This window comes from Eleutherodactylus coqui, chromosome 10 (genome assembly GCF_035609145.1).
Source record: "Eleutherodactylus coqui strain aEleCoq1 chromosome 10, aEleCoq1.hap1, whole genome shotgun sequence".
Classification (NCBI taxonomy): domain Eukaryota; kingdom Metazoa; phylum Chordata; class Amphibia; order Anura; family Eleutherodactylidae; genus Eleutherodactylus; species Eleutherodactylus coqui.
Window position 1 is genome coordinate 96,269,773 of NC_089846.1, and position 70,557 is coordinate 96,340,329.

The following is a 70,557-nucleotide window of genomic DNA, read 5'->3' on the forward strand; positions in this document are numbered from 1 at the left end:
GTACCCATTACTGGTGAGGGTGGGCTTCACTATAACCAATGGCTCTAGTCCTTCCTTTATACCTAATGTGCACACATCCGATTTACATATCCTCTTCACCTGCCGTACAGGATTGGTCGGGGGCCCGATACTTTTGTCAACATAGTGTATAAGGCAAATCTGCATCTAGTAATCCCCACCCAAAGAAGACCCTTCTACTGATGTACATTAGTGGACACACAGCCACCATATTATAATTTAATTATATACAGTATATGTTACACATCCACAGGCAGGTTCAAAGTTGTGCATGCAGACACAGCAGTGCAGAGTATTTCAGGGGTCAACCCTACCGCCTGTTGAGCTCTGATACAGATTAGACTCTACAACTTAAAGATGGTGGACTAGACTATGGGCACAGGCTGATGCCAGACATGGCGAGATGCGGTTGGTGTCACGCTCCTCTGAAGAGCAGGCAGATGTACCCTGCGCCTCCGTCTCTATAGCCACAAAGTGCAACTGCCGTAGTCTCTTTAGCTGTATCATGGAGGACTAGCTAAGGGGCAGCAGCAGTGCAGTGAGGGAATAGCTTCCCTCTCAGGGGCTGGGCTCACAGTTCGTAGGGCATTTTAGGGCTACAGAGAAGATTTAGAGCAGGTCGATCTCTGAGAGCGAGCAGTGCAATGGCGGCCAAAATAGTCTTCTTGGGTAAAGCGATGGGTGGAGACGGCATTACCTGCAAGACAAAAGATGGGAGAAGAGATGTCAGAGCTTATAGCTTCCTATAGAAGAACTTTAAATAGTAGCGTCTGGATGACCTCACTCACCCGCTCCATCTTATGTAGGCATATTAAACCATCAGGTGCGAGCTGGAAGGTGGAGAACGCGTCGTACGTCCTGAAAACGAGAACAATAGTCAGTCTGCGCATGTAGCGAAGGACAAGACATGGTGCTCTTCTCCCCAGAAAGAAGACAGACTCCAGAGAATGCAGAATCTAACCCCTCCTATACGATGCACAATCTGTTCCGTGAATGCCACAAGTCACCATATGATTACATTCAGCGCTGCAACAAAAAAAATGCCATACTGCTTCTTGAAGATCTTATAGGAGGTTAGAAAACCAGCAGCGCTCTTCTCCATGTGCTCAATGAGAACCAGAGCGCGCCCAGTGAGAGGAGCGGCGCCGTCTCCAAAGCCATGCATTTATTCCCCTTTAAATTTTGTACATTTTTCTTAACCCCTTCACCCCAAAAGACATACATATATCTCATCCAGGTATGGGATCAGGAGCCGAGCCCACTCCATGTACAGCGGGCGGAGGCGGTCTTCAATCAGATGCTGATCAAGGCTGGTAACCTTTTAAATGCCACTGTTAATTCTGACAGTGACATTTAAATGCCCCAATTGGCGCTCAGAGGGGTCCCGAACAGCCCCCGCGCAATTAAATCGCTAGATGCTTGGTTGTCAAAGCAGCCGAGGACTTCTGAAGGCCCCCAGGGCTGCTGTGATGGTATTGTGTTCTAACAGGTAGTCTGGTATTTTAATATACTGCGTCAAATAATAGAAAGTTCAAGGCCCCAATGGGGACAAAAAAGACGGATCACAGTGACAGCTGCAGTGGCCTTCTGCATGTTGAGACTGTAGCACCAGCCATGGTGGCAACGTGAGCGCATTATGTAGACGGTAGATGACCAGTCAGTACAGACTAGAAACTCGTCAGTGATAGGACTGATATTGGGGGGCTAAGAGGATAGCATTAGGGGGTCTCAGACAAAAAGCCACTAAATAAATTCAGATGTGTTGGGTTCTGCTGCCCACTGATGGTGCGGTGCCCCTTGTGTGGGCAGTGACTCTTCACTATAGTCAATGGGTGATGCATGGAGCGAGTACTCCGCTTCTCCTAGCATCTCCAATGGAGTATAAGGATGACCACACAAGGCAGCAATCCATCGGCAAATCTCCGCTTCTATAGCCAATATATATAGTCACCTGTACAGTTCACTCTTGTCAGTGCGGAAGACGTAGAAGAGGGCGTGCAGTGGGAGGCCGGTGAAGGACCAGCGGGCCTGGATGGTATTATTCTCAGGATGAGATGTCAGCTTCAGCACAGAGATCCGCGCGTTGGTGAAACAGCTCAAGACCAGCAGTCGGGTGAAGGCCAGAAACAGCGAGTACTTTACCAGGCCGCTGCGAAGAGAGGAACACAACATAAGTGGCCCTTCCAGTGGCTGTTTTACATGGTGGCTCCTGGGACGGTCCAACGGCTCCATTTGCCAACTGCTGCCCATCATTGGCATCCACCCCCATGACAGACATGACATATGGTTGCTCTTACCGGAAGCGCACATGCAGTATGTCACTGACAAACATCACGTCCTTCCTGTATAAGGAATAATTTAATGACTTCACCAAGAATTTCGGCAACTGCAAAAGGAAAAGAAAACAATCAGCAATGGAGAAAACCTTACGGACGAAGGCCCAGAAAATCCTCACCCACCAAGGAGGATAAAGACAAGGCGACCAGGGACCAATGAAGACAAGGAACATCCTTCTATGGGGGGGGGGTTTGCAGGCCCGCACACGTGTCATTGGGACTCCCGATCACTGCAAGCAACTATATCCTCACAGCTAGAAGCATTGGAGCTCGCTGGGCCTCACCCCTGCACTACCCCAACTGGTCCTTCAGGCCAGGCCTCTACGCTACCCCAACTGGTCCTTCAGGCCAGGCCTCTACGCTACCCCAACTGGTCCTTCAGGCCAGGGATCACCTTTACCTCGATCCTGCGCTACCCCAACTGCTCCTTCAGGCCAGGCCTCACCTCTACACTACCCCAACTGCTCCTTCAGGCCAGGCCTCATCTCTATGCCACCCCAACTGCTCCTTTGGAGTTGCTCTCAGAGGCAGAACTATAAGAAGTTATGTATTATGAAGAGGGAACACTTCATGCACTCATCAAATTTAAAGGGCTTGTCCATGTTTGCAGTAAACGGGCCAAGCGCCACCGATTCAATGTCCAAAATTGCATTTCAGCAACATTTACTTAAAAGGGTTGTACCACAATCGATTTTTTTTAATCTAACTGCTCGGACCTGAGGATAGAGGACCTTTGTTGCCCTCCCTTCCCTACTGCTGGCTCGCAGCACTTCCCAATAGGAAGGGAAGATTGAATGGAGCAGCGGTCACACGGACCTGGCTCCATTTATTTCAATGGGGCTGCCAGAAACAGCCAAGTAGAAGTGCTCTGCTGTCAGTGGTAGTGCCAGTGAAATGAGTGGAGTAGCACCATGTGACCACCACTCCATTCTCCTCCTCATGTTGGGGGGATGCAGCGAGCCAGAAGTGAGGCGGAGAGGGGGAGAAGAGTGGCACCGATCAGATATATCACCTTGCCAGTGGATAGATGATAAAAGTAGATTGTGGTACCACCCTGTAAATGGGGATGAGCTGTAATACTGTAAACAACATATGCACAAGAGTGGCGCCATATCCATAAAGAAAAAAACAACAAAACCTTTTGTGTACTTTAGAGGAGGTTGTAGCTCATTAAAAAGGTGGAATTATCCTTTCGAGTCATCAGTACCCCCCACCCCATGTGTTATTAGGGGATGCGGACCTTATTGATGAGGGTTCCCTGTCCAGGACTCATGAGTGTCTCGCTCTAGAGGACTCGGATATCCCTGCACCAGAAATGCACATTAGTCAGAGGCATTCCTGCTAACTACTGTATTCACAATGGTGGCAATTCCTGGCACTGGCGGCCGCACATTATGGTGGCCGAGTCCCACCATACCAACCTCGTGCCTTAATTTCTCATGCATCAGTGCCAAGTGTTGCTCCATGTCCGACTTGTCGCTCCCCGTGACTTTGCTGGTTTGGACCGTCTGGCTGGGTGTAAACGCCAATACGCCCTGCGGTGCTGGAGGTAGGGGCCACACTACGGCCTGGTACGGGATCCTGCAGACTCCAACATCAAAGAGGCTTCTAAAGCAGTCCAGTTGAGAACTACAGAGGTGCTGGCCCTCGGGCTGGAGGTGGTTGGCACTGGGCGGGCATCCCAGGAGCGGCGGAGGGGGCGCCGTCTGCATTATAAAGTCCCGTAGAGAGTCGATGGCTTTGTCCTGTGCCAGGGCTGGTAAACACATCCGGGGGCCAGTGGGCCGCACACAAGTGGGCAAGGTGGGAGGTGATGGCAAAGGTCGTCCGAGAGGAGCAGCGACACGAGGACAGGGCTGGAGTTCTCGGTACAAGATGGCGTCCTGAACCTGCAGCAAACAGAGAGGTTACTGAGGGATGGACAACGGAAGCAGAGAATCGGCGAGTGGGCGGGCATCAGGAAACGACTAGCGATACGTGCGATTATGAAATTATCCAGCCACATGTGAAGCAGCAGAGATCGGAAACAGCCAACAGCTGATGTTAACCCCTTAGAGGGCTTATGTCCGGTTTTACACTTAAGGCCCATTTAGACAACGATTATCGCTCAAAATCCATCTTTTGAGCGATAATCCTTGTGTGTAACTGCACTAATATCGTAGTTTTTGTTATCCAGTCGCTCATTGTCTTTTCAGCTCCTCTATGAGCAAGGCAGCGAGCGTGCTGGAGTGCTGACTATCTCTATGGATGGCTGCTCTTTTCCCAGCGGTCGGACCCCCACGATCAGCGATAAGTGTAAAGCCTGGCACCGCCCCTTTAATGGCCATCAATATGCCTTAAGGGGAGTTTGCCGAGCCCGGCACCAGACGGCATCGTAGAGGAGGGGGACCCAGGCCGGCACCAGACGGTACCGTGGAGGAGGGGGGGCCCAGCCCGGCCGCGGGCGCTACCGTGGAGGAGGGGCGGCCCGGCCCGGCCGCGGGCGCTACCGTGGAGGAGGGGCGGCCCGGCCCGGCCGCGGGCGCTACCGTGGAGGAGGGGCGGCCCGGCCCGGCCGCGGGCGCTACCGTGGAGGAGGGGCGGCCCGGCCGCGGGCGCTACCGTGGTGGAGGGGCGGCCCGGCCGCGGGCGCTACCGTGGAGGAGGGGGTCCCCAGTCCGGCCCCGGCCGGCACCGTGGAGGAGGGGGTCCCCAGTCCGGCCCCGGCCGGCACCGTGGAGGAGGGGGTCCCCAGTCCGGCCCCGGACGGCACCGTGGAGGAGGGGGTCCCCAGTCCGGCCCCGGACGGCACCGTGGAGGAGGGGGTCCCCAGTCCGGCCCCGGACGGCACCGTGGAGGAGGGGGTCCCCAGTCCGGCCCCGGACGGCACCGTGGAGGAGGGGGGCCCCAGTCCGGCCCCGGACGGCACCGTGGAGGAGGGGGGCCCCAGTCCGGCCCCAGACGGCACCGTGGAGGAGGGGGGCCCCAGTCCGGCCCCAGACGGCACCGTGGAGGAGGGGGGCCCCAGTCCGGCCCCAGACGGCACCGTGGAGGAGGGGGGCCCCAGTCCGGCCCCAGACGGCACCGTGGAGGAGGGGGGCCCCAGTCCGGCCCCAGACGGCACCGTGGAGGAGGGGGGCCCCAGTCCGGCCCCAGACGGCACCGTGGAGGAGGGGGGCCCCAGTCCGGCCCCAGACGGCACCGTGGAGGAGGGGGGCCCCAGACGGCACCGTGGAGGAGGGGGGCCCCAGACGGCACCGTGGAGGAGGGGGGCCCCAGACGGCACCGTGGAGGAGGGGGGCCCCAGACGGCACCGTGGAGGAGGGGGGCCCCAGACGGCACCGTGGAGGAGGGGGGCCCCAGTCCGGCCCCAGACGGCACCGTGGAGGAGGGGGGCCCCAGTCCGGCCCCAGACGGCACCGTGGAGGAGGGGGGCCCCAGACGGCACCGTGGAGGAGGGGGGCCCCAGACGGCACCGTGGAGGAGGGGGGCCCCAGACGGCACCGTGGAGGAGGGGGGCCCCAGACGGCACCGTGGAGGAGGGGGGCCCCAGACGGCACCGTGGAGGAGGGGGGCCCCAGACGGCACCGTGGAGGAGGGGGGCCCCAGACGGCACCGTGGAGGAGGGGGGCCCCAGACGGCACCGTGGAGGAGGGGGGCCCCAGACGGCACCGTGGAGGAGGGGGGCCCCAGACGGCACCGTGGAGGAGGGGGGCCCCAGACGGCACCGTGGAGGAGGGGGGCCCCAGACGGCACCGTGGAGGAGGGGGCCCCAGACGGCACCGTGGAGGAGGGGGGCCCCAGACGGCACCGTGGAGGAGGGGGGCCCCAGACGGCACCGTGGAGGAGGGGTGCCCCAGACGGCACCGTGGAGGAGGGGGGCCCCAGACGGCACCGTGGAGGAGGGGGGCCCCAGACGGCACCGTGGAGGAGGGGGGCCCCAGACGGCACCGTGGAGGAGGGGGGCCCCAGACGGCACCGTGGAGGAGGGGGGCCCCAGACGGCACCGTGGAGGAGGGGGGCCCCAGACGGCACCGTGGAGGAGGGGGGCCCCAGACGGCACCGTGGAGGAGGGGGGCCCCAGACGGCACCGTGGAGGAGGGGGGCCCCAGACGGCACCGTGGAGGAGGGGGGCCCCAGACGGCACCGTGGAGGAGGGGGGCCCCAGACGGCACCGTGGAGGAGGGGGGCCCCAGACGGCACCGTGGAGGAGGGGGGCCCCAGACGGCACCGTGGAGGAGGGGGGCCCCAGACGGCACCGTGGAGGAGGGGGGCCCCAGACGGCACCGTGGAGGAGGGGGGCCCCAGACGGCACCGTGGAGGAGGGGGGCCCCAGACGGCACCGTGGAGGAGGGGGGCCCCAGACGGCACCGTGGAGGAGGGGGGCCCCAGACGGCACCGTGGAGGAGGGGGGCCCCAGACGGCACCGTGGAGGAGGGGGGCCCCAGACGGCACCGTGGAGGAGGGGGGCCCCAGACGGCACCGTGGAGGAGGGGGGCCCCAGACGGCACCGTGGAGGAGGGGGGCCCCAGACGGCACCGTGGAGGAGGGGGGCCCCAGACGGCACCGTGGAGGAGGGGGGCCCCAGACGGCACCGTGGAGGAGGGGGGCCCCAGACGGCACCGTGGAGGAGGGGGGCCCCAGACGGCACCGTGGAGGAGGGGGGCCCCAGACGGCACCGTGGAGGAGGGGGGCCCCAGACGGCACCGTGGAGGAGGGGGGCCCCAGACGGCACCGTGGAGGAGGGGGGCCCCAGACGGCACCGTGGAGGAGGGGGGCCCCAGACGGCACCGTGGAGGAGGGGGGCCCCAGACGGCACCGTGGAGGAGGGGGGCCCCAGACGGCACCGTGGAGGAGGGGGGCCCCAGACGGCACCGTGGAGGAGGGGGGCCCCAGACGGCACCGTGGAGGAGGGGGGCCCCAGACGGCACCGTGGAGGAGGGGGGCCCCAGACGGCACCGTGGAGGAGGGGGGCCCCAGACGGCACCGTGGAGGAGGGGGGCCCCAGACGGCACCGTGGAGGAGGGGGGCCCCAGACGGCACCGTGGAGGAGGGGGGCCCCAGACGGCACCGTGGAGGAGGGGGGCCCCAGACGGCACCGTGGAGGAGGGGGGCCCCAGACGGCACCGTGGAGGAGGGGGGCCCCAGACGGCACCGTGGAGGAGGGGGGCCCCAGACGGCACCGTGGAGGAGGGGGGCCCCAGACGGCACCGTGGAGGAGGGGGGCCCCAGACGGCACCGTGGAGGAGGGGGGCCCCAGACGGCACCGTGGAGGAGGGGGGCCCCAGACGGCACCGTGGAGGAGGGGGGCCCCAGACGGCACCGTGGAGGAGGGGGGCCCCAGACGGCACCGTGGAGGAGGGGGGCCCCAGACGGCACCGTGGAGGAGGGGGGCCCCAGACGGCACCGTGGAGGAGGGGGGCCCCAGACGGCACCGTGGAGGAGGGGGGCCCCAGACGGCACCGTGGAGGAGGGGGGCCCCAGACGGCACCGTGGAGGAGGGGGGCCCCAGACGGCACCGTGGAGGAGGGGGGCCCCAGACGGCACCGTGGAGGAGGGGGGCCCCAGACGGCACCGTGGAGGAGGGGGGCCCCAGACGGCACCGTGGAGGAGGGGGGCCCCAGACGGCACCGTGGAGGAGGGGGGCCCCAGACGGCACCGTGGAGGAGGGGGGCCCCAGACGGCACCGTGGAGGAGGGGGGCCCCAGACGGCACCGTGGAGGAGGGGGGCCCCAGACGGCACCGTGGAGGAGGGGGGCCCCAGACGGCACCGTGGAGGAGGGGGGCCCCAGACGGCACCGTGGAGGAGGGGGGCCCCAGACGGCACCGTGGAGGAGGGGGGCCCCAGACGGCACCGTGGAGGAGGGGGGCCCCAGACGGCACCGTGGAGGAGGGGGGCCCCAGACGGCACCGTGGAGGAGGGGGGCCCCAGACGGCACCGTGGAGGAGGGGGGCCCCAGACGGCACCGTGGAGGAGGGGGGCCCCAGACGGCACCGTGGAGGAGGGGGGCCCCAGACGGCACCGTGGAGGAGGGGGGCCCCAGACGGCACCGTGGAGGAGGGGGGCCCCAGACGGCACCGTGGAGGAGGGGGGCCCCAGACGGCACCGTGGAGGAGGGGGGCCCCAGACGGCACCGTGGAGGAGGGGGGCCCCAGACGGCACCGTGGAGGAGGGGGGCCCCAGACGGCACCGTGGAGGAGGGGGGCCCCAGACGGCACCGTGGAGGAGGGGGGCCCCAGACGGCACCGTGGAGGAGGAGGGCCCAGCCCGGCACCGTGGAGGAGGGGGGCCCAGCCCGGCACCGTGGAGGAGGGGGGCCCAGCCCGGCCCCAGACGGCACCGTGGAGGAGGGGGGCCCAGCCCGGCCCCAGACGGCACCGTGGAGGAGGGGGGCCCAGCCCGGCCCCAGACGGCACCGTGGAGGAGGGGGGCCCAGCCCGGCCCCAGACGGCACCGTGGAGGAGGGGGGCCCAGCCCGGCCCCAGACGGCACCGTGGAGGAGGGGGGCCCAGCCCGGCCCCAGACGGCACCGTGGAGGAGGGGGGCCCAGCCCGGCATCAGACGGCACCGTGGAGGAGGGGGGCCCAGCCCGGCATCAGATGGTATAGAGTCATAGAAGCCTGGCACAAAAGGGTATCGTGGAGAATGGGGATCTGTAGCCTGACACCTCAGAGCATCATGGAGGGGGCATTAAACCTGGCACCAGCGGGTATTACTGGGGAGGTTGGAAGGTGGTGTGTTGGGAGTGGAGTCTGCCACCAAAGGGTAACACGGGGGGCGGGTAGGCTGAGCCCAGCAACGAAGGGTATGACGGTGTTCAGAGCAGGCACTGGACACGGTTTGGGGGGGGGGGGGGGGGGCAGGGGTCGAGCCCAATTATGGAGGAATAGGGAGAAGGGTCGCGCCTGGCACCAGACGGTATAGTGGAAGATGGGACCACGCCTGGCACAACATGGATATCATAGAAGGGTGAGGAGGAGGCAAGCCTGACACCGCAGGGTATCATGGAGGGGCATTGAGCCTGGCACTGAAGGGGCTGAGCCCAGCAACAAAAGGTATGACGGTGTTCGGAGCTGGCAATGGACGCGGTATTGGGGGGAGGTTGAGCCCGGTTATGGAGGCTATCACTGTGCCCGGGAGGGTATAAGAGGGCACGGAGGCGTACTGGGCAGCAGCATGGGGGGCATCACATGAGACATAGGGTGCAGTTAAAGTCGTACAGAGCGCCCCACAAACCAGAACGTTGTGGCAGAACGGACTCATCCGTACATTACACGGTCAGCCACCATAATCGTCAGAGGAGTCATGTGACTGCGTCCGCCGGGGCCGCGCACAGCTTCCACTATAAATGTTCCTGGTTTCTTATAACACCTCCAGCTACATGTGATGTGACGCCCCTGCAGGCTTCTCTAACCTTCTGGAGTGGGGGCAATGAATCAGCCACTCAGCGCCCAGCCTTCATCCTCAAGCATAAACTGCGGGGATGAGAGGAGGATCCTGATTGGTTGCTATAGGTAACAGGACACGTGCCCATAGTCCAACAGCCGGCGTTTCCCGCCCTTCCCGCACTCACCCGCAGGCTCTCCCGGAGTAGTCTCCCCGCCGCTCCTCCAGCACCGCGTATCCCGCTCTTCCAGCGACTCCCGAGCCCGGGAGCCCCGCGGAGCCTCCGCACACACAGCGCCATGACTGCAGCACAGCGCCCCTGAGCGGCGACCGGCGTGACGTCACTCCAGTATAACCGGCAACTGCCGAAGACAGAACGCACCCGAGCAAAGACCGACAGCCAATTGAGGAAGAAGACGTAACTCCGCAACAACCAATTGGAATATCGAGGGCCTAGCCGGAAAAACCTAACGGACCAATCAGAACTCAGAGGTGTGAGTTTGTTGTCCAATTAGGGCATCGGTAGCTGCCAAATACCCGCCCTACACTGCTTTTGACCAATAGAAATACAGCGGTCAGCGATACTTCCCTGTTCTGCGTTCCAACGCTGCAGGTTAGGTCTAACGTCACAGCCACTTTCCAATTGGCTACTGCAATAAGTCAGCCTTTCATACATGATTTGATTGGTTGATACAGTAAAGAGGCGTAAGGCATTAAGCCGCCATCTTTAGTAAGGGCAAAGCACATGTCCTTCAATGACATGTAGGAGGGAAGGACACGAGTGAGCGCATGTGCTGCGGTGGACGGGAGCGGCTGGTGACACTAGAACCCATACAGAAAGGATACCCAGATTATGTCCCTTGTCCTGTGAGGGTGCAGCATGCCAGCGTGTCACCCAGCTTTCTGGGACTCTTGAAGACCCCCACATTATGTGTTGTAGCCTTCATAAATACTTGGTTACCACCTTCAGAACACATTAATGGCGGCCACAGTGATAGTCAGTTAGTAGTAACTAAGAAATAAAAGCACAGAGATGGACAAGTCCACTTAGGCCCAATGTCCACGGAGTTCTTAAATCCGCGTGGGTCTCCCTCATGCGTGATCCGTGCCCATAGGGAATCACTGGGCACCCGCAGGTAATTAAATACCTGCCGATGTAATTTTTACCTGGCGTGTGGATTGCACACGCAGGCAAACACCCGCAGCCTGCTCCATTTTGTGCGGTATTCCCGCACGGATGGCTTCCACGGCTTCTATTGACGTCAATGGAAACCATCCGCTCCGCAACACGGACACGGCTGACACTGCGTCCGTGCTGTGCGAATGCAGAAGTTTAAAAAAAAAGTCGGTGCATGCGCCCGGCCCTCCGCCAGCGTCCTGAGCGCATCCGCCAGGCAGAAGAAAGAAGATCCGACCTGCACGGAGGAGAGCTCCGCAGCGTCCGGACAGGTGAGTATAACGTATTTTTTGGCCTCATGTCTGTGGGCCGGGGGGAATCCACTGCAGGATTCAGCATTGGGAAACCATGTGGGCCCGTGGACATTAGGCCGAAGTGGATTAGAGAAGGGACAGGGCCGCTAGAGGAAGAAGTCTCCAGATTGCAATCCTCTGCTCACCCCACCACCTGCGCTAGCGACACTCTCCCCTCACACCTTCTCTGATCCCTCTCCCTGGTGGTTATCTCCCATCTCACCACTATATTCAACTTCTCTGACCTCTGGCATTTTTTTTTCTTCTTTCAAACACGCCATCATATCCACACTGCTAAAGATACCGACTCTTGACTCATCCCATGCTGCTAACTACCGACCCATCTCAAACCTTTTCTTCATCTCCAAACTACTAGAACACCTGGTTTATTCCCACATTATAAGCCATCTCTCAGAAAATTCTTCTCGACTCCCTACAGTCCGACTTCCGTCCCCAACACTCAACAGAAACTGCCCTTACAACGGTATCCAATGACCTACTGACAGCCAAATCGAGATACGATTACTTCCTACTGATCCTTCTCGACCTCTCCGCAGCATTTGACACTGTTGACCACAAACTCCTCCTCAGTATGCTTCGCTCCATCGGCCTAAAGGACACTGCTCTCTCCTGGTTCTCCTCCTACCTATCTGACTGCTCTTTCAGTGTCTCCTTTGCTGGCTCTACCTCCCCCCCTCGTTACCTTGCTGTTGGGGCCCCCCAAGGCTCGGTCCTCGGCCCCCTTTTTTTCTCTATCTACAAAGCCCCTATTGGACAAACCATCAGGAGATTTGGCCTCCAATACCACCTGTATGCTGACGACACCCAGCTATACACCTCTTCCCGTGACATCTCTGCACCTTTACTCCAAAACATCCCAGGTAGAGATGAGCGAACGTACTCGGTAAGGGCGATTTCGCAATCGAGCACCGCGATTTTCGAGTACTTCCCCGCTGCTACCCCCCACTCCCCTCTGCAACCCCCTGCCCCACAGCGCACCCGAGTACTTTTCACCCGAGTAGTGAAGTACTTGAAAAGCGCGGTGCTCGATTGCGAAATCGGCCTTACCGAGTACGTTCGCTCATCTCTAATCACTGTCTGTCTGCTGTCTCTAACACTATGTCCTCTCTCTACCTAAAACTAAACCTCTCTAAAACTGACTTACTGCTATTTCCACCTTCCACTAACCGACCTCATCCTGACACCTGCATCTCAGTGTGTGGCACCACTATAACTCCCAGCATGCCTGCTGCCTGGGGGGGGGGGGGGGGGGGTCATATTCGACCCCGATCTCTCCTTTACCCCCTACATCCAATCTCTCGCCCGAACATGTCAGCCGAACCTCAAGAACATCGCAAGAATCCACTCTTTTCTCACTGTAGACACGCTAAAACCGCTCACTGTTGCCCTCATCCACTCCCGGCTCGATTATTACAACTCGTTGCTGATCGGCCTCCCCTGCAGCAGACTCTACCCCCTCCAATCCATCCTGAATGCGGCAGCCAGGCTCATCTGGTGGGAGTGCCCAGCTCTTAGTATATATGGAAGACTGTGTCACAGAAGTACTGGACAAGTTACACATAGCACAGTTGATGTGTTCCCCCAATTCGCCCTTCTTTCCATTATATTGGGCCCCTTTGCCCAGATAAAACAAGGCACACAGTCACTTTGTGACAGCAGCACCAAACCGTGATTCCCCATCGCTGGCGGAGTCCCCACCCAACAACAGGGCCGGAATTTATCCAAGAACTGAACTACTTAATGCACACGAAGGAGATGGTGGCGGAGAATTCGTTTAATTCAAACAGGGGCTCATACGCTATGTGGACTTCCTTTCAAGAACTTCAAATGTTCTAAACGTATTGGGGTTAACCCCTCCCCCAACCCCTCCCCCTAAATTTGTGTCTCCTCCCCTTTTTATTTTTTTTCCTTCTTTGGTGTTTGTCTTCTTTCGTCTTTTCCTTTCCCTGCCTCCTTTATGTTTCTCTCACTCAGTCTCTTCTTCGTACATCCATCTCCATTCTCTTTATTATAACGATGTTACGATTGTTTGTATCAGCTGCTACCTTAGGCACCGGTTAGTGAATACATATATGATGATTCGCTTCCCTGGGTCTCCTCTTACTATAAGGGATCGCTCACATACGCCCTGCTATAGGGTGACTTGGTTGCAAACTGGAATCCATTTATATAGCTGATGCGACGCGCAGGACGTCACCTTCCTGATGGGACTACATCAGTGACTAACTGCCTCACCAGCTGTAATTCGTGTACTCTGGAGCAAACACCATTGTAATGCTTGATACGTTTGTCATTAGAAGTCTTTAATTTGTTCCTGCTTATACTTAAAACAGATTAAACATTAAAGATGTCCTTCCTGATTCTTCCATCATCGTTCCTGGATCTTCGTTCACTTTGCTCAGTATAATGTAACTCATATTAATGTAACAATTATTTTTCCAATCTCTCCATTCTGAGATTTTGCGCTTTTGTAAACCTGCTTTCTTTATACATTCTAAAATCTTTCAATTAAAAGTTACTGATAAAAAAAAAATCAATTACAAAAAAAAAGTGTCAGTGCCAAGTGGTATTGTCTGCCGAGTCCTCTGTCACCATGGACGAGTTCCCCGCATCTCCTGCTTCCGCTTTATCCACTGTGCGTTCATCACTGTTCCCAGAACCGTCCATGATGGTTTCTCCAAACTAAGAGTCTTGCAGTCATCAGGTCTGCAGTGTCCAACCTGTTGCCGGTATCTTACCGGGCTTTTTACTCCTCCCGGTGTCCATTCACTGAATGCCATGTTGCTTTGCTTATCCTGATTATGGGGGGCTTCTGCTGCTCCTCGGTCACCACTGCAGACATGTGATGGTAAAAAACAGTAAACAGTCATGTAACCCGGCTGTAATAACACCCTACAAGATGCATCTATGAATGAGACAGAATACAGGCTGTTATAAAGCAGCTGATAGCAAAGGTAAAGGCTGGGATTTGTCAGTGGATCTGTTGTAATACCGGGACACCGCATATTAAAAAGGGGAAAATCAGCTGCTATGTCGTTTCCCATAGAGAAGAGGAGATTCTGCTCCCCCATTATGATCATCATCTCTTTCATACAGTGCACACAGCGAGGAGATCCTGCTTCCCTGTCTCTCTCCCATATACTGTAGACATAGAGGAGACCCTGCTCCCCCGTCTCTCTTCCCATATGCTGTGGACATAGAGGAGATCCTGCTCCCCGTCTCTCTTCCCATATGCTGTGGACAGGGAGAGACGGAGGAGCAGGATCTCCTCCGTTTCTACAGTATATGGGAGAGAGAGGAGATCCTGCTCCCCCGTCTCTCTCTCTACTCCCATATATACTGTAGACAGAGATCCTGCTCCCCCGTCTCTCTCTCTACTCCCATATATACTGTAGACATAGAGATCCTGCTCCCTCGTCTCTCTCCCATATAGTGTAGAAATAGAGGAGATCCTACTCCCCCTACTCCTCTCTCTCTCTCCCAGACAAAGATAAAACAGATTATCATCTCACTGAGGCATCAGGTAACATGCTGCCCATATGAATCTATGAGGAGGGGGAGGAAGCGGCTGCAAAATGAGAGAGGAGGAAAAAGAGGGGTGGAGCAAAACCCGTACCCGGACAGTTTTTTAGTCCTATTCTCTTGCAAAATGAGAGAGATAGACACACTGAGCAACTCTGTTGTTGTTAGTGTTTTATCTTCCCCAAAGAATTCACATCTACACTGCTCAGTACTGCTGTATAATGTTCTACATGTTGTTTCTGAGGGTATGCTATAGGGACATAGAGGAGCAGGATTTCTTTTTATCTGCATGCAGTATATGGGAGAGGTAGAGGAGCAGGATCTGCTCTCCTCTCTGTGTACAGTGTTTGGGTGAGATAGGGAAGCAGGAACTCCTATGTGTGTGCTGCATATGGGAGAAATAGAGACAGTGGAGCAGGATCTCTATGTCTACAGTATATAAGAGAGAGAGAGATGGGAGCAGGATCTCCTCTATGTCTACAGTATATGGGAGAAAGAGAGAGAGACACATAGGAGATTATGCTCCCCAGTCCCTTTCTCTCCCATACACTGTTGACATAGAGGAGATCCTGCTCCACTGTCTCGTTCTTCTATACACTGTTGACATAGAGGCAGTGGAGCAGGATCTCCTCTATTTCTCCCATACACTGTTGACATGGAGGAGATCCTGCTCTCCAGTCTCTCTCTCCCATACACTGTTGACATGGGGAGCAGGATCTCCCCTGTCTCTCTCTCCCATACACTGTTGACATAGGGGAGATCCTGCTCCCCAGTTTCTCTCTCCCATACACTGTTGACATAGGGGAGATCCTGCTCCCCAGTTTCTCTCTCCCATACACTGTTGACATAGGGGAGATCCTGCTCCCCAGTTTCTCTCTCCCATACACTGTTGACATAGGGGAGATCCTGCTCCCCTGTCTCTCTCTCCCATACACTGTTGACATAGGGGAGATCCTGCTCCCCAGTCTCTCTCTCCCATACACTGTTGACATAGAGGAGATCCTGCTCCCCTGTCTCTCTCTCCCATACACTGTTGACATAGAGGAGATCCTGCTCCCCTGTCTCTCTCTCCCATACACTGTTGACATAGGGGAGATCCTGCTCCCCTGTCTCTCTCTCCCATACACTGTTGACATAGGGGAGATCCTGCTCCCCTGTCTCTCTCTCCCATACACTGTTGACATGGAGGAGATCCTGCTCCCCAGTCTCTCTCTCCTATATACTGTAGACAACCAGGTCTCATCCCTCTAATTTCAAGACTCGGCTGTGGATAGATGGTGTGAAGGCAACCACCTGAAAGAAGTGAGCTACTGCCGCCCTCTGCCTGCGGGGTGTCTAAGTGACACAGAAGAGCAAGTCTGCAGCGCCCCCTCCTGTTTGACACATGGCATTGTACAGAAGGGCTCTTACCCTTCTTCAGCTTCATTTTCTTCTTCTGTAGTGTCAACTAGAGGGAGAGAGAAGAAATAACAAATATAAGACTGAAAGGGTAAAAATCGTCTCTGAACAGAAAAGAAAGCAAGACATTTTACGTTATTCTTTTCCACACAAAACGCAGAAAATGAAGGGAAACCTGCCAAAACGGGGAGCGTTTCAACAGATTTCATAAATGGCAGGAATAGATTTCATTTACGGGTTCTGTATTTTCACCCCTACCTGCCCCAGGACATACACTTATGTCCAAGCAGGGAAGGGGTTCCCACAAATGGACAAACTTACATCCTTTGGATGCCGCGGCACAGAAGCTGAGCTTGACTGACAGCTGGCCTCCGGCTGTAACAGCGGGAATAGGTGTTTTTACCAATCCTCACTGTTAATCCGTTACATGCTGCAATGTTGATAGGACATGTAAAGAGTTCACAAAGTCCTCTGACGTCATTATCCCTGCGCCATGTGATTGTGAAGGGTCAATGGGTTGCCATGGCAACTGGACGCCTGACACTGGCCTTCAGGTCTCCCATGGCCTGTGATCGCTATGATTAGCGATAATGCATTGCAATACAGAGAGTGATTATAGCTTCATATGTTCAAGTCCCCTACACGGCCAGAAAAAAAAAATTAAAAATATTATTTAGTTGTTTTTTTTTAAAACTAAATAAAAAAGAAAATAATTTTTTGCCTACTTTTTTTTTTTTTACAAAGAAAGGATGGGGAAAAACAAAAAAAGTTTGGTATCGTTGGATTAGTAACGACCTATGCAATAAATTGAAGTCACTTTTTATCCTGCTTGGAAAAATGTTATAAAAAAATATAAATATCTGAATCAAAATGCTTTTTGGTGTTCATTTTGGCTCCAAAAAAATTGCAATAAAATTATACAAAGACCATATGTACCAGACTTTGAATACAGCAATGCAAAGAATAAAAATGCTTTTCATTGTGCAAAAGTAGAAAAGAATAAAAAATATATATTTTTGTATTTTGATCGTAGAGACCTGCAGAAAAAAATTTGTCATTTTTGCTGCATGATAAATGCTGTAAGAAAAAAAAATGATGGAGGAATTGAGGGTTTGTTTTTTAATACAAGAATATTTTTAAAAAGCTACAAATAAAAGCTACAGCTCACCATGCAAATAACAAGCCCCCGTACGCCCATGTCGACAGAAGGGTTATGGCTTTTGCAAAGTGGAGATGAAAATCCCCCCCAAAAATCCTTGCGTTCTTAGGTCCAAAAAAGGGTTTGTGTCTATAATAGGTTAAACGTAAAACAGATGGAATCTCCCTGCAGAATAGATAATGAAAACAGGCCCTAAAAACGTATCAAGTCTGGAGCCCAGGCTGTTCAGTATACATGGATGGTCTAGACTGGATACAACTGTAGCAAACCCTCAACTGCGAGAAGTATTACAGGAGTTGTCCCTTGAATGAGACTTGCTACTTGCAGCATCTTTCTCATATATTGTCTTATCCCGTAGTGTGTAGATTCCAAGATAGGACCTGTGGTTATGGGATTCCATTCCCATGTGTTTTTGGGACTTCCACTGATATCCCGTTCACTGTAAAGAGGCTTTTCTTCCGGCCAGGGCAATGTGTGGCGTGTCACTAGTGTGGTAATTGGCAATTCCTACTAGTTATGCTGATCAAGTCACACGCATGCGCAGTCCAAACTCCACCCTGCGCATGCACAGAAGCATGCAAGGGGAAGTAGGAATTGATACCACACTGGAGTCTCAATATGGCCATTTTGGGTGTAGTGGGTGGGATTAGTGAAAGAGGGGATTGAGTGTGGGGCGGATCTAGTGCAAGTATACCTGGGTAATGACTACAGAAGTGACACAGCTAGAAGTGCAGGGCATTTACAAATCAGACCAGCAGTAGTCATACCAAAACAGAGAAGCAAGATGGAGAAAACATAATGGAAAGGACTTGGGAATGTTTGTTAGAGTATTTCACACACTCAGAGGCATTAATAACAGGGACAAAAATTGGAATGGGACAACCCCTTTAAGTCACTAATGGTTTTCAGCTTCTGGTTGTACCCACTGAATGATAGCAGAGCTCTTAAAAAAATGTTAAGGAAACGGGATTCAATGGTGAATTGTAAGACCAAAAAATATTACAAAGTTGCAGAAGTAAAGGTGTCCTGCAGAAAAACATCACCTGATGGTCTCCATAACCCTCACACACAGAATAAAAACCAATATCCGATATCGTTAAATCGATAGAGCTCCAGAGCCCGAAGCCATTCGTTTCCCTCATTATTCAGCACTTTATAGTATAAAGGTTGCACATACCTGTAGGTGGCGCCCTGGTGAGAAGCGGCGGAGAGGGACACGTGTAGCGGCTGTAGCAGTTCCTCTGAGCCATGAGTCCGCGGGATACATTCATATCACTGAGAGACAAAGCAACAGAGACAGAAGGGAGCGGGAGGGAGGAGCGAGCAGGAAAGGATGAAGGAAAGGAGATGGAGGTGCAGGAAATGACGTAAAAGAGCAGAGAAATAAGAGACAAATGACAAATGGCGTCATCACCCTCACAAGTGTCTGGAGACGTTCTTCTCTGTAGGTTACAAGAAAGTCAAACTGTATCTGAACAATCTGTTCTTCATAAAGGCTGGAAGAAAAACAGCAAGGAATGCTGGGTAAATGCAATGGTGGAAAAGGCGTAACGAGGGATCTGGACCGTCACAGCCACATAGATTGTCTGATGAAATTAAGGTTTATGATTGTTAATCTGCTTTCCTTTAGTCCAAACAGCAGCACAACCATGGGGTAAATTATGCCACTGTGTACTATCAGGACAGATACTAATTAACTAAAGCCCCGAGACCCCATAAGAGGATGTGAAGAAAAATCTCTGCGTTTTGGCGAGTTTATAGTCACAATTTTTTTTTTCTCTCGACTAAAAACGGCCCATGTAAATGAATGCATTGGAATCAAATGCTTTACATGGCTGCGATTTTCCAGCGTGGTTTTCTCGGGGGTAATAGCTGCAAGAAATCGCTTGTGTGAAAGAAACCTAACAGTGGTGGACAACGCTTCCCTTACGTCCTACAGCAGCAGAATCATGGGGATTCAGCAACAAGTCATCCTGTAGGGAGGGCCCTCATGTATGGCAGAACTCATAATTAACCATCCCAAGAGCCATCTCATCCGAGAGCCGAAATGTCAACCTATAATGGTCGATAAATATATATTACAAGCTCCAAGCTGCACAGCAAATCCGATTCCAGCCAGATCAGACTTTACTGAGCCCAACACGGGGTGGGAAGGGTTAGACAGCTTTTTTTATAAGGTCAGGGGCTCTAGTTCATAAAGTGTTTAATTTGATCAATTAAAAATTCCATTAGTCCCAACAGTGCACAGGGGCAGAACTTACCCCATTGTTGTGCTGCTGTTGGACGTAAGGGAATCACGGATAACAGGAGTTTTGATACTTATCATAAAATCCATTTCTCTTCACTGTTATTGTGAAGGGGGGGGGGGGTCTTGCTCCTTGCAGCAATACAGGGGTAGACAGCAAAACCTTGGTTATAGCTGCTGCCACTAGGAGGCAACGCTAAATCAGTTTATACGAAACCAGTAAGAGAGACACAAATTAATCTATGATACAAATCAATGAAGACTGAGAAGAAACAAATGGGTGTGGGGAAAACTCAGAAAGATTAAAGATTCCTGCTCTAGCCTGCGAAGATTGGGTGGATGCTGTCCCCCAATAAACGTGACACGAAATTAATTTTACGGTAAGTAACAAAAGTCTGAGTTTTCTCATCTGGGTCATTAAAACATCAAGACTAGAGAGGAGCGAGCACGCTCGGATAAGTCAGTTACTCAAGCAAGCCTCGCTCTTCTCAAGTAACTGCATTCTTGTCCGAGCGTGCTCGGGGGGATGGGGGATAGCAGGAGATCTCTCTCTCTCTCCCACCCCCCCAGGGGAGGATTTTTTGCTGCTTTCACCGTGGAGTTACAATGCTCTGCACAGGAGCCGTATGCACAAAGTGAAACGATTTGTAAAGTTACCTCATTTTTTAATTTTGATGCACTGGAGTGATACAAACTTGTTGCAAAAAAAAAAAAAAAAAAGAAAAAGCATGATTGGTTCTGTTCGTGTGAATATACCCTTAGGCCACTCTCCCACTGGAGTTTTTTTTTCAGCATACTGAGCCTCCACTGATTTCAATGGGGCTTCTCAGGTGAGCGTTTAGCTTGGCATTTCTAACGCCACACTAATCGAATGCTTCCTGTTCTACTTTAGTGTGTTGCAGTGCTTTTTAATGCACCTCATCACCCATTGCAATGAAATGGTGCGTTAAAAACACCATTTAAAAATGGTGTAAAAATCTGCGTTTTTACAAACGCCTGTGTGAGACTGGCCGTAGGCTGTTATTATATGGCAGCGTTTCTCAACCGCTAAATGTAGGGGAAAAAACCCCCCCAAAAACACGCCAATTCCAGGTGGTACCTGGGACAGTCATAGAAATTGAACTGCAGAATACAGGTGCCGCCCACAATCAGCAGAGCTCTGCCTGCATTTTTTCAGGTGAGAGACGTTCCATGTAACACACCTATATGTGATTGAGATGCAAGATCATATGACAGCCATGATAATAAGTGAGCGGCACACAGATCTCATCATCATTCTGCCTCTTTATTGATCCAGTCAAGTAGACTATTAACCGCAAAACTGTTCCCATTGGTTACTCTGGGTGCGCACGCCACCTACAGAGCATAGGAGCGGACACTTTATTACACCCGTCCTCCTAGAGGGGCGAACTGTGCCAAAGATGAAACTGAACAATTAATCTTGTTAGTGTATAAAATGGTGAAGATAGAAAACTCCGAGAAGTCCTCAAGGTGGAGAGGACAGAGCGATCAGGAGCCAATACTTGTCAATGGTGGAGAAATGAGCCGCAGCGACCTACCAGCCATAAAATACGTGTTACACAATGCACTGCTACGACAAAAATGCTAAAAACACACGAAAGACAAAATAAATCCTGTGAAGCCGCAGGTCACATGTCACCTTATGTTTTGTGATGTCTTATCACCTTTACAGGGTGGGATCTCAGGAGACAGCTCCACTTTAAAAGGGGTTGTCCAGTTATAAACTACTGGTGGCCAATCCAGAGCACAGATTATCAATAGTAGATTGGCAGAGGTGTGTCACACAGGACCTCCACCAAACAGCTGTTCTCTGGGCTGGTGCTCTTGTGTATTGAGATGATTTCTGCAGGAAACAGATAGCTCTGTTCCCACTGCAGTGGCCAGGCTTGGTATTACAGGCAAAGTTCCCATTCAAGAGAATGGCCTGCAATACCAAGCTTGATTACTACAGTGGGAATGGAGCTGTCTACTTCCTGTCACTGGTTGGAAACCCCTGATATAGACAGATAAGAGAGTCCAGGATTTCCCATTGTTCCTTGCCGTCAGCCAATGGACTCAACAACATTCTGATTGGCTGAGAGCAGCTAACAGTCTACAGCGCTCAGTAACTGACATCGTGCTGAAAAGGACACAGCAAGTATACAATGAATGCTCTTAGCACATACTAGTTTAACCCAAAGTGTTTCCTTGCTGGGACCCTCTGATCAGATGTAATCTGTGCTGAAACTGTCAGTAAGGCTTTAGTTTCCCTGCAGAGCCCCCACAGGGAAAACAGAGTATTACACAGTGTTCATTCACATCAATGTACTGTCTGTGTAAAGCCGGACAGGACGGAGTCTCCAGAGAGAGAGGGAGAGCCATGCTCTTTATATCCGCTCTCACTGAAGTCAGTGTGTAGCCCCAGTCACAGTCTGAGTTTACAGTAAGACATTTTTGCAAATCCTTAAAACCAGTTGTCTCCATCACATAATAAGGTACTGGCGCGCTCACTGTGACCGGCCAGTGTACAAGGCTCCCATCCGTCTTCGCTGTTCACGGTCCAAGTTACGACAATACAACTTGTGCTCTTAAAGTGCAAAATAAGTAGCCCTTGTTAAACATCTACAAGACCCCACACGAGGTAAGCATGTCACACCCTGAGGCACATACACCCTGTATGAGATATGAAGGTTAAATGGGCTTTCCAGGGAAATACTACTGATGACCTATCCTCAGGATAGGTCATTAATAGTTGATTGGTTGGGGTCTGCAACTCAGGACCCCGACTGATCAGCTGACGGGCGCCCGTTATTATTTCTAATACACACTTGGGCAAGGAGTGGAAGCTGCTGATGCTACCCCTGTGTAGTTACCAGCACTTGTAACTGCAGGCTGATTACAACTGTGTCCTCCTGCTGTGATCCTCAATGGTTAGCTGTAAACTGTAGGTTAAACTATAAGTGTGCAATTTCCCAGCAGCGCCCCCACAGGAAATAATGAAGCATTACACGGTGCCAATTTACATCAATGGATGGTCTGTGTAATGCAGGACAGAGTGAGAGAGGCTTTTATAACTGCTCTCCACTGCGATGAGGATCCTGAACAGAGGACCCCCTCTATTAACTGGGAATTCCAAACTGGAGGACCCTTTTAATAGCAATAGCTAAGAATTCCTGATGTAGGGCAATGCGGCTTTCCAAAGGAAATTAATCTGGACATAACTGAATATATATATGTATGTAAAATACGGGAATGTTTGTTAAAGATGTTCCACTGTCTACCACAGGATCATGACGGCTCACACGTGGACGGTGATCCCAGGGACTCATTTCCTCACCATCTCCAGGTAATGTGTCCATGAAGTGACCTCATGACATTAATTACAGTGGACAGGACTGTTCTCTATAGCGGTGTCCATGACTGGGTGGCCCCACTCTGTACTGTGGTCCGCTAAGGCGATGTTCATCAACGTGTAGTCCCACTCTGCACTGTGATCCTCTATAGAGGTGTCCATGACTGGGCGGCCCCACTCTGTACTGTGGTCCTCTACAGAGGTATCTATGACTGGATAGCCCCACTCTGTACTGTGGTCCTCTATAGAGACGTCTATGATTGGGCGGCCCCCACTCTGTAGTGTGGTCCTCTACAGAGGTGGCCATGATTGGGTGGCCCTGTTTTGTATTGTTGTCCTCTATAGTGGTGTCCATGACCAGGTGGCCGTTCTCTGTGCTGTGGAAGATTTTGTATTTTCCTTTTTTGCTCCCCAAGTGAAAAAGTAACAAAACATGAAATCCAGTGTGAAGAACTGATGCGAATCCCAGAAAATTGAAGAAAAGTTACTGGAGAAGACAGATGGAGTCCAGTTAGGAAATACTCATTAACTCCCCAGTTACTAGTACTGCAGATCCACGGGGAATGATGAAGTGGGAGAGGGGGGAGGTTTATGACGGCAATGGAGTTCAGATGGCATAAAAAGATCAGGTTAATGGTGAATGCTTTGAGGGCGGTTGAGGGAGCTGAAGGAGAGAAACGTAGGGAGGACACAGAAAAGGAAGGAGAGAGAAGAAGAGGAAGATCTATAGTGACAGACAGAAGGAAACCTGAAGATCACAAAGCGTTACAATCACAATGTCACGATCACCGTTACCGATAGCACAACTGGATACAGGAGCTACAGAGGAAGCTAAAGACAAGCCCCGGGCAGTGGTGACATCTCTGCACATCACTTCTCAGTGACCTGTCAAGTTTATAAAGGTGGCCATATACAAGATATACGATAGCCGAACTAGCCAGCTGAGTGTAAGGGACTATTTGAACCCTCCCCCGATGGCAGCCGTAATGAGGAAGAGAGGTAGACATGTTCTTAAGAGAGATAAGAGGGGAGTGGGAGAAAGAGGGAGACAGAGGAGGAGTCGGGGAGACAGAGGAGCCTGGAAGAGGAGGAGTAAAGATGGAGGAGAGTAGACAGATGAACCTGGAGGAGAAGGGGAGACAAAGGGGCCTGGAGGAGTAGGATGAGGAGGCAAGACAGAGGGGCCTAGAGGAGGAGGAGAATGCAGGATGAGAGACAGAGGGGCCTAGAGGAGAATGAGGAGGATGTAGGAGGAGAGAAAGAGGGGCCATGAGGAGAAGAAGGAGGAGGGGAGAGAAAGGGGCCATGAGGAGAAGAAGGAGGAGGGGAGAGAAAGGGGCCTAGAGGAGGAGAATGAGGAGGGGGAGACAAAGGGGAGAAAGAGGGTCCTGGAAGAGGAAGAGGAGAGACAGAGGGGCCTAGTGATGGAGGAGGAGGATGGCAGACATAGGCTGTGCAAGCATGTGTACGGGTAAAGGGAGTCATCTGTGGTGTACAGCCACCTTTAGACAGGAAAGTGGCAAAAACGTAAGGCCTCTGTGTTCTTTACATAGACAAAGTAGGTTTGTGAAGAGGTGATACTCATTACTTGTAAATCTTGTGATAGGGCATTAACTGCTCTTTCTGTAAGGAACCCTTCCTATGGTCAGTCTATATACACATGCAGTTGTGCTCAACAAGGCTTCAACAATCCCTCTCTTACCTGGGAGGACTGTAAAACATTGCACAGCATCTATAGGCGAGCACAAGGAAATGCTTGCCACATGGCCTACAGTTCAGGGTTCAGACATGCCCCATAGTACACCGAGTACGAGTGGTCATTAACCCCCTTTACCTGGTCCTTCTCCTCTGGGAAGAGTCCTCCTGTTCACCGTTAGCCGCTCTCTGTAGTGAATGCGGTCTGCAAGTTCTGAGAGACTTCACAAATTCATCTTCTCTAGGAATGACTCTGGGCCGTGTAGGAGAAGAGCCAAGACTGCCGGCACGGTTAAGGGACGACTGTCCCTGGCTGAAGGGCCAAGGGAGACCTTCCTCATGTCTCAAAACTAGAAGTAAAAACAGTGAGACATCAGCCCAATTCTATTAAGAGTCCCCACCCTGGGGTCCAGCTCACAGCAATAGGGATGCCTACAGAAAACGGGTCCCATATTTTAACTAAGACATCGACTCATTTCATGTCACAAAAAAACAGCATTTTTACTCTGCTGTAGTTTTTAGGAAGTCACCATGAAGAAGACAATGATCTGTGTGGGTGGAAGCTAAGACGCTCCTCCAATGATGGGAGGTACACAAGTAGAAGAAGGGTTGGTACATTAAAGTGGTTGTCTAATTGTAAACTACTGATGGCCTGTCCTCAGGATAAGTTGTCAATGGTAGATTTGCGGGGATCCGCCAAGTGGGATCCCAGGTAATCAGCTGTTTCTGGGCTGATGCACTGAACGGATTTCTGCAAGAAGCCAGGCTTGGTATTGCAGCAAATTTCCCAATCATTTCAATGCCTGCAATACTAAGCCTGGCCACTGCAGTGGGAACAGCTGTGTGCTTCCTGTAGAAATCAGTTCAGTGCACCGGTCCTGCAAACAGCTGATCAGTGGGGTTCCCTGGCCCAACCAAGCTACTACTGATGACCTGTCCTGAGGATAGGCCAGCAATAATTTATAACTGGACAACCCCTTTAAGGTACCAGCAGAATGTAGGGGCAGACGGATGTGGCTCCTTATATACATTACATGTCATTTCCCCAGCCCAGTCCTTACAGTCTCTTTCAGACAGGGAGTACGGTTTGATCTCTCCTTCCGCTCGCTTGGGGGGTAATTTCCTTCCTGGGGCTGAAAGAAGAAAAGGCAGAAAATATTCTGAGAGGGCTGCTTATTGTCTGACAGCGGGCCCCCAACACACACACACATCTAGGTCCGGTTCATGCTCCCGGGTGCTACACTAGGGGCAGGAAAATCTACATCAGGGAGAAGATAGAGAGGGAATTCCTACGTCCTCCCGGATGAAGGCGGGCGGGGGGCTGATTAACAGGTCACTAATACTGAGCCTCATTTATCAAAACTGAGAACAGCCACCAATCACAATGCAGCTTTTATTTTTTTTCCAGAGCAGTTTAAAGGGACATGTCCTCAGAAAACAGACTCCTGTAGAAATCAGGTTTTTATGAAAAACATATTTTTAAGAATTTTTGGTGATTTTTTTTATGCCATGATCTAGATTATAAAAAATCCCAAATCCTGCATTTCTCACACTGACCACTAAGCCTAATAATAGTCTGACACTTCCTGTTCTGTGGAGCAATCTTCTCAGCTGTCATCTCATTATCATCACTAGCAGGATTATATTGAAAGATGACACCTTTATATAGATAACACAGGATCCACCAATCACAATAGGTCATGACACAGCTCACCTCCTCCCCATTCCTGTACACTGACCACTAAGCCTAATAATAGTCTGATACTTCCTTTTCTGTGGATCAATCTACTCAGCTGTCATTTCATTATCATCATAGGCAGGATTATACTGAGAGGTGACACCTACATATAGACAACACAGGATTCACCATTTACAATAGGTGATGTCACAGCTCACCTCCTTTCCCTCCCTGCAAAGGTCAAAGAGCGTACCCACAATACTCTACCATAGAAGTCTATAGGCGATGGACATAGTCCAACACCTCCACCCTGCACAGGTCAGAGAGTATGCCCACAACACTCCCACAGAAGTCAAAAGGTGATTGTCACAGCTCACCTCCTGCCTGCATAGGTCACAGAGCATGCTCACAACACTTCCCCATAGAAGTCAATGGGCCCCCTTCTGTCCATTTTGTCTATGGCCCATGAGGCTGTTGTAAAGTAGATCTATATCTGCTGTTAACTGCAGCTCAGGCAAGATGGCTGCCCAAGAATGCTTTACGATACAATGAAAAACTATGTGATACATTCCCTCAAAGAAATGAAAGCCGTGCTGTGATTGGCTGCCGGGGCGATTTGTGGTTTTGATGAATGAGATGCATTTCATTAGGGTCCTTGTGACGGAGCCGTTGAATAACAGGCCGAATGTCACCAACCAGCAGCATAAATGATGGGGAGGCTTTTATAACACATCTCTGCGGCGCTGCAGGAGATCTGCGTACAACTCACCCCACAATGGCGGCAACGGGCCAAGTGTGCGTAAGGTAGGCAGAGACTGTGAGACCACAGAGCCCTCCATATTATTTATGTGGTCCTAATGGTAAGAAACAAGCGGGCAACAAAATCCTGTGAGAGATCAAGACGCCAACGAACCCCGTGGTGACGGATCTACCCAACACAGGAAGGAGTAAGAGGGGAGTAAAGGGGTCAGCGAGGAGCAAGAAACGGAGAAGTCTGGGGAAGAGGAGCTTCAGGTCTTACTGTCCAGTCAGCAGGACGATCTCCGGGGTCCCTGTGATCCGTAACGGCGGCGGCACGGACTGAGGGATTGGAGGGTTATAAAGAGATTGGGTCACGGAAGGAAGGAGCCGCTAATTACACAAATGATGAGATTTATAGCGAGAGATTAAAACAGCCAGGAATTGCAGCATCAGATGTGTCCGGACTCCCCAGACCAGAGCGCAGGGGGCTGAACTCTGCTTTTCTAAACTGCATGAATCCATATTTGCAGCTGCACAATGTGAACCTGAGCGTTCACGCCGACTACAGGATCCCTATATCACATATAATAAGTACGTACATCACAGTCATTTAGTTTTTATGCACCAAGCTTGGTTCAGGTGCCGTATTTATGTTAGGAGTTTGGTTTTGGTGCTGTATGTATGCACCAAGCTTGGTTCTGATGCCGTATTTACGCACAGAGCTTGGTTCTGGTATTGTATCTATGTATCAAGTCTGGTTCTAGTGTGGTACATATTTTATGAGCTTGGTTCTAGTGCTGTATTTATGTAACATAATGATTAGAACCACGTACAGGTTCGGGGACTCACGGGCTTGTGTAGGACAACTCATGGCCAGTAAAACGCTTCTGTAAAAGATTAGGGAACAATCAGTCTGCTCTATTAGGCTCTGAGCCAACAGTATGTATAAAACGGGGGTACATATATCTCTATGGGTGCTCCAAGTCTCAGTGGCGGGCATCAATAGGAGAGAAGAGGTGCATGATAACTTTGGGGGTCTTAGCAGCATTGATGATGGGTCATGTCTGGTACTGCAACATTCACCTGAACTACAATGTCAGACATGACCCAGGACCAGAGTGACATTCATTTTTTGTTAACTCATACAACACCTTTGCGCCATTCTGCTGATTGTACACAAAGTTGTCTCTTACCTTTCCGGTCTCTGAAAAAACCTTCAAAGATGACAAAATTGTTCACCTGAAAAAAAAAATTAAGTTGTGTAGTACAAACCCACAAGGCCTGAGAGGTGAAGATAAAGGGTCCTAACCCCCAACATGTACGTCCCCACTAATCGTGCGGGCACAACTGTCGCTATGCAATCTGTGATTGACAGACATTTCTGCATGAATAACTGGGATGGGAAAAAAAACTCAGATCCCGACTATCAAACGTCTGAAGCACCGATAAGAATGCTGATGATGGTGCAGACAAAAGAGGCCCCCAAAGCGGGTTTTCATACACCATCACACAGATAGACGGTATGTTATGCTTAACTGAAAAGAGAGACCGTCCCTGAAGAGAGACCGTCCCTGAAACAAACTTAAAAATGTAAAAAAAAAAAAGTAAAAAGCTTTTTTTAAAAAAAAAAAGTTTGGTTTCATCAAAGTTAAAAAACATAAAACTCGTAATTATTCTACATCCCAGACTTGTCTTGATGCACACAATAAACTTATGCTCACTATTAGACCATATTTCCCTGGCTGCGGCGGTGTTGCGCCGGGCACAATAAGCACCGGAGAGCACACGGATACTGTATATATCACTATGATATGCCAGCAGTTTATGACTGGTGGAGGTCCACTGATCCGGACAATGACAGGGATGCCTGGTGCAGTGTAGTACCCTATTCTGATCTTCCTCTGCATTGTGATGCCCTGACTACCCAGATCTGCATCACCTTCATTCTCAGGATCAGTGGCGGTCGCAGTGGATGGTCCTCCACCAATCAGAAAGTGACAGCATATCATAGCGATAAACATCCATCTATGAGAGGAGCAAACCCCTTTAAGGAGTTGATGAGTCTGAGCAACCCAAAGGAACGCTGCAGAGAGCCCTTCGACCACCAAGAAGTGCCAAGAAGGCTGATAAGAACCGGCTCAGGGGAATGCAATTTGTTTAATCACACAGATTGCCACCGATGAGAAGCAGCGGGGCGAAGGACGCCCTCTAGTGATCGTGCGGTCCAATCACACTAATTAACCAAACACTCCCGACATAACGGATACTTTGCATCTGAGGAGGAGGAGCATGATGCTAGGATTTAAAGAGCCCCATAGATCCTGGTCTTGCTTTTCCCCCTCAGACCCTGCACTATGCATGACACAGTATTAGTTGTGCCTGCACTGTTTCTTTAAGAACACATCCTTCCCACCTGCGGGATCACGGCGCGGAGGTTGTAATGCTTCCACAGGAAGGAGAGGAACTTCTCGGACGGTCGGTCGATGGCGAGATGCTGCGGTTCAACCTGTTCGATCTAGGACAGGAGAGAAATAAGCGATATTCACAGAGAGAAGAGCAGCCAATGAGAAGTCTGTATATAACAGCGGGGCACAGGAGGGCCGCGTACGTACTCTGAGCATGAAGCCGAACAGCTCCTTCCCAAATCCGTGGCGCTGAAGAGATTCGTGAATGTAGAAGTCCAGAATACACAGCGGCTCCGCTTCTATATGTGATCCCTTGCGATCCTTAGAGGAAAGAAGCATCCCATTATGTACAGACATCATTAACGATAGTGGAATCCCAGATGACTGGAGGGTTGTGAGCCCCCCTACCGCCCCGAACCACAGGAGAGGGGGCAGGCGGTCACATGTGCGCTGCCACTCCATTCGTTTCAATGGGAGTGTTGGAGACAGGCGAGTGCAAGTGGTCAGCAAATGCCAGTGACTGTTGTGGGGAGCTTCCAGACCCCATTCCCAAGATCGGTGGGGGAAGGGGGTGCAGTGGTTGGACCCTTATCAATTACAAAGTTATACCCTATCCTATGGATGGAGGAGTACACTCTACTTTGGTCCAACCCTTCAAAGGGGCTGTTCAGTCTAGAAATCCCTTTTCCATACACTCCGTCAGGGAATGCTGAGTATGCAGAGGCTGTCCTTTGTTCAGGATCCTCAGGGGTTACAAAGAGCGCCTCTCTCTGGAGGACCCATCCTGACAGAAAACCCACTGACGTAAATAGACACTGTTGGGAGATTGATCACTTCTTTCCAGGTTTCCCCACAGATTACAGATGATTGATGAAAGTCTCAGCAGGCAGAACTTTATGACCAGCTTATTGTCAAGCACGCTCCTAAGGCTGCATTTACACGGGCCAGCACCATATCGAGCCAAGAAACTCAGCCCGATATTGCGCTCACCAACATGCGTTTCCATGGCGATGTAATTATCCAAAGCGGAGAGGCCTCTCGGGATTCACACGTTGCAGGAATGCTGGCAATTTTCAGCTGCACAACTGGTGGTGGAAAATCTGCAGCATTAACAGTACAGGGACTATGGATGACATTTCTAGAAATCCTGTGCATGCAGTATGGAAAAAAAATCTTAAACCGGCAGCGCAGATCTTCCCTCCTCAGAAGGTCTCTTTACATTGTGGATTTTTACCCCATATTTCACCTATTCAAATGAGTGAGTAAAATCCACATCAAGTTCTGAATGTAACACGTGTCACGTCTGACATGGATGCGCAGTGGATTTTCTGCAAAGTGTGAAGTCAGCCTTAATCCCTTCACACCCCAAGGCGTACATTTACATCCTATCCGGGCAGAATTTGTATGGAGCGGGATTGTGAGCCAATCCCGCTTCATATATGGTGGATGACGGTCAACTGTCACAGCTGCCACCCGCCTGCAACAGCCACACTCAGTGCAAACACTGATCACAACTGTTAGCCTACAGGAAGTCCCTCACACAACCGTATCGATGAAAGTTATGGCTGTCAGAAAATGGCAACATAAAAAGACTTTTTTTTTTCTAAAGTAGTAAGGCAAAACTATATAAATTTGCTATTGTTGTAATCGTACTGACCCACAGAATAAAGTTATTGTGCCGTAAAAACTAGACCCCACCCAAGATGGCGGGCATTATATGGTACATTAAATAGTACAACTCCTCCCACAAAAAACAAGCCCACAGACAGCTGCAGCGATGGATAATTAAAAGAGCTATGATTTTTTTTTTTTAAGTGGGGAGGAGAAAACAAAAAAAAAAGGGCCGGGTCATTAAGGGGTTAATGTTCACATCTTACCAGTACAAATAATTTCTTATATCCAACCTTGAGGAAACCGATGACAAGTCCCCGGCCGGCTCTGAAACACAAGACAACATGGAAATACATTGTGAAGAAATCTGTCGGCGAGGGCAGTACACGGGTGAGGTGGTAGGAATTATGCCGGTTTATAGAGGGGAGCGCCCATCTCCACCCAGCATGGCCACAAGGGAAACACAACTGATTGTGTGGTGATTGGGAGGACAGACATAGCTAAGCTCAGCTGAACTACGCCACTTCTGCCGCACCCACGCATATGGCGGCACAGTCAGCTACGCCATTGCCACAGCTCTCTGGTTACATAATCAGCGTGGCTCGCTATTCTATGCTGTTTGCGTAACTCCCATCCACTTCCATAGAAGCTACGGAAACAGCGCAGGGCGCTCGGCTATTTCTGTTCTCCCAACGACCCCCTGCCAACGCATTCAAGATGGCCAGGATGGAGGGGTCCAAACTCAACATGTACAATAGAGGTACCCTATTTATTTTTGGAGTCTGGAGAAGCAGAGTGACAACTGCCTGAGAGCTGCACTGGCGGCCATACTGGTTGTCATCCGACTACCTCAGAAACAGATACAACTAATTAAATGGAACTTAAGGAGTAGCTGCTACGGGATCAGAAGCATGATGCGCGGCTCTCACGTTTTTGGGGTGCAGTCCTTCAGGATATAGAGATGATGCTGATTCGTCTGCATCCGAGAAGCGCTGGTTATGGGCGCCGGTAATCGCTGGGCCTGAAACAGAGGAGGTAGATAATGGATTCTGCTTATATAACAGGTGCCCTCTAGTGGATGGGGCGATATTACAACGTCTGGCCTAACACTACTAGAACATTACCTTCGCTGACGCCTTCCCGATGTCATCCAGGACCTTCATGATTTGTTTCTCGGCCTCTGAGCTGAAAAGTACAAAATGTGAGGAGCGATCGATGATATCATGGAATGGTGCGACCGGAGGCTGCCCGCCATCAGCAGTTACAGCGTCAGTAAGAGACCCCCTTATATTTCTGGATCCAGGACTTTACTGATACAAGTGCGACATTCGTACAGCTTGATTCCAAGACGGCGACAAGTTGTTGTTTCCCACCGGAAGACATGAATAATAGAGCTTGTGTTGTTATCCGGTCGGACCTGTAAGGAATATTGTCGCCATCGCGCGCAGTCTATTCTGAGGGGCCTACATTCCCCACTGCCGTCAGTCTGTCTGTGAGGGTTATTGTTCCCCGCCGCAGTCCGTCTGGTCTGGACTCAGAATAATGAGCTATTCACGGACATCATTGTGTGCGCAGCGATACAAAGGGGAACTGTTCGGGCACCGCAGAATCCAAAGAGGAATTTTCCGGACATCTTCTGCCTCTAAAAATGCATTTAAAGGGGTATTCCGGAAATGGGGCGTTATTTGCAGTTTTCAGCCATCCACTAGTTGGGTGCAAACTGATAAAAAACAGTGGGGTCTGACTGATGGGACCCCCAACGATCCCGAAAATGAGGGACCCAAATCCCCCCCTATTTCACAGTTCACAATCCATCCTCTCATTTCTGTAGTGTAGAGGCGAAGGGGACGCTGGTCGGACACAGAGGGGCTCCATTCAGCTCAATGGCGCAGACAAATGGTGGTTAATCAGCCCCACTGAGATGAACGAAGCCACGGCTGCAGATGTGCGACCAGCGTTCTGTTCACCACTACACTACAGAAATGGGAGAATGGGTCGTGAACTGTGAAATAGAGGGGACACAGGTTCCTCATTCTCGGCAGAACCCCACTGATCTATAAGTTGTCATTCATCTAGTGGATGGGTAAAAACTAAAATTTAAAAAATAAAAAAATCTGCCAGCGCCACAATACCCCTTCAAGGGCTCATGTCCACTCGCGGATGGTATTCCACATGTAGGAGCCCGCAGCGGAATCTAACCCTGCCCGGGGCTCGAGGAGCCATGCTTACCTGTCTTCTCTACTGCGGATGTGTGTTTTTTTTTTTTTAAACACCTACTTCCCGCGGAATCGGATGCCTGTCCGCAATGTCAATTGCATACGGGCCGCGGATCGGACGGCTTCCAGTAACTTCAATGGAAGACGTCTGTGCAGGAACCTCATTGAAATGGAGCGTGCTGCGATTTGATTTCCGCACACAAAGATCCGCAAATGAAATCCGCATGCTTGATTCAGTTGCGGACGCCTGTGCTTCCCTAATGGCGGCTTGAACTATGAATCAACCGCGCGGATTCCGCAATTAAAATCTGCCCGTGGACATTGGGCCTAAGCCGTGCATTCTGCCGCAGATCCACGCATGGAGATGTCCTTGTGAATCGGAATTTCCAATGCAATTTCGCATGGATCCGCGCTGAAAAGTGTCATGGCTTCTCTTAACGCAAATCAACACGAAATCGCATCACAAATTACACACACAGATTTTTCTGCACATGGATCTGCGCTAAATACGTAGCAGAAATACGGAGCTTTAGCCGCAGATTTCTGCCGCAATTTTAGAGGTGGAATCTGTAGTGGAAATCCACAATGGAGTCCGTTGTGTCTTCATTCACAGAGCACGAAGTGACGGATCTGCAGGACGCTCTGTAGGGGAACCTTTGCTAGTCTGGGGGCCGCGGTCATATAGCGGCACCCCTCACCCTCACACTGACCTCGCTCCGGTCATACACACCAACACGTCTTCAATCTGGAATCCGATAATCTAGAACTGTAATATAGAAGGTACGTTCATCTTTACCCTGTCCAGACGTTACATAAATTATGCCCCATCTGACACTATTTTGCGGCGCTTTGTCCGCACGACTTCAGCGCTTCCCTTTATAAAGCTACAACCTCTGCAAAAAAGGGTGTTTATTCATGTTTTTTTTTTCATGTGGCACTACCACCGCTACATGTGGATACACAGATTGTACCCATCACCTGTCCTGGGGACTAGTGACAGAAGCACCTCGTTACCCCTCCCCCCCACCTCAGTGTTTTCGGGTCACGCACCCCACTGTACCATCTGATACATTGCACACAGCTGGAGTACAAGACCGAGTGCAACTCAAGATAAGTAAAGCAACAGCCAATCTAGGCTCCGCATACTGACAGCAGCCAGTGAGATCACATGACCGAGGAGCTGATGAGCCCCGCCCCCGAAGAGCCCTACAGACCTCCTATGAGGAGTTCCTACCTACCTGGAGACGAGAGGCCGCCGCTGTGGGAGCAGCGTGCTGTCCAGCTTGGTGATCGGCTCCAAGAAGATCTTGTGGATGTCGAACTCAAACTCCATCTTGAATGCGGGGGGTGTGGGGTAGGAGATGGCGACTCTACAGTTCAAGTCCAGAAGATGCGCCTGGTGTTGAAGTCATATCCCACCTCTTCTTCCAGAGCCCACCTGTACGTGACAGAAGTGCGGGACGTCAGGCTGAGATGTATCTGACGGTACAGGCGCTCGTCACCGTATACCGCTTTTGGTGGGATGTCATTTTATAGAAGACGGAAGTTTTGTATCCTCTATCTGAGATGGACAGCAGGGGACAAAACGCGGACTGAACCTATGGGGGCCGCCAAGCTGCGAGATGGGGCCCCTGGAGTCAGGTTCAGGTGGGCCCCAACCTTCCTGCTTAGGAACGAGCCCCCCGGGGGTCCCGCTGCCCGTGAAAGGAAATCACGTATAATTACACCACTATTTTCTGTGATATAATAAGGCGAGTTTTAACCACCAAGTCGTAGATAACCGCGTGCGCCATTCTGTGATGAAGCAAAGCACGGCACATAATAACGCCACAGAGATTTACCTTCCCACTATGGAGTCGGACCGCCGCACCATTCAAACTCCTCCTTATCACGGTTGTACGGCTCAGGAGACGGCGGACCCTGTTTGAGTGGCGGGTGGTGCTGCGAGTGCGATCCAACTGGACGCCCCACCATAATGAGAGGCAGTGTCAGAAAGACCCTCTATACACAGCTGTATACATATAGAGAAAGGCCCCCTATACACAGCTATATATGTATGAGCACATCTATGTACAGCGGTGTACATATAGAATGCCCCCTATGTACAGCTGTACATACATAGAGAAAGGCGCCCCCTATACACAGCTGTATACATATAGAAGAGCCCCCTATACACAGATAGAAGAACCCCCTATACACAGCTGTACACATATAGAAGAACCCCCTATACACCGCTGTATACATATAGAAGAGCCCCCTATACACCGCTGTATACATATAGAAGAGCCCCCTATACACAGCTGTACACATATAGAAGAGCCCCCTATACACAGCTGTACACATATAGAAGAGCCCCCTATACACAGCTGTATACATATAGAAGAGCCCCCTATACACAGCTATACACATATAGAAGAACCCCCTGTACACAAATATAGAAGAGCCCCCTATACACAGCTGTACATAAATATAGAAGAGCCCCCTATACACAGCTGTACACAAATATAGAAGAGCCCCCTATACACCGCTGTACACATATAGAAGAGCCCCCTATACACAGCTGTACATAAATATAGAAGAGCCCCCTATACACAGCTGTACACATATAGAAGAGCCCCCTATACACCGCTGTACACAAATATAGAAGAGCCCCCTATACACAGCTGTACATAAATATAGAAGAGCCCCCTATACCCCGCTGTACACATATAGAAGAGCCCCCTATACACAGCTGTACACATATAGAAGAGCCCCCTATACACAGCTATACACATAGAGAAGAGCCCCCTATACACCGCTGTACACATATAGAAGAGCCCCCTATACACAGCTGTACACATAGAGAAGAGCCCCCTATACACAGCTGTACACATAGAGAAGAGCCCCCTATACACAGCTGTACACATAGAGAAGAGCCCCCTATACACAGCTGTACACATAGAGAAGAGCCCCCTATACACAGCTGTACACATATAGAAGAGCCCCCTATACACAGCTGTACACATATAGAAGAGCCCCCTATACACAGCTATACACATAGAGAAGAGCCCCCTATACACAGCTGTACACATAGAGAAGAGCCCCCTATACACAGCTGTACACATAGAGAAGAGCCCCCTATACACAGCTATACACATAGAGAAGAGCCCCCTATACACAGCTATACACATAGAGAAGAGCCCCCTATACACAGCTGTACACATATAGAAGAGCCCCCTATACACAGCTATACACATAGAGAAGAGCCCCCTATACACAGCTGTACACATATAGAAGAGCCCCCTATACACAGCTGTACACATATAGAAGAGCCCCCTATACACAGCTATACACATAGAGAAGAGCCCCCTATACACCGCTGTACACATATAGAAGAGCCCCCTATACACCGCTGTACACATATAGAAGAGCCCCCTATACACCGCTGTACACATATAGAAGAGCCCCCTATACACCGCTGTACACATATAGAAGAGCCCCCTATACACAGCTGTACACATATAGAAGAGCCCCCTATACACAACTGTATGCATATAAAAGAGCCCCCATATACAGCTGTACACATATAGAGAGCCCCCTATACACTGCTATATGCACGGAGCGAGTACGGCACACTTACGGTTCTCTGCAGGCTCCGTGCACACCGAACGTCTCTCGGTCAGTGCCCCGCGCGCCCCCGCGGCCTTCTCCGGCTTTCCGTCGCGCGCCCCCGAGACAAAAGAGCACCGGCTCTAGATAAGCGGCGAAAGGGGCCGCACCATGTGACCACAGCTCCCTCCAATCAGCGGTGGCGATCCCGCTTCCACCTGGCAACCGCTTTCCTAGCAACAGAATGTAGCGCTCGCTGATTGGTCAGTTAAATAAAAGGCTTTGCGGCTGTAGTATTACCTCGTGACCACGCCCCCTCGTTACCAGCTAAATGAACTGTCACGTGATCGCCCGTCTGTCAGTCAAAAAGGCAGTGAAGGCTCCCTAGCAACGGCCCAGGCCTTCCTTAGTAACGGTCAATTATTACTACTGCGGCACTTCTGCGGCACTTGCCCATGTATGGCTCCTCAGTGTTGGCCGCTGTCTTCTCTTCACGCTTTTTGACCTCTTTAGATTCCATTTGCATCGGCGCCATGTAGCGGGTTTTAACTGATTCGTTATAAAATTAGAGCAAACTAATGAGAAACGGATGCATAAGGGAAACAACAAGGGGGCGCTCACGTGACGGAACTCGCTGTGAATTCCAGTTGTAAATTCAACACCAAAATCCATGACTTGATGACTTTGGCATCACCTGACGGGTAGCTTGGCGCTCACTAAAGACTGCCAGGGCGCGCTGACATGTACTGCAGGGTGACGTGGGGGAATGTAGCTACGAAAATCAGCTGCTGATATGCAGCTGATTCCTGGTCAAAATTTGCTGACGTCAGACGTCCTTTGGCGCACTCCACGCCAATCTCTCCCCAGCGGAGACCGCGCCTGAAGCAGCAGGGAAGACTAAAAGTGAGGAGGGTATAGTGAATTTTTTTGACAGCTGACCGTGGGGGTTGAGGGGGTGGGGTTACCCCACGTGCCAGGGGTCTTCCCTGAGAAAGATCCCCGATGCGTGTTGTTTTGAGGATAAGAGTTAGTGTGTAAGGATAGTTCGCATTCCCTCCGAGAGGTGGCAGCAGCGAGCATGAGTAGCGTACGTGGTAAACTATAGCTCTCTCCAGAGGCATAACTTGAAGCTCCCGGGCCCCAATGCAAAACCTGCAACAGGGCCCCAACTATAATGCTTTATTCATAGTACTGGGCTCCCTATATAGAGAAGAGAGGCCTTATGGGCCCCCCAAGGCTTGTGTGCCCGGGTGAAACCATATCCCCTGCATCCTGTATAGTTACGCCAGTGGCTCTCTCCCATTGTCCCCTCGTGGGTTCATTAGAATGTGTGCTGTGCACTAGCATGGCGGGTGCAGCGGTCCCAGCCTGCGTCCCAGTCCGGAGGTACGAACAATGCTCTAACAAATAGTGGAAGGTAAGCTGTTTGTAAGTAGCGGCCATCAGTATATAGCCGTCCGCTCGGCTCCTCCTCCTTTGTGCTGTGATTTGTTGATTACTGGTTATGGCAGGATTTCTCAAAGGACCAATCGAAACAGACTTATGGACACAGGATGCTAGAAAAGGATTTTTGGAGAATGAATTGGATGTAGAACAAGAGAAGTTGACCAATTTCAGAAGATCTTAAGGACTTGTTTATTGCCTATAAAATGAACCTGAAATCCTGGTGGGATACGCAGTCCTTAGGAAATTATATTAGAGCTAAAATTGTACCTAAGGGACTGAGGGTAAGGGTGTTTCTGGCATGAAGAGTACAATTGTAGGGGCCCAGAACACCATCCTGGTCCCCTCCCTAAATGTCATACGTGTTTTGTGCTATGTAGATGCACTGTGCAAAGTTGTCATGTCATTTTCAGTGCATGTGTTTCACAGCTGAGGCGCTTGAGGAGTTAACTTTAATAAAATCATTGCCTGTCAGCTCTGTCTGCTGAATGCAACTATTGTGTCATGTGGTACAAGTGAGTGTTTGAGAGCGGGAAAGGAATTCAAGTCCATCTTCAGGAGAGAGTGCTAACACAGAGCCACATGAAAGCACCATTAGCTTCCATGCAGGGGAAGATGGAAGAAAAGGAGCGACATACCGTAGCGTGTGGGGAGTGGATGTGAAGAAATGAGTCCCTATAGAGAGCCCTACTAAAGTTCTAAAACAGGTACCCGTTCACACCACAGGCTTTTCCTGTGTGGCCGTCCGTAATTAGGATCACCGCACAGAGGTACTTGATCGTGACACCTACACATAGTCAGCGCGGGGTGTTTTATTGGCTAAGCCTTCTTTAGTAATTGTCTGCCAGAGTGTATGCGGAGTGACCCCTACGCCCCTTTCTCCTCTAGAGTGCTCCCAATCCAGGACCCGGTGACATACAGATAACGTGGACTGTAGGGCCGTATTGATCCTGTGTATCCTCCCTACCTCTGAGCTATTGCATGTAACTCCTTAAAGTGAATTGTACCTGTATTACCTGTTATACCACCAATTATTAAGTAAAAGTTATACCGGGCCCTAACCGTTCCTGGGGACCCGAGGTACTACACACAAGTCTCCGTGTTTATTACTCCGTCGCATACAATATCGGTGTGTGGGAACGGTGGCGTCACGAGTGATATATACTGCTACTCCCCCCATCCCCTTTATTGGCACTCCCTGCCAAAGGAGTGTCGAAGCTGGCTTGCAATCTACACTGGCCTTGGCTGCGTGTCATCCCTCCGGGACCAGAGCCTGGTAAGTGCCACTGTGATGAGACAGCGATTATCCCTCCCAGCTCTTCATGTTAGCCAGGTGCCCAGGGTTATCCCTATGGGGTGTTGCACAATCCCCTGAATTTATGAATAAATGGGAAAGAGAACTTGTTGAGAGTTCCATTATGTAAGTGCTGTTAGAAGAGCAAACCATCTTGCATAAGGAGTTGAATAGGCTAATTGAACTGGCCCCTAAATTTAAAACAGACCCCGACTTCCCTAGGTGTGAAGTAACTCTTCAGACTTGGGTTGAAAACTATTACAGGCTACTCAAGGAGTGTAAGCACCATCAATTTGTATGTAATCTTGCGGAATTTAGGAATGGAAAAGCCTTTGAGTTCCAGAGACTCCGAGAGAGGTTACAGACACGGAAGTATCATCAAGTGATTTGTCTGACTCGTAGACCACGAATAAAGGGAAAAAGAAATATACAAACAGACTCAAGATGTCTTTTGAGGGATAATCGTTGTGTCATTTACATTGCAAAATGATCGCTCAAACGTTGAGTGATCACCTTGCGCTCCGGAGGATGCAGAGAACAAGCGGGGGGCTGCTTGTTCTCTGCATCCAGCTGTTCCCCACTGGGAGCGCTCAGCTGTCATACAGCCAAGCGCTCTGAGTGGAGGATGCAGAAGACAAGCAGGGTGGCCCTCTTGTCTTCTGTATCCAGCTGTTTTCTGCACAGAGAGCCCGACTGTTATACAGCCGAGTGCTCCGTGCGGGGTATGGAGAACGTAGCTGGACCGCTCTGTTCTTCATACCCCGCCTGTCATCAGGGAGCGGGATACAGCTGAAACAATAGTATCAGCTGTATCCCGCTGTGAATCCCTGATAAGCCTTATCGCTGATTTTCAGCACGCTGAAAGACAACGATGAGTGATGGTTTAACGAAAACTGCACAATGTCAGTGCAGTTACACACAACGATTATGGCTGAAAAGATGGCTTTGAGCGATTTTTGAGCGATAATTGTTGTGTCTAAATGGGCCTTTAGCTGTCATGGCGGAGGGTGGGGTTATCAAAGATGGGGGGAGTCAGTCAAGGAAAGATATCAAAAAGATAGGAGTGGAATCAGCATCTGGGGTAAAGCAATCCCCCTCCTCATGTGTACCTTTGTCTGGCCCTACACCATCCCCTTTCCAACCTTCATGTTTTTTACAGTCAGGGGATGGGATACCCTACCAACTGAGGGATCGGAAAGACCAGGAGAAACTATCAATGACAGATAAAGGAAACAATCCTTGCAGTGATTAATCTATCTGGGCGACCATTATTTTACATAGAGATTGATGTACTTTCAAGGGGGTTACATTTTATTGAAACAGTCAAATTCACACCATTTATCTGGGTCAAAGACCTTAACCCTTTCTAATCCACTGTCTGACGTCTTCCTCCATTCTGATTGAAGCTTGTATAACTCCATGTCAGAAGACGTCCAACAGGGTATTTTTACCGTCTATTTCCAGCCACTCCGCTGTCGGAGCCTCTCTGGCGCGCACACACACACACTGGCTTTAGCCAGCAGATGGCACCATTGTATAACAGCAAAAAGAGAAAGCCTTTTAGAGAACCCTGAATCCAAATTTGGATTGGTAAGGGTTAAAGGGATTTTGCCATTAGAACAAAACCCCATCCCCCAGCTGCGCCCTGCGTAAAATAGGTTGTGGGGTACTTTGGTTCCACTAAAGTTGGGCTTAATTCATCACCAACTAACCCTAAAACAGTGATTTCCATTAGCTGCAAACCCCTACGCTTTCTACGTGGATCAAGGTGTATGGATGTTCCTGACTGGTTGAGGCCGGCTCGAGTACCAGATCCCTGTCCCTGCTTGCCTCCTCTCCAGACCTGACACTCTGCGGAGCTGAACAGTGTCCCTGAGCTCAGTATCAGCGGCCCATGCCCTCTGCGGTATTATTGTATCTTGATGCCACCGGAAGCTAGGAGCTTGACACAAAAAACGCCCCTGTCACACCCCTAGCTCCAGTTTGGCGCAATATGTAAAGGTCCTCCAACCTGCAGGAATGGTTGAGGGGCTGAAGCGGCGTCGCATGTAAGTGAGGCGACCTCCCTCAGTCAGTTACCCGGCTCCTTATCAGTGTCCCGCCGCTGTTGCCTTTCGTCCCTCAGGGAGCCGCAGTGCAGGTTGGGTCCCTTGTGCGCAGCACTGTCATCGGTGCTGTCGTCCTGGATGCTGGTGGTGGCGGCAGTAGGTGTCTATGACGGCAGCCCTCTGGGCGCCGATTACAAAGTTACATCAGGTGGGGGTTTGGAAGTGAAGGTGTAGCCGCTTCTGGGCCGTCCCTGGTGTCTGCTTCAGGAGTGAGCGGTCAGTGGCTCTCAGAGTCTCTCCCGACGGTCATGTGGCCTCCCTGCAGCGGCGCCGATGTAAAAGGTGGGGGGTGGAGTGGTGGCTGCTTGTCGCCCGGCCCCGCTGTGTGGTCCTGCAGTGTGCGGCCACCGGCTGCTAGTGTGTCTGCCGCTGGGCCTGTGGGCTCCCTGCATCAGGTTGAAAGTCACATCGCCTGGGAGAGAGAGGGGGGGGGGGGGGCCTCTTGTGGGGCAGTAGCGGTGGGGCAGGAGAAGGCACTTCATACTCAGGGGGGTTCAGCCTTCTGGGTCCCTAGCGAGGAAGCCCCTTAGACCTTCTGCTGCGGGGGCTGCTGTATGTGCTTTTCAGCTAATTCTAGTGGCCTTCCAGGACCTTCAGCCCAGCCTGCTGCCCATCCAATCAGGTACAGGAGGCGTCACCCGCCTGTCAATCTTGGCTCCATCAGGACTTCCTGGTGGCATCAAGATACAATAATACCTCTGCAGGGGTTGGGTAGTCCTGGCTTCCTGCTTCTGTGGTCCCAGCTCCCTGTGGAATTGGCAGTGTGGAAGAGTGGCGGCCTGGTAGCAGGCGCCATCTTGTATCCAGTGCTCGCTCTGCGATTCCACGCTTCGGGCTATATCCCTCACTGTTGGGCAGCGGGACAGCTGCCCTGAGCCATCCTTCCAGGTGGACGGGGCTACAGAGAAGAACACCACCTACTGCATATCATCACCACTCAAGCTCCTGAGTAAAACATTCGAAAACACGGTAATTGCAGCTAACAGCAAACATTCTAACAGACGCTCGTGTGAGAGCAGCCTGACAGTGCAGCTTGAGAAAGAACCAGCAACTCTGCAGCTCACACTGTCTTCTCTACCACAACCATATTGTGGCAGTAATTGTATTAATACTCAGCATGAGATTTCACAGTTTATAACTTTTTTTCCACCATTCGTACCAGATCTTTACAATTACTGAGCCACGGCTGCCTCTAGTGGTCTCTTATGAAATTGCATTCCTGTGTTATAAATCCGCTATAAGGGATTCTTTCTAGTGCTGCACCCAGATAGCGAACTACTGCTGCCACCAGGTGGTCACTATAGATTCTGTGGCCCGGTTTGATATCTAAATGTGTAGTGTACAGAAGTTAATGTGTACATGTGTTCTGGAAGTTTCTGGATGATCTATGTAGTTTTGTGTTTCTGTGTTTTTCCACTGCCCTCTATGTGTATGAATATAATGTGTATTGCACAGCTGCAGCACTGAATGGGTTACTGTCTGGGTTATGTCTGGGAAAGTATCTATTTGTATGTCATGTGACCTTGTTTTATATATGTGGATGCAAGGTGCATGAGTGAGGTCTTTCTTGTCTGTCCCCCCAGAGAGTCTTTTGGACTGTATCTGGCCTACACGCAGACACCTTAGACACCTTCAGTCTGTGTGGGGGTGAATATGGAAGAGGCGCAGTTGATAGCTTGTAAGTGTTATGGACCCCTTTTTCTTCCCTATCTGGGGGATTAAAGGGGTTGTCCCGCGAAAGCAAGTGGGGTTCAGCACTTCTGTATGGCCATATTAATGCACTTTGTAATGTACATTGTGCATTAATTATGAGCCATACAGAAGTTATTCACTTACCTGTTCCGTTGTTAGCGTCCTCGTCTCCATGGAGCCGTCTAATTTCAGCGTCTAATCGCCCGATTAGACGCGCTTGCGCAGTCCGGTCTTCTCCCTTCTGAATGGGGCCGCTCGTGCCGGAGAGCTGCTCCTCGTAGCTCCGCCCCGTCACGTGTGCCGATTCCAGCCAATCAGGAGGCTGGAATCGGCAATGGAACGCACAGAGCCCACGGTGCACCATGGGAGAAGACCTGCGGTCCACCGTGGGTGAAGATCCCGGCGGCCATCTTCGCAAGGTAAGTAAGAAGTCACCGGAGCGCGGGGAATCGGGTAAGTACTATCCGTTTTTTTTTTTTAAACCCCTGCATCGGGTTTGTCTCGCGCCGAATGGGGGGGCTATTGAAAAAAAAAAAACCCGTTTCGGCGCGGGACAACCCCATTAAGAAGGAGAAAAGCTGCAAGTATTTGCAAGTTTCCACCATGCAGCGCTGAAGTGTATGTTCCTGCTCGGTGAGTGTGTACCGGTAGAGAGTTGTCGAGTGTCCACCGGTAGAGAGTTGTCGAGTGTCCATGAAAAGTGTCCGGGCACAGAAATACGCAGATAACTTGGCCTGTGAAAGTCTCTCTGTTGTCCCGTGTTTCCTCCCTGTCACACCACGTGTTCTTCTACACTAAGGCCCCCTGCACACAGGAAATTCCGCGGTGGGATTTCCCGCAGAATTTCCGCCCGTGGCCGCTGCCATAAGATTGAGTTAGAAAAAGCAATCCTATGCGGACGACCGCGATTTGTACGCGCGAAATGACGTGTGGAAAACAAATCGCGGCATGCTCTATTTCTGTGCGGGGCTCGCACAGCTTGCATAGCTCTTTGGCTTAGAGTCCTCCTTGTCTCTCTTTTGCGTTGAGTGTGCACATCGCATCCTGACTAGAGCTCTAGGTGCTCCCCCTCGCATGTTTATTGCTAAACTGTTGAACCATCGGGATAGAGATAAAGTGCTTGAGTTGAATTACAGTCTGGATCCTTTAAAGGTCGGAGGACAACTGGTAAGAATTTTCCCAGACTACTTCTTGGAAGTGCAAAAGAAGCATCAAAACTTTGTGGAAGCAAAACGCCTTATGGGTTCTACACAACTTGTCTACCTAGTATTGTTGAAAATTATCAAGGGCAATCGTACCCACTTCTTTGACAAGCCAGAGGATCTTATCGCCTGCTGGAGCATCATTATATCTTGTGTGCCCTGACATTGCTGTGCAGAGGCGTAACTTGAAGCTCCCGGGCCCCGATACAAAATCTGTAACAGTGCCCACAACTATAATGCTTTATTCATAGTACTGGGCTCCCTATATGGAGAAGAGAGGCCTTATGGGCCCCGTAAGGCTCCTGGGCCTGGGTGCAACCGCATCCCCTGCATCCACTATAGTTACGCCCCTGTTGCTGTGTGTGGCTGACTGGCCCAACATGCTCTTGATATAAATGTAATTGGTGCTTTTTTCTCATGTGGATGCGCAGGCCGTCACTGACAATAGACTCCTTTTTCCAGGTATCTAACTGGTCACCCCCAAGTTTACATGTAACATACTGCCCTAATTGTTGCCTCTCACTCTGTGGTGGGGCCTGGACCCTCCCCATGATTGGACAGACCTCTTTTCATGATTTTATTATGTTTGCCTGTTGTTGAAAGGTCCTGCTTCCCGCGTGGCTACTTTCCTCATACCCATGAGGGTCTCACTCATGATCTAGAATATTGTTCTGTATTTAACACCCAATGAGGTGACTAAGCGGTCTACTGTGCTCCCTTGAGGTGCAATCCATGTCTCCCGCACCAACAGACTCCAAGTTCTGGCGACATTATGGTGTTACTACTGTCTCAAATATTGTGGCCGCACTACCGGTCCTACCACCCGGGTTGCAGGAGTGCGGCGCAGGGGAGCCCTGGTTCTAGTGATCTTCCCTGGCCGCTGTAAATCTGGTTGCCGCCGGGTTGCTAGGGACGCAGTGGGTGCTGCCTCGCACCGCGTCCCCATTTCCCTGACTACCAGGCGTGCTTCCTTGGTACCTGTCTGTTCAGCAAGGCTGGGGGTGGTATTCCCAGGGTCTCCTTGATTAGGGCCCTGCTGCTGTCAGGCTCCCCGCCCAAATCAGCTGCCAGTGTTAGTTTGGTCTTCCAGCTGCACCTGCGTATTGATTCCTGTTGTAACCCCGGCTTTCTGACTTTCTGCTTCTTGGACTTGACTTCGTTTTTGCCTGACCCCTTTTTACCGCGTACCCTCCTATTGCCGACCCAGATAGTCTGACCATTCTACTGTTTGTTTGTCTCCAGTGTCTGTTTGTCTTTCCCGTGTCCCGCTTTCCTAGTGAGTGTAAGGGCCGCTGCCCAATTGTCGCCCTGGGGGTTAGCCCAGGGGGGCAAGTAGGCAGGGACAGGGGTTTCGGGTTATCTCAGGGACTTCCATTATCCCAGACCCTGTCCTGACAGAGGTCATCTCAGTACTTTTTTACAACTACACTCACGGTTTAACCTGCCTGGTAGCTCATTTTTTAGATATTATAAACTTCGGCATGCCATTAGGGCCCAGTTGGGCAGTTTGTCTGTCCCCCTCACCCTGACCCGTTTCGAGGGATTGATTCAGATGACCAATCCAAAACTATGCTCTGCTGAGGGAGAGGACCCTTTGGAAATGTGAGCTTGGGATTCCAAACTTGGACTTGGATGCTCAAAGAGACTTGCTAGCTGGTTCTGGTCCCCTTTTAATTAGTGTTAGTGCCGTGTCCCATAGGGAGACCCTGGACACCTGACATACATGGGGAGCTGGGAGGGTAAAGTGCTAACTTGTCATGGTGGCACTTACCACGCTCCATCCCGGAGGGACACACGCAGCCAAGGCCAGGGTAACACTGCAGACCACAGAGGATACCCCTAGGATAGTGAATGCCCACAGAACTGAATAACGGGGTAAACTGTCACGTGTGACACCACCGTTCTTACACACACCGGTATGACCGTCGACTGATAAGAAATTCAGCCACAGACAGTTCTTGAGTACTATGGGTCTCTAGGAACGGTTATAGTCTGGCATAAACTTTAATTGAAATTTGGAACAGATAATACAAGGCAGTTCAATTGTAGACTTCACCATACAGGCTAATAAATAGACTTCAGAACTTAGTACTTCCACACGGCTCTTATAAGCTTAAAGACGCACATGTGTGAACAGAGATTATTATCTTGCTGTACCTCCACCCAGCCTTGGAGACATGTGGGCGTGACAAATAAAGGGTGAACCTCTACGCAGTGATCCAGACTTCAGATGACCGCGTAGGAAAATCAGAAGATTAGGTAGTAACTCTTGGGGTTCACTCCATCAACATCCAATCACATTTGGTACGGGAAATCTCTCCTCTTTTATGCTTCACCACATGAGGACTGAAGGTGTCGCCATGTGCCTCGACCTCCTGAACAGCAACACTCCTGAAGACATGGACTCCCTTCCCGCTCTCAAGCGCTCACATTTATAACCTTCTCTCACACCACATGACGTGACAGACTTGATACATTTACATGCAGGCTTTGGATTTTTGCAGACATTAACCTCTCAAGCGCTGCAGCAGTGCAACCCACATATTGGAAATGACAAGACAGCTGTGCACAGTGCATCTGTGATAGACATGATGATTATTTTGGTATAAAATGTCTATCGATTAATATAACCCAAATGTATTTTGCTGTTGTAATGACTTTTTAGCTCAGGAGTTTAAAGGACACACACAATCTAATCATAGTATTTGCTAGACAATGGATGTCTGATGTAATGTTAGTTAAGTACATAGAAGTTACACAAGTTGCACAACCAGCCTCTAAGAGTTAAAGGGCCATAGTGTCGTGTATATCCTGTGTTTAACACTGAGTGTTTACCTAGCCCCCTTCCACTCCCATCCTGAAACTTCTACAACAAAGGAATTGCTTCAGCCTGAGCACATGTTGATAAGACTTGCTTATACACGGAGCTGACTTCAGCTAGGACAAAGTCCATACTACCTCAGCACTTGGAAGGGGGTGGGCAGAGAGGTGGGGGATTCTATATGATCCGACAAATGAGAATCTTATATGTTACTGATGTAATCTGTTGCACGCCCATTGAAGGGCGGTTGTCATGTGTTATAATAAAAGGCTTGAGCCTCTACACATTGTAGAGACTCTCCCAGTTTTAGACCAGCATTGGTGTCTGACCTGGTTCGATGATGTCTGCACAATTCGGAAGCGGCAAAATACCCCAAAGCCTGCTGGAGAAATCATAATCCAGATCAGTGGAGTCCCTGGGTGAGCGAGTGGATCTGTGAGGTCACAGCCTGGAACGTACAGAGATCGGCAGATGGCACGCAGAACTCAGGGGCCCGAAAATCTACAGAACACGGTAAGATTGCTTTATGTAAATCTACCGATGTGAGCTGGGTTCTGACTGCTTTTCTGCCTGTTCCTGATCCAGACTGGACCTTCACTGAAAGACAGGTAATAACTCTAGTTCTGTCCACTCGGAAAAATCACCATGTTACCTGTCTAGGGGTATTTTGTACGCTGTGTCTGCTATGTCTGAGACGGTTAAAAATTGTGTATGCAAGACCAAGAGACAAATTCTGTGAGGGTTAATGTGTCAGGAGGGCGGACTCGGCTGTTTAAGTCTGAGGGAACACGCCAGTGACACGTGCTCCTAGGTAAAACTAGTGTGAGGTTAGGAAGATTTATGATACGTATACTTACCTTTATGATTGAGCGTGTTATGTTCTCATATGTGGAAAGGTATAGCCGTGCTTTGTGACGGCTGATTTCTCCAGAATATTGTTGAGGTTTTGGTCATTGAAAATAATCGTCAGTCTCTGTGTATAGCTAAATGTCCTGTCTAGATCGTGTACAAGGAGTGCTCTTGGGGATTACTAGTATACGGTGGGCTGTTATAAAGGTAGATGAGATATATACCTTGAGCCGTTGTGGGTATTCTCCAGTAATCCCGTCTGTCTGGTATTATAGAAAGAATGTGCAGTGTTTATTGTTGGGGGGAGGGCTGCTGATAAGAGTGAACTGAAAGCTTTTTCCAATTAACCCTTTCTGTTTACTTTGTCGTTCCCTGTGTTTTGTAGAATTAATGTGCATTGTAATCTGAGTGGGAAAGAGAGGTTATATTGGAAGGATTTGGAGAAAGCAGATTTTACAAGAGGAACACTACTGTGTGCAGAAACTTCGAATAGGCTAGAATAAGCAGGTAGCATAGAGTTGAGCAAAGTGAGCAAGGACAAAGGTCATAGAGCTTGTGATTTGGTTGCTGAAGGGAAGGGAGCAGAGTTTACTGAACAATGGGAAAGGACCAGGAAAAGTTGCAGAAAGAAATGTCAGGTCATGGACAGATAAGATAGGTTGTAGAAAGTTTTCAGAAGATGAGCAGGAAGCCTAGCAGAAAGAAAGGTGTTTTTAGATTGCTAGGAGGAGGTATAATGTAGTTAAGAGATTCAAGAGGGGAAAGCATGTAGGGGGGGGGGTATGTGTATTGCTAATGAACAATGTAATGCTTTTGTGTTGACTACAGCCCCTCCCTGTAATGGCGGCCGTGCTTGCAATGTTTACAACCCAACCTAGTGTGACTCTGCAGTAAATGTAGTGAGGCCTGCCCCCACCCTGAAGTTACTTCCCCCCATGTGCTCAATTTCAGGGTGTGTGATGTTACTTCTGGTCCCTCCCCATCCGGGACAGGACCTGGCCCCGCCCCTTCCTCCTCCAGCGGCCATCTTGCCTCACCTGGAAGTGCTGCTACTCCTGGGCCCGCCCATTCCTCCAGCGGCCATTTTGCCTCACCTGGGAGATCTGTAGCCCCGCCCCTTTCTGCCTCTGGCAGCCATTTTGCTGCATTTGGGAGGCCTATATTCCCCAATGCCACTGTATCCAGTGCTAACATCATGATTGTCTGAAGTAAGGTTTTGTTTGACCAGACTTTGTTACGCTCCAAGATGTGGCCACTTTGGATGTGTGATAAGTTCAGGGAAACAAACCTTTGTGGAGATGCAGCTTGGGACATAGTAGATGACTAAGCTGGTTTATAGTGCATGGAAGATTGGAGTTGATGCATGGGGGGGGGGGGCAGAGACCAGGAATGCATGACATCAGACGCTCTCTCATGTTCCCAGGGGCTCTGTTTTCCACTGCCCGCTTCTCCAATGGATACTCAGACAGATGATGTTATGGAAGGCTCCTACAGATGGAATAATTTCCCTATAGTCACCCAGCAAACTTTTTCATGCAATTTGGTGAAGTAATTTTACTTTTTATGTGAAGAAAGAGGGACTGAATTGCCTAGAGTAGGATGTTAATTCATCCGTATTCTTTAGTTTTTTCTTTAAGCCTTTTGTATATTCTAGTGTCAGTCTACACTGAAGCTATAATTATATTCCGACAGGAGAGTAAAAGCTAAACGCTGGCCATACCCTGAAATACTATTACACTGGGTGACGTAAAATTTGAATTGTGTGGCGCCCCCTTGTGTTAAAAAATGCTAACTGCAACCTGAAAAAAAAAAAAAAAAATCTAAAGGATATTTTCGCTCAGACTTCGCTGCATATAATGTCACCTTGACCTACAAGGTGCTTGTTTTTGTGCCTCTTGGTTTACTAGTTTGAACGCAATTACTCTTTTTCCATTGAGTATTCCTGTTCAAAAGGGGGGAGGCATAGGTGATCTGGGTCATAGATGATCTAGGTGTTGTAGATCAGCTATTGGGTTTGAAAAAAAATAAATAAATGGAATAAGATAACAAGATTCTGAGCCATGTGAAATAGAACATCAACATGATTATTTAGTACTAATACAGTAACAAACTGCAGATATGCAAACAGTTATCAGAACCTCTGTTGATAATGCATATGTTGAGCTTTTTGCAGATGGTACCAGGGTGAGGATTGATGACTCCACATCGGATATGCAGTGGTCACACAACAAGATGTCCTAGAAGCAGGAGTTCTGCCTCCGCATGTCTCAGTACAAGAAGCGGAATTGAAGGCCCTCACTGAGGCGAGTAGAGTGGCGAGAGGTAAGACCGGCAACCCTTTACACTGACTCCTGGTATGCATTTGGCACAGCTCATGATTACGGCCCAATATGGAAGGCCAGACAGTTTTTACCTCAGCAGGACAACCAATTGAGAATGGTGCAGCGGTACAGAGTCGCATGGTGGCCCTGCTTCTACCTGACAAAGTTAAGAGTTCGCACCGAGTCCTACACTGGAGAGGCGAGAGACGACACCCTCGCTGACAGCGCAGCAAAGGCAGCGGCCCTCAAGCCGTGGAAGAAAGAAGAAAGATACTGACAGCATGAGTCAGTGGTAAAAAACTTTGGACATTGACAAAAATTTGGACTTTGATATGCTAAAAGACTTTTACAGTTACAAGCCAGCAAGGAAGAAAAGAATAAATGGACTAATATGGGAGCAGCAGAAACAGGACAGCGTGTGGTGAACGGTCAACAGCACTTGCCCACCACAGTTCCTGTATCCCATGATGGCCCAGCTGATGGACGCAAAGACCCACCTAGTAAAGCAGCACTGACGACGACGCTTGAAAGAGGTTGGGCGACTTCTGGGTTCTCTGTAGCTGCTGCATCATTTGTCCAGTTTAGCATGATCTATGCCATAGGTGAGTCAGGGCAGAAGTAAATTTGCCACATCACACTTGCCTGGACCACTCTACCCATTTCAGGGATTGCAAATTGACTACGTTCAGCTCCCCACTTGTTGGGAAGTATGACTACGTGCTTGTTGTTGTTGATGTCTTTGCAGGTTGGAGGCCGACCCTGTTACCAAGGTAAACAAGTAGGTAACCGCAAAGAAGCTCATGAACGAGGTAAACTGTGAATATGGGGTACCAGAAGTGATTCAGAGTCAGACAGAGGTATAAACTTCGCAGGTGAATGTAACATGTCATGTCTGCTCTGGGTGTATCCCAGGCCTTTTACATACTGTACCACCTTTAGTGTAGTGGAAAGGTGGAGAGACGTAGTGGCGCGCTAAAAAGTAAGATACTTAAAAATGACGCCACTTTGGAAAGACTGTCATCCAATAGCCTTATACAGTGTTAGAGATGAACCCAGGGGGGATTATACATTATCTCCCCACGAGATTGTTTGGGCTAGCCCCAAGGCTAGGTCTTTACTATCCTCAGTGGTTACAATTACAATCTGATGTGTTGACTGAGTATGTGATTTCCGTTGTTAAAGAACTAACCAAAGCCTATGCACAGGTGTTCTCTTCCAGACTCAGAGGCAGACACTGGGACACATATCTTGCAGCCTGGGGATTGGGTGTGCGTCAAGAAGTTCCTCAGGAAGCACCCTCTTGAGCCCCGATTTGATGGCCCCTACCAGGTGCTTCTGACTACTGCCACAGCTGTGAAACTAGCCGAAAGACTTACATGGATCCATGCTTCATACTGTAAGAAAGCTTCAGATCCGGGAGACCAGTCTTAGTTGTGCCAAAGACATTACTCTGGTTAGGGCTAGTGAGAGAGGAGGGTGGCAACTGGAATCCTTAGTCGGAAGAATATGGGGGTATGGTTACCTTCTAGTATAACTCGTCCAATGCTCAAGTAGCCGCATATTCCTTCGACTATTGTACTGTGGTCCTGTGTCTAGGCGCAAGATCCCACCGCAGGCCAGATTTAGCTCAGTCCAGCTGGTTATATGACTTGCATACCCGGGGAATACAATATGTTTGCGCCACTGATAACGTCTGGGGAGAAGACTGCCATTATTGGGGATTAGTGGGATGTAACACAGGAATAGACTGGTCCTATAAACCGCGAAGTGCCTTAAATAAGAAAGATAAGAGCGGGAAATCCCTAATTAGTCGTATAACCCTCCTTGAGAATAATAAGGACAGCAGGTATTGGAAGGCTGAACTTAGTATGTTGCTTGGTTTTAATGCGGTTTTTACATTAACCATGGGAGATCCAAGCCCGGGGGACGGGGAGACTTATAGTCTGGGGACATACCGGTACGGGAGGACAGATCCCTTAGGGAAGTTTAAAATAAGGGGTATGGTAGATGCAGCCGAATGGAAGCCTTCACTTAGTCCCGTGCCCATGATTAACCCCCTCCGCCGTAAGATAAAGACCTTGACGAACATGATGATCATAGCCAACCCTACCTTTTGAGGACACCTTGACAGTAGCGACTGGCTACTCTGACCAGAATCTCTGGTTGGAGTTGATGAGGTACAATGCTAACAGGAGCAACAAGTCTAACTGTTACGTGTGCGGTAGTGCCCGAGCACACTCGGGGATGGTCCCCCTAAATCTCCCTGTAGATGCTGAAGAGTGGTTTATTAGTCTCTTCCCGAACATTTCCGCTAATTACACTGTCCGTGAGAAATGGAAGAAGGAATACTCTATAACTACTTAAGTGTTTTGCACCGGAGAGAGTATTACTGACTACCCTGGAAACTACACCTGCCAGGCAATTAGGCAGGGTGGAGGGAGATTTTTGGGGAACTCACCAATATTTCCCTTGTTTAAAAAAGATGAAGAGCCAGTTCCGATAATGCCAACCACATACGCTACCAAAGAAAAGGAGAAATGTACTAGTACTGTGCCTGCCCCGATCTCCTAAGATGGATTGTCAGTGGAATTCCCATTTGCCAAGGGATAGTGCAGAAGACCTTAGGTTCCGGCGAGGGCACACCCTGTGGGGTGTTAACTTGTACAGATAGAGGGTATGGATGCCCGGAAATGAGCCCAGGGAATCCATGGCCTCCCTCTGAGGTGAGGTAGGGATCCCCCCCCCTCCTAGGAGTAGGGACTTACGGGCAGTGGGAAAACCCTGACGCAAGGGTGAGGCGACTTGGACGTGTTCACCATTAGGACTATCTCCTGGAGAGACATTGGTGTGGGTGAAGATTAGGGAGTCCCACGCCGTGCGTACCTGTGCACGCTACTAGTATTGTAACATTATGCTAGAGCGAGAAGAGAGACCCCTGGTGGTAGTTTTGATCTACACGTGTACATTGACATCATAGGATAGCCAAGGGGGGTACCTGACGAGTTTTAAAAATTAGAGACCAAGTTAAAACTAGATTCGAGTCCATTTTCCTGATCATTATGGTAAATAAACGTTGACTGGATTAATTATGTTTATTATAATTAGCAGTGGTTTATAAATTATACTAGAGACGCCTTATAGGGACTTTTGGTGCAAAAAAACGGAAAATAATTCTATTTGTCCTGCCTCTGTCCGTCCTAACGCCGGTGGACACGTGTCGGCTGCGTGTGCAACCTGTAAAAATCAGACGCACCCAGCTACGTTTTACTCCTGGCTTTGCCATTTGCTTTCCTTAATTGGGAAAAAAAATACCTGCTCTGCCACAGTTAATAACTCTGCTACCCTCACGTTCTGTGACACATTAGCAGGAAAACAGCACAGTTATTAAACTTCTCATGTTCATAGAATATACACAGTGCTGCCTTTTGGTGCAAAAAAACGGAAAATAATTCTATTTGTCCTGCCTCTGTCCGTCCTAACGCCGGTGGACACGTGTCGGCTGCGTGTGCAACCTGTAAAAATCAGACGCACCCAGCTACGTTTTACTCCTGGCTTCGCCATTTGCTTTCCTTAATTGGGAAAAAAAATACCTGCTCTGCCACAGTTAATAACTCTGCTACCCTCACGTTCTGTGACACATTAGCAGGAAAACAGCACAGTTATTAAACTTAGATTATTCATTCACTAGAGGCAGTGGGGCCTTTCGTTTTCAAAAAAGGGAAAAAATTATATTTGGCCTGCAGTCTTGCGCCAATTTATTAGCTGCCTGTGAAATCAAATCACTGGTAATACAGCATGCTGAGGGGTAGGGGTAGGCCTAGAGGACGTGGACGCGGCCGAGGACGCGGAGGGCCAAGTCAGGGTGTGGGCACAGGCCAAGCTCCTGATCCAGGTGTGTCGCAGCCGACTGCTGCGCGATTAGGAGAGAGGCACGTTTCTGGTGTCCCCACATTCATCGCCCAATTAATGGGTCCACGCGGGAGACGGTTATTAGAAAATGAGCAGTGTGAGCAGGTCCTGTCCTGGATGGCAGAAAGTGCTTCGAGCAACCTATCGTCTACCCGCAGTTCTGCGCCGTCCACTGCTGCCAATCCGAATCCTCTGTCTGCTGCTCCTCCTTCCTCCCAGCCTCCTCACTCCACTACAATAACACCTGCTCAGGAGCGGGAACACTCCCAGGAACTGTTCTCGGGCCCCTGCTTAGATTGGGCAGCAGCGGTTCCTCTCCCACCAGAGGAGTTTATCGTCACTGATGCCCAACCATTCGAAAGTTCCCGGGGTCCGGGGGAAGAGGCTGGGGACTTCCGCCAACTGTCTCAACAACTTTCTGTGGGTGAGGAGGACGATGACGATCAGACACAGTTGTCTTGCAGTGAGGTAGTAGTAAGGGCAGTAAGTCCGAGGGAGCAGCGCACAGAGGATTCGGAGGAAGAGCAGCAGGACGATGAGGTGACTGACCCCACCTGGTGTGCAACGCTTACTCAGGAGGACAGGTCTTCAGAGGGGGAGTCAAGGGCATCAGCAGGGCAGGTTGCAAGAGGCAGTGCGGTGGCCAGGGGTAGAGGCAGGGCCAGACCGAATAATCCACCAAGTGTTTCCCAAAGCGCCCCCTCGCGCCATGCCACCCTGCAGAGGCCGAGGTGCTCTAAGGTCTGGCAGTTTTTCACAGAGACGCCTGACGACCGACGAACAGTGGTGTGCAACCTTTGTCGCGCAAAGCTCAGCCGGGGAGCCAACACCAACAGCCTCACCACCACCACCATGCGCAGACATATGATGGCCAAGCACCCCGCAAGGTGGGACGAAGGCCGTTCAGCGCCTCCGGTTTGCACCGCTGCCTCTCCCCCTGTGCCCCAACCTGCCACTGAGATGCAACCCCCCTCTCAGGACACAGGCACTACCGTCTCCTGGCCTGCACCCACACCCTCACCTCCGCTGTCCTCGGCCCCATCCAGCAGTGTAGTTCAGCGCACCGTCCAGCCGTCGCTTGCGCAACTGTTGGAGCGCAAGCGCAAGTACGCCGCCACGCACCCGCACGCTCAAACGTTAACCGTCCGCATAGCAAAATTCATCAGCCTTGAGATGCTGCCGTATAGGGTTGTGGAAACGGAGTCCTTCAAAAGTATCATGGAGGCGGCGGCCCCGCGCTACTCAGTTCCCAGTCGCCACTACTTTTCCCGATGTGCCGTCCCAGCCCTGCACGACCACGTCTCCCGCAACATTGTACGCGCCCTCACCAACGCGGTTACTGCCACGGTCCACTTAACTACGGACACGTGGACAAGCACAGGCGGGCAGGGCCACTACATCTCCCTGACGGCACATTGGGTGAATTTAGTGGAGGCTGGGACAGAGTCAGAGCCTGGGACCGCTCATGTCCTACCCACCCCCAGAATTGCGGGCCCCAGCTCGGTGGTGGTATCTGCGGAGGTGTATGCTTCCTCCACTAAAGCACCCTCCTCCTCCTCCTCCTCTGTCTCGCAATCAAGATGTGTTAGCAGCAGCATGTCGCCAGCAGTCGGTGTCGCGCGGTGTGGCAGCACAGCGGTGGGCAAGCGTCAGCAGGCCGTGCTGAAACTACTCAGCTTAGGCGATAAGAGGCACACGGCCCACGAACTGCTGCAGGGTCTGACACAGCAGACCGACCGCTGGCTTGCGCCGCTGAGCCTCCAACCGGGCATGGTCGTGTGTGACAACGGCCGTAACCTGGTGGCGGCTCTGCAGCTCGGCAGCCTCACGCACGTGCCATGCCTGGCCCACGTCTTTAATTTGGTGGTTCAGCGCTTTCTGAAAAGCTACCCACGCTTGTCAGACCTGCTCGTAAAGGCGCGCCGGCTCTGCGCACATTTCCGCAAGTCCCACACGGACGCTGCCACCCTGCGCACCCTGCAACATCACTTTAAGCTGCCAGTGCACCGACTGCTGTGCGACGTGCCCACACGGTGGAACTCTACGCTCCACATGTTGGCCAGGCTCTATGAACAACGTAGAGCTATAGTCGAATACCAACTCCAACATGGGCGGCGCAGTGGGAGTCAGCCTCCTCAATTCCTTTCAGAAGAGTGGGCCTGGTTGGCAGACATCTGCCATGTCCTTGGTAATTTTGAGGAGTCTACCCAGGTGGTGAGCGGCGATGCTACAATCATTAGCGTCACCATTCCTCTGCTATGCATCTTGAGAAATTCCCTGCAAACCATAAAGGCAGCTGCTTTGCGCTCGGAAACGGGGGCGGGGGAAGACAGTATGCCGCTGGATAGTCAGGGCACCCTCCTGTCTATTTCTCAGCGCGTACAGGAGGAGGAGGAGGAGCATGAGGAGGAGGGGGAAGAGACAGCTTGGGCCGCTGCTGACGGTACACCGGCTGATTGCCTGTCATCCTTTCAGCGTGTATGGCCTGAGGAGGAGGAGGAGGAGGAGGATCCTGAAAGTGATCTTCCTAGTGAAGACAGCCATGTGTTGCGTACAGGTACCCTGGCACACACGGCTGACTTCATGTTAGGATGCCTTTCTCGTGACCCTCGCGTTGCACGCATTCTGGCCACGACGGATTACTGGGTGTACACACTGCTCGATCCACGGTATAAGGAGAACCTGCCCACTCTGATTCCCGAAGAGGAAAGGGGTTCGAGAGTGTTGCTATACCACAGGACCCTTGCGGACAAGCTGATGGTAAAATTCCCAGCCGACAGCGCTAGTGGCAGAAGGCGCAGTACCGAGGGCAAGGTAGCAGGGGATGTGCGTAGATCGAGCAGCATGTACATCCCAGGCAGTGCAACAGTCTTTAAGGGCCTGGCCAGCTTTATGGCTCCCCACCAAGACTGTGTCACCGCTCCCCAGTCACGGCTGAGTCGGCGGGAGCACTGTAAAAGGATGGTGAGGGAGTATGTAGCGGATCGCACGACCATCCTTGGTGACGCCTCTGCCCCCTACAACTACTGGGTGTCGAAGCTGGACACGTGGCCTGAACTAGCGCTGTATGCCCTGGAGGTGCTTGCTTGTCCTGCGGCTAGCGTCTTGTCGGAGAGGGTGTTTAGTGCGGCTGGGGGAATCATCACAGATAAGCGTAGCCGCTTGTCAACCGACAGTGCCGACAGGCTAACACTCATCAAGATGAACAAAGGCTGGATTTCGCCAGACTTCTGTTCTCCACCAGCGGACAGCAGCGATACGTAAGCAATACGTAGGCTGCACCCGCGGATGGAAGCTACGTTCTCTCTCACCATCCAAAACGGGGACATTTCTGCTTCATCAATCTGTGTCTAATATTCCTCCTCCTCCTCCTGCTCCTCCTCCTGAAACCTCACGTAATCACGCTGAACGGGCAATTTTTCTTAGGGCCACAAGGCTCACTCAAATAATTTTTCTGAACAATTTTTATAAGTTTCAATGCGCTTAAAAGCGTTGGAACTTTAACTTGAACCAATTTTTCGTTACACTGGGCTGCCTCCAGGCCTAGTTACCACTTAAGCCACATTAACCAAAGCGATTAATGGGTTTCACCTGCCCTCTTGGCTGGCCATGGCCAATTTTTGGGATGTACATTAGTACTGTTGATACAGCAATTTTTGTGGGCCCTCGCCTACAGTGTAATCAAATTAATTTTTAGCCCACCTGCATTACAGCTGACGTTACCTCAGCTGTGTTGGGCAATGCAATGGGATATTTTTGTGTACCGCCGGTGGGTTCCAGGGAGCCACCCATGCTGTAGGTGCACACGGAGTTTTTAATACATGTGTCCACTTCTAAAGAACCCCAGTCTGACTGGGGCATGCAGTGTGGGCCGAAGCCCACCTGTATTACGCACGACATTACTACCTCAGCTGTGTTGGGCAATGCAATGGGATATTTCTATGTACCGCCGGTGGCTTCCTGGCACCCACCCAGGCAGTGGGTCCACAGGGAGTTTAACCTACATGTGTCCACTTCTAAAGAACCCCAGTCTGACTGGGGCATGCAGTGTGGGCCGAAGCCCACCTGCATTAAGCACGACATTACTTCCTCAGCTGTGTTGGGCAATGCAATGGGATATTTCTATGTACCGCCGGTGGGTTCCAGGGAGCCACCCATGCTGTAGGTGCACACGGAGTTTTTAATACATGTGTCCACTTCTAAAGAACCCCAGTCTGACTGGGGCATGCAGTGTGGGCCGAAGCCCACCTGTATTACGCACGACATTACTACCTCAGCTGTGTTGGGCAATGCAATGGGATATTTCTATGTACCGCCGGTGGCTTCCTGGCACCCACCCAGGCAGTGGGTCCACAGGGAGTTTAACCTACATGTGTCCACTTGTAAAGAACCCCAGTCTGACTGGGGCATGCAGTGTGGGCCGAAGCCCACCTGTATTACGCACGACATTACTACCTCAGCTGTGTTGGGCAATGCAATGGGATATTTCTATGTACCGCCGGTGGGTTCCAGGGAGCCACCCATGCTGTAGGTGCACACGGAGTTTTTAATACATGTGTCCACTTGTAAAGAACCCCAGTCTGACTGGGGCATGCAGTGTGGGCCGAAGCCCACCTGTATTACGCACGACATTACTACCTCAGCTGTGTTGGGCAATGCAATGGGATATTTCTATGTACCGCCGGTGGCTTCCTGGCACCCACCCAGGCGGTGGGTCCACAGGGAGTTTAACCTACATGTGTCCACTTGTAAAGAACCCCGGTCAGACTGGGGCATGCAGTGTGGGCCGAAGCCCACCTGTATTACGCACGACATTACTACCTCAGCTGTGTTGGGCAATGCAATGGGATATTTCTATGTACCGCCGGTGGCTTCCTGGCAGCCACCCATGCTGTGGGTCCACAGGGAATTATAAATGCATCTGTTTCCACTTATAAAGAAACCCAGTCTGACTGGGGCATGCAGTGTGGGCCGAAACCCACCTGCATTAACCCTTTCCAGTCCACTGTGTGACCTGTGAAGACATTAGGGTTTAAGGCTGTACAGCTCCGTTGTTGGTAGACGTCCGTCGGGGTTCTCTTACTGTATATTGCCAGCCTCTCTGCTGTCGGAGCCTATCCTACGTGTCAGCTCATGCAGTACTGGCTTTAGCCAGCATATAGCGCCGTTGTATAACGGCAGAAAAAGAGTAAGCCCCCTAGGAAAACCATATACAAATTGGATTGGAAAGGGTTAAGCACAACATTACTACCTCAGCTGTGTTGGGCAATGCAATGGGATATTTCTATGTACCGCCGGTGGCTTCCTGGCACCCACCCATGCTGTAGGTGCACACGGAGTTTTTACTACATCTGTACACTTATAAAGAACCCCAGTCAGACTGGGGCATGCAGTGTGGGCCGAAGCCCACCTGCATTAAGCACGACATTACTACCTCAGCTGTGTTGGGCAATGCAATGGGATATTTTTATGTACCGCCGGTGGGTTCCAGGGAGCCACCCATGCTGTGGGTCGACAGGGACTTCACAATAGGGAGTTGTACCTGCCTGTGTCTATGAATTAAAAAGCCCGGTCTGACTGGGGCATGCAGACACCTTGACAGAATGAATAGTGTGTGGCACATAGGTTCCCCATTGCTATGCCCACGTGTGCAGCTCCTGATGGCGGTGGCACAGGATTCTATTTCTCATTGCTTCTGTACAGCATTGTGGGCTATCGCTCCGCCACTTTTAAAGAGGGTCGCTGCCTAGCCGTGCCAACCTCTGCAGTGTGTGCCTGCGGTCCCTCGTCATGGCAGACGCAATTCTAAATAGACATGAGCGTGGTGTGGCATGAGGGCAGCTGAAGGCTGCCCAGGGACACTTTGGTGTGCGCTGTGGGGGGGAGGGGGGGCGGTTGGGCAGCATGTAACCCAGGAGAAGTGTCAGTGGAGTGTCATGCAGGCAGTGATTGTGCTTTGTTGGAGGTAGTGTGGTGCTTAGCAAAGGTATGCCATGCTAATGAGGGTTTTTCAGAAGTAAAAGTTGTTGGGAGGGGGGGGGGGGCCCACTCTTGCCGGTATTGTGGCTTAATAGTGGGACCTGTGAACTTGAGATGCAGCCCAACATGTAGCCCCTCGCCTGCCCTATCCGTTGCTGTGTCGTTCCCATCACTTTCTTGAATTGCCCAGATTTTCACACATGAAAACCTTAGCGAGCATCGGCGAAATACAAAAATGCTCTGGTCGCCCATTGACTTCAATGGGGTTCGTTGTTCGAAACGAACCCTCGAACATCGCGGGAAGTTCGTTCCGAATAACGAACACCCGAACATTTTGGTGTTCGCTCATCTCTAATCCTAATGTAATGGCGCAGAATAACATCCTGGTCCCCTTCATAAATGTCATACATGTTTGTCTTATGTGGATGCACTGTGAAAAGCGGTCTTGTCATTACCAGTATGTGTGTTGCTGCGGCGCTTGAGAGGTTAGCTTTAATAAAATCCAAGTCTGCATGTAAATGTGTTAAGTTTGTCATGTCATGTGGTGTGAGAGAGGGTATAAATAGGAGTGATTGGGAGCGGGAAGAGAGTGCCACTGTGAAGGCTATAGGCCTAATGACTCCATGATGTCTCTTTTGAGCAGAGCGGAGCCAGCGGTCCGGGAGTGACATTTCCGTGCAGGCCTCTGTAAGACCCGCACAGAAATAGAGCATGTCGCAATTTGTTTTCTGCATGTGATTTCACACGGACAAATCGCGGCCTTCTGCCTAGGATTGCGTTTTCTAATCCAGTCTTATGGCAGCTTCCACGGGCGTAAATTCTGCGTGAAATCTCGCCACGGAATTTCCCCGTGTGCAGGGGGCCTATGTGTTATAAGACTTAGACAAAAAATATATTTATACATTTGTGTCTAAGATTTTCAACTTTACCCTAGATATACAGCTGGTAAATTTCACTCTGAATATACAGCTAAAGTACAACTCAGCCACACAGCCCAGTACAGAGTTTCCTGTTTTGGTTTCTTATCTTATGTTTCTTGTAAAATGAACTAAGGCTGGGTTCACACTGGGCAGATTTGCCGCGGTTTTGCCGCAGAAGAACTGCTTCTGCGGCAAAACCGCTTCAAAGGTTATTTTTGGGTTTGCGGATTTTGCTGTGGATTTTCGTGCAGAAAAATCCGCAAGCGTTTTTTTCCGCAGAGCTTTTTTACTTTTTGCCGCATATTTTCCGCGTATTTGGTGCGGCTTTGGCTGCTTCCATAGAGGTCTATGGACAAAAAAGCGCTACGGAAAAGACCGTAGAATGAACATGCTGCATCTTTTAAAACCGCACCGCAGTTGCATTTCTGCACTGCGGCTGTGCGGAAAAAATCCGCACTGTGAGAACAGCTTCTTGGCAAATCTCATTTGTTCTGCATTGCACTGCAAACGCAGCGGTTTTGCCGCAGTGCGGATATGTAACGGCAATCCACGGCAAATCTGCCCTGTGTGAACCCAGCCTAAGGCTAGGGTCACACAGGGCGGATTTGTTGCGGTTTTGCTGCGGTTTTTCTGTTGCGGTTTTGACGCAAGCGTTTTTTTCCGCAGCGCTTTTTTACTTTTGTTGCGTATTTGTCGCGTATTTGGTGCGGTTTTGGCTGCGTCCATAGAGGTCTATGGACAAAAAAGCGCTGCGGAAACGACCAAAGAATGAACATGCTGCATCTTTTAAAACCGCGACGCAGTTGCATTTCCGCACTGCGGCTGTGCGGAAAAAATACGTCCTGTGAGAACAGCTTTTTGGCAAATCTCATTTGTGCTGCATTGCACTGCAAACGCAGCGGTTTTGCCGCAGTGCGGATATGCAACGGCAATCCGCGGCAAAACCGCGGCAAATCCGCCCTGTGTGACCCCAGCCTAATGGTGCGCTTATAGAAATATTTCAAGGACTAACATCTTCTGAAAGGAAGGCAAATGATAAGAAACTGCTATGTATGCATATTAATTATCTTTGGCATAAAGCCACTTGCTTTGTAAAATACTATAAGAACGAGTACATAGCGTAATAAAGGTAGAATGCTTTGCACATAGCATCGTCTCTATGTCTGCGCTCTCTTGACCAATCAATCATACCTCATTATTTTGGAACCTGACAGCATACAGCGGGACGCTTGATTTTCCCTGACACCACCTTGTCTGGCACCTAACACAGAGCCTCATGGAGGGACCTTCAGCTTCCTTGTGGTGAAGATGGAAGTGGAGGAATGAAATCCCATAATGTCTGCATTCTGGATGTGAGTGGGGTGAGCCCCAATTAGTCAGAGAGCAATTGTAAGTAATTCTCCAGACAAGGCCAGTTCAGAGGTACTACCTCTCTGTTTAATTTACCTATGTGGCCATCCACAGGATCCCCGCGTAGAGATACACCCTTTAACTGTCACACGCACACGTCTCTGAGTCAGGGTGGAGGTACTGCAATAGAATATTCTTTATTATATTTGAGAGTCATTTTCCTGCACTGTAAAGTCTTAAAGTGAACTGCCTTGTGTACTCTATTCAAGTTTTCAAGTAAACATTTATGCCGGGCCCTAACCATTCCTAGGGTCCCGTGATACTCAAAGTCTGTCTCTGCTTGCATTTATTCTCTGCCGAAGGTCATTCCGGTGTGTAGGAACTGTGGCATCACCCGTGACAACTACAATCCCCATTTTCCTGTGTTTATTGGCATTCCCTATCCTAGGGGTGTCTATGGTGGCCTGCAGTAATACTCTGGCATTGACTGCGTGTATCCCTCCGGGAAAGGAGTTTGGTGAGTGCCGCCGTAACAAGCCATCACTTTACCCTCCCAGCTTCCCACATATGTCAGGTGTCCACGGTGTCCCTATGGGATGCTGCACTAAGAAATCAAGCAGAGCTTCCTCGATATGTGAAGTCAACAATCTTGTATCTATGTACAAGCTGTCATATATATACACACATATATACTGAAAAATTTGATAAGTTCAAGTCCTGCAAATGATAAGGATATTCTCCTGGCCTCCATTGATGTGGAGTCACTGTATAGTAATATCCCGCACAATCTAGGGATGAGGGCAGTAAGTATTTTACAAATGAGGGATACGCATTATGGTCCTCATAACATATTTGTTGTATTATTACTCGAGTTCATCCTGTGTCATGATACCTACCTGTTTGATGCCCGATTCTTCCACCAACTCAGGGGTACTGCGATGGGGAGCCCATGTGCCCCTACATATGTTAATTTGTTCCTGGGCTGATGGGAGAACACCATTGTTTTCATACTCAGTGGGTGATACAAAGTTTTTTGAGGCCACTTTATTGATGACTTTTCTATCCTGTAGAAGGGCACCAATGAGTTATTTGAGGACTTTATCTAACATCTAAATCAGAACAGGATACAAATGCATTTTACTAGCAAAATCAATTCCTGGATTGTTTTAATTTTTGGATTTAACAGTTGAAAAGGATAAACGGGGTAGATTGAGGACTAAGACATTCAGAAAACCTACCTCCACCAATATCCTCCTCAGGTGGGGAAGTCATCATTCCAGGGCCGTCAGGAGCAGATTCGCCATAACTGCTCATCTGGTGATCCATTCATGGAACAAGCTGGTGAATTGAGGGAGTGCTTTTAGTGATCTTCGAGTCGACAATTGAAATGGAAGGATCTACTCTCTTAAAGGGGTTGTCCGACCATGACAAATGCATCTATATACTTCTGTGTGGCCATTACAAAGCACTTTGTAATATAATGTGTGCTTTGTAAAGACGCCATACAGAAGATATATACTTACCTGATCAAGTGCCCCCACTCTATATTTACCTATATGTTGTCCTTGGATACAACTGTGAGGATTAAAGATGAGCGAACACCAAAATGCTCGGGTGTTCGTTATTCGAAACGAACTTCCCGCGATGTTCGAGGGTTCGTTTCGAATAACGAACCCCATTGAAGTCAATGGGCGACCGGAGCATTTTTGTATTTCGCCGATGCTCGCTAAGGTTTTCATGTGTGAAAATCTGGGCAATTCAAGAAAGTGATGGGAACGACACAGCAACGGATAGGGCAGGCGAGGGGCTACATGTTGGGCTGCATCTCAAGTTCACAGGTCCCACTATTAAGCCACAATACCGGCAAGAGTGGGCCCCCCCCCTCCCAACAACTTTTACTTCTGAAAAGCCCTCATTAGCAATGCATACCTTAGCTAAGCACCACACTACCTCCAACAAAACACAATCACTGCCTGCATGACACTCTGCTGCCACTTCTCCTGGGTTACATGCTGACCAACCCCCCCGCACGACCCAGTGTCCACAGCGCACACCAAGTTGTCCCTGCGCAGCCTTCAGCTGCCCTCATGCCACGCCACACTCATGTCTATTTATAAGTGCGTCTGCCATGAGGAGGAACCGCAGGCACACACTGCAGAGGGTTGGCACGGCTAGGCAGCGACCCTCTTTAAAAGGGGCGGGGCGATAGCCCACAATGCTGTACAGAAGTAATGAGAAATATAATCCTGTGCCACCGCCATCAGGAGCTGCACGCGTGGGCATAGCAATGGGGAACCTATGTGCCACACACTATTCATTCTGTCAAGGTGTCTGCATGCCCCAGTCAGACCGGGCTTTTTAATTCATAGACACAGGCAGGTACAACCCCATATTGTGAAGTCCCTGTGGACCGACAGCATGGGTGGCTCCCTGGAACCCACCGGCGGTACATAAAAATATCCCATTGCATTGCCCAACACAGCTGAGGTAGTAATGTCATGCTTAATGCAGGTGGGCTTCGGCCCACACTGCATGCCCCAGTCAGACTGGGGTTCTTTACAAGTGGACACATGTAGGTTACACTCCGTGTGCACCTACAGCATGGGTGGCTCCCTGGAACCCACCGGCGGTACATAAAAATATCCCATTGCATTGCCCAACACAGCTGAGGTAACGTCAGCTGTAATGCAGGTGGGCTAAAAATTAATTTGATTACACTGTAGGCGAGGGCCCCCAAAAATTGCTGTATCAACAGTACTAATGTACATCCAAAAAATTGGCCATGGCCAGCCAAGAGGGCAGGTGAAACCCATTAATCGCTTTGGTTAATGTGGCTTAAGTGGTAACTAGGCCTGGAGGCAGCCCAGTTTAACGAAAAATTGGTTCAAGTTAAAGTTCCAACGCTTTTAAGCGCATTGAAACTTTTAAAAATTGTTCAGAAAAATTATTTGAGTGAGCCTTGTGGCCCTAAGAAAAATTGCCCGTTCAGCGTGATTGCGTGAGGTTTCAGGAGGAGGAGCAGGAGGAGGAGGAGGAATATTAGACACAGATTGATGAAGCAGAAATGTCCCCGTTTTGGATGGTGAGAGAGAACGTAGCTTCCATCCGCGGGTGCAGCCTACGTATTGCTTACGTATCCTTGCTGTCCGCTGGTGGAGAAGAGAAGTCTGGGGAAATCCAGGCTTTGTTCATCTTGATGAGTGTTAGCCTGTCGGCACTGTCGGTTGACAGGCGGGTACGCTTATCTGTGATGATTCCCCCAGCCGCACTAAACACCCTTTCCGACAAGACGCTAGCCGCAGGACAAGCAAGCACCTCCAGGGCATACAGCGCTAGTTCAGGCCACGTGTCCAGCTTCGACACCCAGTAGTTGTAGGGGGCAGAGGCGTCACGGAGGACGGCCGTGCGATCGGCTACGTACTCCCTCACCATCCTTTTACAGTGCTCCCGCCGACTCAGCCTTGACTGGGGAGCGGTGACACAGTCTTGCTGGGGAGCCATAAAGCTGTCCAGGCCCTTAAAGACTGTTGCACTGCCTGGGCTGTACATGCTGCTCGATCTCCGCACCTCCCCTGCTACCTTGCCCTCGGTACTGCGCCTTCTGCCACTAGCGCTGTCGGCTGGGAATTTTACCATCAGCTTGTCCGCAAGGGTCCTGTGGTATAGCAACACTCTCGAACCCCTTTCCTCTTCGGGAATGAGAGTGGGCAGGTTCTCCTTATAGCGTGGGTCGAGCAGTGTGTACACCCAGTAATCCGTTGTGGCCAGAATGCGTGCAACGCGAGGGTCACGAGAAAGGCATCCTAACATGAAGTCAGCCGTGTGTGCCAGGGTACCTGTACGCAACACATGGCTGTCTTCACTAGGAAGATCACTTGCAGGATCCTCCTCCTCCTCCTCCTCCTCCTCAGGCCATACACGCTGAAAGGATGACAGGCAATCAGCCGGTGTACCGTCAGCAGCGGGCCAAGCTGTCTCTTCCCCCTCCTCCTCATCCTCCTCATGCTCCTCCTCCTCCTCCTGTACGCGCTGAGAAATAGACAGGAGGGTGCCCTGACTATCCAGCGGCATACTGTCTTCCCCCGCCCCTGTTTCCGAGCGCAAAGCAGCTGCCTTTATGCTTTGCAGGGAATTTCTCAAGATGCATAGCAGAGGAATGGTGACGCTAATGATTGCAGCATCGCCGCTCACCACCTGGGTAGACTCCTCAAAATTACCAAGGACATGGCAGATGTCTGCCAACCAGGCCCACTCTTCTGAAAAGAATTGAGGAGGCTGACTCCCACTGCGCCGCCCATGTTGGAGTTGGTATTCGACTATAGCTCTACGCTGTTCATAGAGCCTGGCCAACATGTGGAGCGTAAAGTTCCACCGTGTGGGCACGTCGCACAGCAGTCGGTGCACTGGCAGCTTAAAGCGATGTTGCAGGGTGCGCAGGGTGGCAGCGTCCGTGTGGGACTTGCGGAAATGTGCGCAGAGCCGGCGCGCCTTTACGAGCAGGTCTGACAAGCGTGGGTAGCTTTTCAGAAAGCGCTGAACCACCAAATTAAAGACGTGGGCCAGGCATGGCACGTGCGTGAGGCTGCCGAGCTGCAGAGCCGCCACCAGGTTACGGCCGTTGTCACACACGACCATGCCCGGTTGGAGGCTCAGCGGCGCAAGCCAGCGGTCGGTCTGCTGTGTCAGACCCTGCAGCAGTTCGTGGGCCGTGTGCCTCTTATCTCCTAAGCTGAGTAGTTTCAGCACGGCCTGCTGACGCTTGCCCACCGCTGTGCTGCCACACCGCGCGACACCGACTGCTGGCGACATGCTGCTGCTAACACATCTTGATTGCGAGACAGAGGTTGCGGAGGAGGAGGAGGAGGAGGAGGGTGCTTTAGTGGAGGAAGCATACACCTCCGCAGATACCACCACCGAGCTGTGGCCCGCAATTCTGGGGGTGGGTAGGACGTGAGCGGTCCCAGGCTCTGACTCTGTCCCAGCCTCCACTAAATTCACCCAATGTGCCGTCAGGGAGATGTAGTGGCCCTGCCCGCCTGTGCTTGTCCACGTGTCCGTAGTTAAGTGGACCTTGCCACTAACCGCATTGGTGAGGGCGCGTACAATGTTGCGGGAGACGTGGTCGTGCAGGGCTGGGACGGCACATCGGGTAAAGTAGTGGCGACTGGGAACTGAGTAGCGCGGGGCCGCCGCCTCCATGATACTTTTGAAGGACTCCGTTTCCACAACCCTATACGGCAGCATCTCAAGGCTGATAAATTTTGCTATGTGGACGGTTAACGTTTGAGCGTGCGGGTGCGTGGCGGCGTACTTGCGCTTGCGCTCCAACAGTTGCGCAAGCGACGGCTGGACGGTGCGCTGAACTACACTGGTGGATGGGGCCGAGGACAGCGGAGGTGAGGGTGTGGGTGCAGGCCATGAGGCGGTAGTGCCCGTGTCCTGAGAGGGGGGTTGGATCTCAGTGGCAGGTTGGGGCACAGGGGGAGAGGCAGGGGTGCAAACCGGAGGCGGTGAACGGCCTTCGTCCCACCTTGTGGGGTGCTTGGCCATCATATGTCTGCGCATGCTGGTGGTGGTGAGGCTGTTGGTGTTGGCTCCCTGGCTGAGCTTTGCGCGACAAAGGTTGCACACCACTGTTCGTCGGTCGTCAGGCGTCTCTGTGAAAAACTGCCAGACCTTAGAGCACCTCGGCCTCTGCAGGGTGGCATGGCGCGAGGGGGCGCTTTGGGAAACAGTTGGTGGATTATTCGGTCTGGCCTTGCCTCTACCCCTGGCCACCGCACTGCCTCTTGCAACCTGCCCTGCTGATGCCCGTGCCTCCCCCTCTGAAGACCTGTCCTGTGTAGGCGTTGCACACCAGGTGGGGTCAGTCACCTCATCGTCCTGCTGCTCTTCCTCCGAATCCTCTGTGCGCTGCTCCCTCGGACTTACTGCCCTTACTACTACCTCACTGCAAGACAACTGTGTCTCATCGTCATCGTCCTCCTCACCCACAGAAAGTTCTTGAGGCAGTTGGCGGAAGTCCCCAGCCTCTTCCCCCGTACCCCGGGAACTTTCGAATGGTTGGGCATCAGTGACGATAAACTCCTCTGGTGGGAGAGGAACCACTGCTGCCCAATCTGAGCAGGGGCCCGAGAACAGTTCCTGGGAGTGTTCCCGCTCCTGAGCATGTGTCATTGTAGTGGAGTGAGGAGGCTGGGAGGAAGGAGGAGCAGCAGACAGAGGATTCGGATTTGCAGCAGTGGACGGCGCAGAACTGTGGCTGGACGATAGGTTGCTCGAAGCACTTTCTGCCATCCACGACAGGACCTGCTCACACTGCTCATTTTCTAATAACCGTCTCCCGCGTGGACCCATGAATTGTGCGATGACTGTCGGGACGCCAGAAACGTGCCTGTCTACTAATCGCGCAGCAGACGGCTGCGATACACCTAGAACAGGAGTTCGGCCTGTGCCCACACCCTGACTTGGCCCTCCGCGTCCTCGGCCGCGTCCTCGGCCGCGTCCACGTCCTCTAGGCCTACCCCTACCCCTCAGCATGCTGTATTACCAGTGATTTGATTTCACAGGCAGGAAATAAATTGGCGCAAGACTGCAGGCCAAATATAATTTTTTCCCTTTTTTGAAAACGAAATGCCCCACTGCCTCTAGTGAATGAATAATCTAAGTTTAATAACTGTGCTGTGGCCCTGCTAATGTGTCACAGAACTTGAGGGTAGCAGAGTTATTAACTCTGGCAGAGCAGGTATTTTTTTCCCAATTAAGGAAAGCAAATGGCGAAGCCAGCAGTAAACCGTAGCTGGGTGCGTCTGATTTTTTAACGTTGTACACGCAGCTCACACGTGTCCACAGCCCTTAGGACGGACAGAGGCAGGACAAATAGATTTCTTTTCCCTTTTTTTACACCAAAAGGACCCACTGCGTATATTCAATGAATAATAACTGTGTTGTGGCCCTGCCTACACAATTCTTTCCCTGTAGTATCAATGGAGGGTGCAATGCTCTGCAGAGGCGATTTTGAGAAGAAAAAAAATATGCAGCACTGCTAACAGCAGCCAGCACAGTACTGCACACGGTTAAATATGGCCCTAGAAAGGACCGTTGAGGTTCTTGAAGGCTACACTCACTCCTAACACTCTCCCTGCCTATCAAACACTTCTGTCCCTAATGCCGGGTGCAACGCTCTGCAGAGGCGATTTTGAGAAAAAAAAAAAAAGTCAATGCTAACAGCAGCCAACACACAGGTATTACTGGCCCTAATAAGGACCTTTGGGGTTCTTGAAGCCTACACTAACTGCTATTTCTCTCCCTACAGCAGCTCCGGTACCAGCAGCACTGTCCCTCATCTAACTCACAAGGCATCTGAGGCGAGCCGCGGGAGGGGCCGACTTTTATATTCGGGTGACATCTGATCTTCCCAGCCACTCACAGCAAGGGGGTGGTATAGGGCTTGAACGTCACAGGGGGAGGTTGTAATGCCTTCCCTGTCTTTCAATTGGCCAGAAAAGCGCGCTAACGTCTCAGGGAAGGAAGTGAAAGTAACCCGAATACCGCATGGTGTTCGTTACGAATAACGAACATCCCGAACACCCTAATATTCGCACGAATATCAAGCTCGGACGAATACGTTCGCTCATCTCTAGTGAGGATATATATATATATTGCCATATGTTTTTTTTATGCTTTATACCTATATGCAAGTTTTATTCAATTCCAAATGAAAAAAAAACTTATATGTCGCCTTACATCAGATATTCCAAGGCTTTAGAAGGCTGAGAGAGATGTTCTAGAAATTCAGAGAAGATACGGAACCAGACACAAGGCCGCGTGTACTTGGCCGATTTCCCA

The 70,557-nt window shown here is 50.9% G+C and overlaps 2 protein-coding genes across 6 annotated transcripts; both read right to left on the bottom strand.

The window, feature by feature from the left end:
• Positions 1–203: 203 nt before the first annotated feature.
• Positions 204–10,126, bottom strand: C10H6orf136 (chromosome 10 C6orf136 homolog). Its single transcript, XM_066581558.1, has 6 exons — positions 9,908–10,126; positions 3,776–4,243; positions 2,316–2,404; positions 1,970–2,167; positions 807–876; positions 204–715 (listed from the first exon to the last, which is right to left on the bottom strand). Exons 1-6 carry the CDS (start codon positions 10,019–10,021, stop codon positions 590–592), a joined length of 1,065 nt encoding a protein of 354 aa, XP_066437655.1. The 5' UTR covers positions 10,022–10,126; the 3' UTR covers positions 204–589.
• A 3,367-nt stretch (positions 10,127–13,493) lies between these two features.
• On the bottom strand, positions 13,494–36,996 carry ATAT1 (alpha tubulin acetyltransferase 1). Of its 5 annotated transcripts, none has more exons than XM_066581559.1 (13): positions 36,853–36,996; positions 34,472–34,671; positions 32,142–32,202; positions 31,947–32,038; positions 31,284–31,344; positions 29,614–29,727; positions 29,415–29,516; positions 28,195–28,240; positions 25,644–25,715; positions 24,722–24,932; positions 18,468–18,565; positions 16,144–16,180; positions 13,494–14,043 (listed from the first exon to the last, which is right to left on the bottom strand). In XM_066581559.1, the coding sequence occupies exons 2-13, from the start codon at positions 34,564–34,566 to the stop codon at positions 13,800–13,802; spliced, it is 1,233 nt and encodes a 410-aa protein (XP_066437656.1). In that variant the 5' UTR covers positions 34,567–34,671; positions 36,853–36,996; the 3' UTR covers positions 13,494–13,799. The 5 variants fall into 5 exon arrangements, 3 of the variants coding, with proteins under 3 accessions (XP_066437656.1, XP_066437657.1, XP_066437658.1); XM_066581560.1 differs by having other exon boundaries at positions 13,808–14,043; positions 18,468–18,531; XR_010787005.1 differs by lacking the exon at positions 13,494–14,043 and having other exon boundaries at positions 18,468–18,732.
• Between the last annotated feature and the right edge of the window lie 33,561 nt (positions 36,997–70,557).

Coding starts and splice junctions, on each gene's coding strand:
- ATAT1 (XM_066581559.1), bottom strand. CDS start 34,566: ATGGAGTTTGAGTTCGACATCCACAAGATCTTCTTGGAGCCGATCACC. Junction 31,345..31,946: donor AAGGACTGCACCCCAAAAAC/GTGAGAGCCGCG, acceptor CTTGTGTTTCAG/AGCCGGCCGGGGACTTGTCA. Junction 29,517..29,613: donor TGTTCGGCTTCATGCTCAGA/GTACGTACGCGG, acceptor CTCCTGTCCTAG/ATCGAACAGGTTGAACCGCA.
- C10H6orf136 (XM_066581558.1), bottom strand. CDS start 10,021: ATGGCGCTGTGTGTGCGGAGGCTCCGCGGGGCTCCCGGGCTCGGGAGT. Junction 2,405..3,775: donor ATGAGAAATTAAGGCACGAG/GTTGGTATGGTG, acceptor TTCCTTTTGCAG/TTGCCGAAATTCTTGGTGAA. Junction 716..806: donor GCCTACATAAGATGGAGCGG/GTGAGTGAGGTC, acceptor TTTGTCTTGCAG/GTAATGCCGTCTCCACCCAT.